General features: G+C 43.9%; 1 protein-coding gene across 1 annotated transcript; it reads right to left on the bottom strand.

The window, feature by feature from the left end:
- Positions 1–13,652: 13,652 nt before the first annotated feature.
- Positions 13,653–49,799, bottom strand: CD38 (CD38 molecule). Its single transcript, XM_004579347.4, has 8 exons — positions 49,297–49,799; positions 25,773–25,902; positions 23,624–23,759; positions 20,640–20,725; positions 17,487–17,560; positions 15,949–16,041; positions 15,611–15,697; positions 13,653–13,990 (listed from the first exon to the last, which is right to left on the bottom strand). The coding sequence occupies exons 1-8, from the start codon at positions 49,530–49,532 to the stop codon at positions 13,927–13,929; spliced, it is 906 nt and encodes a 301-aa protein (XP_004579404.2). The 5' UTR covers positions 49,533–49,799; the 3' UTR covers positions 13,653–13,926.
- Between the last annotated feature and the right edge of the window lie 22,290 nt (positions 49,800–72,089).

Raw genomic sequence — 72,089 nt, forward strand, 5'->3', positions numbered from 1 at the left:
GAGACCAGGTCTTCTACATGGGTGCTCCTGGCTTCAGATCAGCTCAGCTCTGGCCTTTGCTGCCACTTGGGGACTGAATCAATGGACAGAAGATCTTCCTCTCTGTCTCTCCTCCTCTCTGTTTAGCTGACTTTCCAATAAAGATAGATTATTTTTAAAAAGAGAGAGAGAGAGAGCTGTTAGGCTGCAAATGCTTCAGGCATTGAGTCACAAAATGGTACAATCAAACTCATTCACTTAAATTGGAGTAGTCAGCCATGGCAGTTTCTCAGTGCCCAGAGCACCATCCCACAGATCCAGGTAGTGAAGCAGGTAAGACCTGCGGCTGGTTCAGAGCTACCAGGGCGCTGCTTTCCAGGACGGGAGAGTTCAGGAAGAAGACTACAAATTGAGTTTGGAACACAGTGAGTTTACAGTAATTTCTTTTGTAATAAGAAACTCTGAGGTCAGGGCCAGCATGATGGAGTAGCTTGCTAACCCTCGCCCTATGGCACTAGCAACCTACATGGGCTCCAGTTCAGGTTCCATGAGGTCAATGTTAAATTAGTGTTTAGAGTTTATGAATCTAACGATGTCTAAACAGCATGTGCCTAACTAAGAAGAAACAAACAAACAATTGCAACACTAGGACACCTATTGTTAGAACCAGAAGAGCGTGTTCATGTTAAAACATGTTGACCTGTTTTTGTTTTGTTTTGTTTTACATCCTCCGACAGCTAAGATTACATAGCATGAGCAGCAACTTTGAAAACGATCTGGGTTAACTTCCACTGCAGAGTAATTTGGCTTCTTGGCATAAGAGGTGTTCCAAATACAAACATTTTGCTTTCTGTATTTACCTGCCACCTTCTGAGATGAACTTGCCGTGAATAGTTCTCATGAATTCTGCCTGGAAGTCTGCATTTTTCTCTGTATGTCTTGCTTATTCTCATTTGTGTGGCTCCAGAATCAGTAAAAGTTAATCTTGGGGTTTCAACTATCATATCCCATCTGGTCTAGTTTAAATCTTTTAAAGCAAAGGAAAAAAATAATTTAAGATTTTTCCAAATTGTTGGGGAATTTTAAATATTTATGGCTGCACAACTTAACCTTCTCGTAGGAAGGTCTCACGCTCCATCTATCTGAGCTATGATTCTGTTTATATGTTTTAAACACAGTACTACTACAGTAAATGTCTGGGGCAAGTGAATTGATTCCTGAAGGCTCCCTTGATATACACCTCAACTTACCAAATGTAAGGCATCACCCAGTACAGCTGACTGCCAATGAGTGGGAGGAGTTTCCTTCTAAAAGGGAGGACAAGAGGATTAGTGAGGTACACACTATTTTTTCCTACGTTGTTCAAAGCTCTCTGACCTGTGTATACCTATGACTGCTGATAAACAAAGTTTAAGGCGGGGAATAAGCCCAACAAAACAGGTAGACACAATAAACTCACCAAAGAACTACAGGGCAAGATTTTCTGTGATAGCTAGCTCATTTTTAAATAAAACAAGGATTACATTTTTTTCTTTTCCTTCACTTAATTCCACACAAATTATTTATTAGAAGCAATTAAACCAAACTGTAGTCACTGATAATAAAACTATAGATGCTGTTTTATCTTTGGGCCTTTCTGAAGTTCTACAAGTTTCTCCTAAAGAGCTTGTCTTGGGGACTTCAGGAGCCCCCAAAAAATAGCACCCACGTTGAGAAACAAAGAAAATCACATTGGAACGAAAGTCATTCTCTTAACTGATAACCACTTGGGTGGAAAACTTGCTTTTAAAAATAAGATTTCTGTGTTGATGAGTTCATTAATCGAATTGGATGAAATCCACCAAGTTCGCGTCTACTCTTTGCCATGTAGCCCATCCAAATATGTTCTTAGAATCTGTTACTGCAGTATGACATAGATTTTGCGTGTTTTTATGGTCCTAAATATTCAGAGAAGCACCAAGGAAACATCAGTTATTTCTGTTAGTGTTATCAAAGAGCAGATGTATTCCTGTTGCTAAGAGACAATTCACAGTATTTAGCAGTGGAACAACCGGATTTGGAGCATGGAAACTCTTACCAAAGTGTCGGATGAGTTAAGTTCCATTAATACTTGTCAAAGTGCTAGAGAAGAATGAAAATTAAGAAATGAAAATGCAGGCATGTGGCATACACCTCTGGATAGCTTCCAGAGAACACACTGTGGGTAATTGAAATTTTCTGCAGGTTTCTGAAAGCTGTGTCTTGCCACTCAGGATTTCCTAATCAGCGTATGTGTTTATGTGTGTGTTACCATTTTGGTGTAAGCACTTGATCTATTAAAAATTGGAGTTAGGGGCCCGGCGGCGTGGCCTAGCGGCTAAAGTCCTCTCCTTGAACGCCCCGGGATCCCATGTGGGCGCCAGTTCTAATCCCGGCAGCTCCACTTCCCGTCCAGCTCCCTGCTTGTGGCCTGGGAAAGCAGACGAGGACGGCCCAATGCATTGGGACCCTGCACCCCCATGGGAGACCTGGAAGAGGTTCCAGGTTCCCGGCTTCGGATCGGCGCGCACCGGCCCGTTGCGGCTCACTTGGGGAGTGAATCATTGGACGGAGGATCTTCCTCTCTGTCTCTCCTCCTCTCTCTGTATATCTGACTTTGTAATAAAAAAATAAAATCATTAAAAAAATTTTTTTAAAAATTGGAGTTAGGGGATGGAAGGCCTCTGCTTGGGTCACGGCTAAAAGGAGACCCTCTTCCAACCAGATCTCTGCCTTCATGTCCATCCACTTCATTCATGCCGAACCATGAAGCCCTCTGTGTCTTTCCATTCAAATCATGAAGCCCTCTGTGTGCCTTCTCATTCAACTGAGTTTCCTATACAAGCAACAATTTTCCTTAGATCTGCTCCTACTTAATATTCACCAAGACAGAATCCCCATTGAAAGTGAACAGTGGAAAATCACTACTTGTAAATCTTCAGAACCAAGCAGTTTTGGAAATGTGAAAACTTAAAGTGCTCTCCTTAGCCAAGATTGATGAAGTGTACACAGGGTCTCACCTGTATCTGCTTACATTACGACCATTCCATTAATCCAGAGTCACTACAGGATCCTGGAACTGGGCATACATACATTCATAGTGTTTTACAAAGCTACAAGATTTGCTAGAAATCTTTTTCTGAGAATTTCACCTGGTAAAGCAAGTCTCATGTGTCCCTGAAGAACCATACCCTGCCTTTTTTTTTTAGTTCAACATGATTACCTTACTTCTTTAAAAAGCCAAAACTGAAACAACTCACAAAACTCAAGTTCACCAAGGATAGCTAGGAAAAGGAATAAACAGTGGTTTTTAGGCAATCATAACAACTAAAAGATGACAAGATCCTTCACTTGAAGCAGGGTTAAGTACCTAGACATTCACACCCCATTTGCTGGCATACAATGTCAAAATCCAAAGAACATCACTAATTTCATAGGAAAAAAAAAAGAGCAGCAAAGGTTGACTTGCAGCAGTGCCTGGCACAGATGATGTGTGCTCCGAGGTTATGCTCATCTGTGGGTGCTAGGCACCCATGCCTCACAGCCTGGCAGCAGGGTGTGTCCGCAGTGAATGGTTCTCAGCAGACTAGTTAGAAACTGCTCTAGAGCTGGGAGATGCCCTCACCCAACACTGCGCTGTCTCCTTGGGGCGGGATCTATTGGTGAGTGTCTAGCACTCGTGTCAAGGAGGTGAACTGGAACACATGCATGGTGTTGTCCTAGACTGGTGTGAAAGAGGTGACTCACAAATTATTTTTACCCATGGAAGCATTCCCAAGGGACACATAAAACCCATTTGGGTTTGTAATGTTGAGATGCATATTAAAAAGAAGGTTACAAAGGAGTTCTCTTGCTATGTTTGCAATAAAATAAACATACAAACACATTCATTTTCTAATACCAAGCTTTTAAAGACATATGAAGATACTTCAAAGAAAAGCTGTGAAAAATGGAATTAAAAGTTGAGTTTAGGGGCAGGCAACATGACATAGTAAATTAAGCCTCCACCAGTGGTGCCAGTATCCCATATGGCTAGCGGTTAAAGTCTTAGCTGCTCCACTCCCTATCCAGCAGCCTGTTAATACGCCTGGGAAAACAGCAAAAGATGAACCAAGTCCTGGGCCCCTGCAGCCGATGGGCGATCCGGAAGCTGTGGGCGCCTGACCTCGGACAGGCCCTGCTCTGGCCTTGTGACCATTTGAGGTGAGAACCATGAGATTGAAGAGCTCTCCCTGTCTCTCCTCTGAAAACTACCTTTTCAACAAACCAATTAATTTTTTAAGTTTAATTTATTTTGCTGCATATTTTTTTTTAAATTGAAGCGTACCAGAGGGTCTTATATGAACTTTTTGATATGCCCTTGCAGTCAGTGAACTATTATTTTGTAAGTTCCTCCTTTCAGCCAGGCATTAAGTTGGATGTCACACAAACAATGTGAAAAACATGGTCATTAACACTCAGAGATGAAGCTAAAAATGACTTTTATTTTTCTCCTTTTGGAATAATTCTTAAGTTTTGTTTTGTGATTAAACATAAAATTACAAGAATGGTTTTATAAAGTATTCTTCCATAAAGGAATTTGTATTACATTGTTCATTTCAAGGAACATTTTCTGACATTTTTATGTAACCCATTTCTTCAAGCTGTCCTTTCCACTCCCAAAAGCATTTGGCCTAAAATTGCATCATTCCAGCAAAAGTGAAAAAGCATGTTTTGAATGTTTCAGGATTTGGGATGTGCAGAGTTTCAATAAAAATTCAAGTAGTGAGTGTCATTAGCCAGAGACTTTCTTTATAAACCATTTGCATTTCAAAGATGAGAAAGAGACACAGCTATTTCCCACTCTCAGACGACAAGACAGAAGAAAGCAGAGTGTCTCCCGGCACTGAGACTGGAGTAGGGACACTGATCATGGAAAGGCAGAGCCCAGCCTGGAAGCTTGGAACCAATCCCCAAACACCACGCTGTTCTTTATCTGCCCAGGGCAATATGGGCTGTCGCCCCAACATTATGTTTATTTATTCTTCTTCACCACAGGTGTATTTGGAGCATAGTCTTTTTGCTTTTTTAAAAAAGTCATTATGCCAGACCTAGAATATATTCTCAAAAGAGAAAATCTAATTCATTTTCAGTCTAAGGCTAGAAGAACAAAAGGGGAGGAAGACATTTTAAAGTATTATCCATTCTTCCAAATACACTCGCTTTTTTTCTTCTGTTGGCTCCAGTGAGTATATTTCATTATCTCTCTGGCAAAACTTTTGCATTATTTAAGCAAAGTTAACCTGAAGGTTAATTGAAATGTGGACTTTTTGTGAAAACCTTCCAGTTACTAATGAATTTCTGCCAAGCCAAGACAAAGATTCAGATGTAAAAAGAAGTCAATGTCTTCCAAAACACAAACTGAGCCACATGGAGTTGGTGTGCCAAGTCCTGTCCACACTGCCACTGTCTGACCTAATTGAACATGGTGTCACTAAGGAGGTCAGGCAGCAAAGCCAGGAGTCAAGCCTTTTAAACACTTTTCCCAACTACCTTTGGTATTGGGTTAAACAAATGTGTACCAAGGACTTCTGGGAATTTGTAGTACTCATCATTTTCAAAGAGATCATAGAGCATTCATTAGAGCACTGCTTAGGTTAGGTCACCATCGTCATGAAGAGTATTATTACTCAAAATCTCTTGGGACTAGCAGAGTATCACATGGCAGGTGCTGTGGAAGTGCAGGTTGCTTTGCTCCTTGATGGTGTCTCTTGACTGGTCTCTTTCCTTGATTCCAATGACTTTGGCTTATATACGTTCAAATAGATCCTTTGTCTGTTCTAGAAGATTCCGCTGAGCTCATTCCCTTCCACATAGATTTGCTGATGACCAATTTGCTGGCTCAATAGCCTGGAGATCATAAGATTTTAGAGGAGGAGAGTCTTAGAAATTCCCCTGTCTAGTTCTCTTATGAAATAAGATCTAGAGAAGTAAAGAGACTTGCCACAGACCACACAGCAGGCTCTTCCCACCTCACCCCCTTGTCTTCCTCCAAGCCATCTCCACTTCACTGCCTCAGGCAGAGATGCCAAGAACAGACACATTCTCTTTGGGAAGCAAAAAGGTGAGGTTGCAGGCAGTGGCTTTACCTGTTTTGCCACAATGCAGACTTCCCAGATAAAAAATCTTTTCATCTCAACTTTTCCAAAAACTTTCTAAATACTTTTTTTTTTCACTTTTTCAAAAGACAGAGTGACAGAGAGATGGGGAGACAGAGACGTTGCAGCTGCTGGTCCACTCCAGGCTTTAAGGCCAGGAGCCAGTGACTTCATCTGGATCTCCCAGGTAGATGGCAGCAACCCAAGTTCTTGGGCCCTGGTCTGCTAATTTCCCAGCGCAGTAGCGAGAAGGTGGATAGGGCCCAGAGCAAGCCTGGGCAGGTGGCACCGCAAGGAAAGCCTGAACTCTGCACCACAATGCCTAGCCTCTTGCCACGAACTTTTTGAAGTACCCTTGTGTATGAGAGCAGAGAGGTTTCAGATTTTTAAAAATGTTTTGCAGTTTAGAATACTTGCATACACATAATGATATATCTGGGGCTTGGGATGCAAGCTTAAACACAAAATCCATTTATTTTTCATATACTATACCTCATACACAAGGTCTGGAGGCAATTTTATGCAGCATTTTAAAAAATAACTTTGTATATGCACAAACTTTTGTAGTGTAGAATTCTTCATATAATCTATTACATCAGCATGCAAAAAGTTTTAGATTTGGGAGCATTTCAGATGTAGAATTTTCAGATTACAGGTGCTATCTCTACAAACACACACACACACACACACACACACCCTCATTGTTTCTGTTTCTTTCGAGAGCTCTGACTAATACAGTCCCTGGCAGGTAGCAGGTATTCAATGGATGTTAGTTTTCATTCCTTCAAGCCCAGAGATCCGCAGGCTGTTTGTTCTGCAGGTGACCAAGAGGTATCAGGACTCAGTCACCGTCCCAACACAACCTTGCTCAGCTTAGAAACGATGACCAAGATAATCAACATCACAATGTAAGCAGGAAAACAGCTGCCCTGTGCCTCAAGGGACCATTTCTTTTCCCAGAAAATTTCCGGAGGCATTCCAAGGGTTTATCTGCTCCCCAGACCACAGCATGTTCACCTGAAGGTCACAAGCCAACCGTTAGGCTAGGAGGTTCTTCTGCTTGTTTGTTCCCTTTAATTATCACCCATACTAACTTCTTTTCTGAGCGATTGATTTAAAGCTTGAAAAATAGCACGATATGATTCTTGGCCATTTCTTGAAGAGCTGGGAGATCAGGCGATCTCTGGCCCCTAGCACCTTTGGGGTAGAGCGAAGTGACCACTGACACAAAGACAGAAACTAAACCATCTGCATTTCACTCAAGTGCCTCCCCTGCCAGCCCTGGGAACCACTGAATCCATGATACCCTGTGTCCCCAAGCTCTTCCGACTCAGAGATGAGGAGACAGCCACCCAGGGAAGCCAGTTTGCTGGCACAGCACCAGGTGGCTGGGTATGAATGCAGGTCTTGCCTCCTAGGAAGTGGTAGGGATACTCTGAGCCACACAGACACGGATGCTTTCATTAATACAGCAGGTGGTACCAGTGGGTCCTTTTGTTATCCCTTAAGACTTATTATTTCACTCAAGAAATCAAGATTAGTGTTACGAATGAGCACAACACTTTTTAAAAAGATTTATTTATTTTTATTGGAAAGATTCACAGAAAGGAGAGATAGAAAAAAAATATTTCAGTCTGCTGATTCACTCCCCAAATGTCTGCATGCGCTGAAGCTCAGCTGATTCAGTCAGGAGCCAAGAGCTTCTTCTAGCTCTCCCGTTTGGGTGCAGGGTCTCAAGGATTTGGGCCATCCCCTGCCGCATTCCCAGGCCACAAGTATCGAGCTGAATGGGAAGTGGAGCTTCCAGGACATGAATCAGAGCCCATATGGGAGGCAGGCACTTGAAGATACAGCTAAAGGTTTTGTATTAAGCGCTCCTATTTGTGCGTGTGTTTTTTAGCACAGTTCTGTCATCAGACCAAGCCTAGTTTCAGCCAGTCCCCACCTTTCCCAGCTGTGATTTCGGCTGGTGTCTCACTTTTAAAATACTAGTTGCATATGGTGAGCTTGTAGTGGGGAGGACTCAGTGAAATACTGCACTTCAAGGGTTTAGTACGGTGGAATACGGTAAGCGCTCAGTAAACGCCACTGGAACCAATGTCGGAGTAGAGTAGTTTAAGCCATTGCCTGGGACGCTGGCATCCCACCTGAGCCCCAGTTGGAGTCCTGAATTCTGGCTTCTCTGCTTATGATCCAAGTCCCTGCTAATGCACCTGGGAAAGCAACAGAAGCTGTCCCATGTGCTTAGCCCCTGCCACCACTGTGGGAGATTCAGATGGAAGTTCCCGGCTCCGGGTTCTGCCTGGCCCACTCAGGTCCGGCTACTGTAGCCACTTGGCTCTTTCTGAAACCCTGCCTTTCTAATAAAACAAAGATTTAACAAGCAAACAAATAAATGAAAGCACTGAAAGTAAGATATCATCAGAGAAATTAAAAATAAATATGAAATACCAATATGGCTAAATGACATTATATTTATAAGTATGCATTCACAGAGAAATCACCAATTTAAACTGACCACCACAGTCTTTTATTCAACTTCTCCCAATTTAAATATAGAAATGTATTCATTTATGATACCCTACAAAACACAAAATACATCAGTACACATATGCTAAATGATACTTTGACTTATTTATGATTCTTTTCCCTTTAGAACACACCGTTTGAATAATGCAGAGTTTTATGTTTACCGAGACTTGGATCGCCTTTGTGTGCCTGAGTGCTGCCGTCACCAAGCCGGTGCCCGCGGGCTTGCTGCGCCGTCGCTTGTATTGATTTCAGGATCTGCTTATTTCATCCTCTGTGATGCACTTTTCACTCTCCCTACATTATATTTAAATTTCAAGCAATAAACACAGTGTTGTTGCAACTCACTTTTTTCAATATTTACAGAGAACAGTGGGAGAAAAAACTGAAAGCAGATAATCATGGAAGTGTCAGAGGTGCAGACCAAGAGCCCGGGGCCTTCAGGAGTCTCGGTGCCATGACCGGCAGATGTGTGATTTCATCAGTTGGGCTCTTCTGTCCTGACTGTAGTCTCTGGGGTGAAGATCCAGCCTACCGAGCTGTGCATCCCAGAGCCGGCAGGAGGGAAGCCTAATTGAAAATTTTAGAATGGAAAGTGTGAGCGTGGGTGGGAGTTGCGGCACAGAGAGTTACATCACCAGTGGGGGTGCCCGTGGGCCATATCGGAGTGTCTGGGGTGGAGTCCTGTCTGTGCATTGGAGTCAGCGTCCTGCCAATGCACATCCTTGATGATCAGCAGTGACTGCCCAAGTAACTGGGATCCTGGCAACCATGGGACACAGCTAGGTGGAGTCCTGGGCTCTTGCTTTCGGCCTGACATAGTCTTAGCTGTTGCAAGCATTTGAGCACTGAATAAACCACTCTCTCTCTCTCTCTCTCTCTCTTCCTCCCTGCCTCTCTTCCTCTTTCTGCCCTTTAAGTAAGTAAACAATGAAGTCTTAAAAAAAAAAAAAGAATTGGGAAATAATCATTCAGGAACCCTTATTTCAACGTTGGAACTAAATGAACTTCAAAGATGTTCTATTCATTGATACTCCAGGAAGTTCATGGGAAATGGAATTAAAGCATATGTTCATTTTGGGGCAAGGTATTTTTTGAAATTCATGAATAACTTTTGTATAGTATTCATTTTTATGAATATTTTGAAGATCTCTCACATTTCTGATTATAAAATATTTTGTGGCAAAATACCCATTTTTAAATTCCATTTTCCTTGGATGTTGAAGTTGTTGGAATATCCGCCCTAATTTTCCCACTTGTTCCGTTCTGTCAGACTTACGCCTTTCTGTCTCCCACACTCACCCTGATCTTTGCTCAGATCTCCGTAACTAGGCAGCACTCCTCTCTCCAGGGACTTTCCCTGCAAGCCTCCTCTGGAATGCCGGGGCTCCCTCCGTCCGGCCTCTTGGATTCCATGCCTCCCACAAACTCGGCCTCCAGCCATGAGTGAAAACAAACCCACTGACGTTCCAAAGACAACTGTCCTTAACCCACCTCCTGCTCAAGGTCTGAAATAATCACTCTCTTCCTCAGGTCCCAAGGCATCAGCTTCTCCACTGTTTTTGCTTTGGTGGTTCTTATCACTAATTGCAGATTCCACCTAACTACCCTTAACTTTGTAAGAAGTACTTGCTTTGTCCTGTCTAACTTTCTCAACCCTCTGATGGGAGGTTAGTATTGCTCAATGAATATTTTACAGTGGTAAAGATTGAAGTCTGGGAAGTACGCAACCTTCCCAGAGTCACAGCTGTAAGTAACACAGGAAGTCTCCAGTAGCCACCTGTGTCTCCTCACTCCTTGCACTGAGGTGTCCACGAGTCCAACTGCCCCAGTGGGAGCCCATCAACCACTGATTCACAGAGTGGAAATCCGCTAAGAAATTCTTTATGGACTGTTTAAAACAATATATTAGGAGCTAGTGTTGTGGTGTGGTGAGTAAAGCTGTGGCCTGCCATACCGGTATCCCCTTTGGGAACCAGCTCATGCCCTAGCTGTTCTACTTCCAAATCCAGCTACCTACTAAAGGCCTGGGAGGAAAAGCAGAAGAAGGTCAAAGTGTTTGCGCACATGCATTCACATGAAAGGCCTGGAGGAGCTTCCTGGCTTCTGCTTCAGCCTGACCCAGCCCTGAGCATTTCTGACATCCGGAGACTGAACAAATTCATTCTCTCTCTCTCTCTCTCACACATAAATCTTAACAAAATGGTAAAAGAATGACTTTAAACTAGTATAAGTGAGCTACTTATTTAAAAACAAAACTGCTTAAAATATCTGGGTTATTGCTACATTGATAAAATACCTCTGAAAATTACATAGTATTCCAGGTATACTTCAACATTTCGCTTTAAACAAGTTTTGCTTGTTACACAGGAAAACCTTCCAGTATATATAACTGTTTGCCTTTGAGAAGCCCAGCAGGCAGTGCTCGCAGGCCATCAGAAAGGAACTCAAAGCTGCCACAGTGTCCTCTGTGTCACAGAACGTGCAGGCTTGGGCTCCTGTCGAACCAGAGCTAAGAAAGGCACAGAACGGGGCCAGGACAAAGCCAAAGAAAGTCCTGGGTTTTTTTTTTTTTTTTTAAGATTTTATTATTATTGGAAAGCCGGATATACAGAGAGGAGGAGAGACAGAGAGGAAGATCTTCCGTCCGATGGTTCACTCCCCAAGTGAGCCGCAACGGGCCGGTGCGTGCCGATCCGAAGCCGGGAACCAGGAACCTCTTCCGGGTCTCCCACGCGGGTGCAGGGTCCCAAAGCCTTGGGCCGTCCTCGACTGCTTTCCCAGGCCACAAGCAGGGAGCTGGATGGGAAGTGGAGCTGCCGGGATTAGAACTGGCGCCCATATGGGATCCCGGGGCTTTCAAGGCGAGGACTTTAGCCGCTAGGCGACGCCGCCGGGCCCGAAAGTCCTGGTTGTACCAGGAAGTCTCGGGGCCAGAGATGGCCGCACACTCAGTAAACAAAGGCGCCCAAAGTTGGAAATGGGAGACAAAGGGGGCAATGATGAGACACCGTAACAAAGGAGACCCCCAAGGTGGGAGAGGAGAAAAGAGCCCCGGGGCCCTCCGCCACCTCCACAGCTCAACAGCGCCCCCTGTGGTATCCCCCACCCCAAGGTCTTCACTGACCATTCAGGTGAGCCTTCCTGGGAGGAAATCTCATAAACTGATTTCTGTTCTATCCATGTCATCTTTGTAAAGGCAAATGGAGAAAAGCATTAGCTGGCATGGGGGTGTCCTGGGGAACAAAGACACCAGTGAGTCCAGAAATCAGCAGGGGAGTTTGAGAGCAACACAGGCAAGCTGCCCAGTGGACTGGCAAGGACTTGTTTCTGAGCACAAGCTGCAGGGGCTGTTCATTGACATCGGAGTAAATCTAAATCACCCAGCCGTGATCCCAAACACTCCCTCACTCCAGCCAACCCTGAATGCCCCGAGGATCCGCCCAAGTGGAGAGGGGCTGGCAAGGAATCCCGTTACACAGCTGCAGCTGCCAGAGCTTCTGTGGAGACCGGATCTGCCACTGGGGAAGGCCAACCCTGAGGGTTTGCTGGGACACAAGGCTCTGTGTCAGCATCATTAGTACTCTTCACATTTGATGGGGGTACGTTTATAAACCTTATGGGAGTGGAATGAAAGTGGAGGTTCAGAGAATTCAGGCATTTTGTTCAAGATCAGAGTGATACCAAGGTATTGAATGAAAAATGCCTAACTTCAATGTTTATGCCATTTTCAACAAACCAAGCAGAATCCTTACAGAAGTCTCAGACTAGTTTAACTGTGCACTCAATACATACATCATGCTAAAAATTAAATAATTTCACATTTTAAAAATTGAATTATTTGTTTCTAAATAACAATGGAATTGGGACATATCTTTAATTTAATAATAACAAAATGGACATATTAAAACTCAAGAACTGTAGCAGGGGAAAGCATTTTGCCTAGCAGCTGACATGCTGGTTTAGATAGCCACATCACATCTCAACACATCCAGCTCCAGCTGCTGACTCCAGTTTCCTGCTATGCAGGAATGTATTCAGGCACCTACCACCTACCAAGAAGAGACCTGGACTAAGGTCCTAGCTCCTGGCCACCTCCAGCTGCTGGGTGCACTGGGGGAATGGACCAATGAATGCAAGATCTTTCTCCATCCAGCTGTCTCTCTCCAGCTCTCTGCCCCTCACAAACATTTTCAAAGATAACTATAGCTAAAGCAGACCTCAGCGAACATCTATAGCCTAAACTGCATGTTTGAGAAAAGAAACTCAAAGTAATTTCTGTATTTCTAATAATAAAGAACAAAAAATTGAATAAAAATAAAGCAACTAATTGAATTATGGGTTAGTTTAAAAAAAGTAGCAAAATGTATGAACCACAAGTAGAACAGGTTTATGACCAACAGGGAGAAAAACGAATTGCCACTGTCAGGAATGAATACCTCTGAAACGCACTGCATGGACAGCACCTTGAGCAGAAACAGAGGGAGCGGTGCAGGAGGGGCAAAGTATCTGCTTAGAAGCCATACAGAAAGTTCACATTCCTGAGCCTGGAAAGAGAAAGCACGGCTGCTTCGGAGCTGGAGGAACCCAAGTGTGTTCCAGTTTCCACCCTGATGCTGGACACACAAATTTACTAAATTATGGAACCGTTCTAAGCTCCCATCTTCTCACCTTCGCAAGTGGGTTAAAATAATACCAAGCTCACAGCACCCTACGGAGGGTTAAAGGTAAAACATCCTACACAAACGCCCTATAAAATAATTTTTCCATGAGATAGTCCCAATACTCCTCAAAACCACAGCATTTATAGTTTGCCACTTGCAGGAAGGGTGTAAAAATATGAGACCAGCTTGTTTGTTTGGAAATGAAGCATTTTCTCAGAATCTTAGCACCTATCTTTCTCCATGTGTCCAATGTACCAAGGCAGGTTTGGTGTGGTTGTTTTCAATAAAAAAGAGTGTTTCCAGCATCATATGAAATAACAATATAAAATTCCATTCTAAATTCATACAATGATGTTTCTGAAAGTCTATAGATTACAATAAGTGTTATGCCAAGCCTTGGAGGAAAAGGATTTCCATCTCTAGTGGTGACATCACGACGGAGGGCCTGTCCCACACAGGAGCTGGCTGATGGATGGGACAGAAGATCTTCCACTGGAGCACAGGTGTTGGGCAGGTGTGTGCACAGGTGGGAACATCAGGTGTTGGGCATGCTGGTGTGTACAGGTGGCCAAGGATCTGCAACTCCCATGGCTGCGGGCTCACAACAGAGCTTTGCACGTCAGATGCGACGGCTGTTTAACACACTGAATAAACCTGGCAGGCCTGCGAAAAGAAAGCAAAAGCAGAAGTCAAGGTGCAGTATGGTGAATCAGTAGATCAATTTGCCAGTGAACATAACCCTTTTATTAGTAATGAGAGTGTGCACGGCCTACCAAGCATCCACACAAAGTTCGCTCTGATAGCAACACCACCAAGAAAGATCTATTCCAGGAACAAAAACTCAAGTGTGGCCTGATTTCATTTCATTTCACTTATAAAATCATAGACGCAGATACTGAGAAGGGATGCTGGGTAGTACTACCATAGGAGTGAAAAGAGAAATGTGTGGCTCTGATGTCATAGACGTGATTACCAATGCCAGCTGGTGAGGAAGGGAGAGCAGAAGCGGATAGGAAAGACAGGAAAATTCTTCAGAATATATAGACAAATGTCAGTAGTATTTGCCTCTAAATGGGGAGGACTGGGATTGTTAGGCTTAGTCTATGCCAATATACCTACCTTTCTGCTTACTTATTCAATATTCACACTAAAACATCTGGATAAAAGTTTACTTGATCAGAAGGCATGTCTGGGATAGAGAGATTTCAACTCTGGACTTTGTCTACATCTATGGAATTTACTTTGAGCTTTCCCAGAAACCGGGCAGTCCTTCAGAGCAACACAACTCTTAAAAACAAGAGGCCTTGTGAGTCCGAAGATTCAAAGGACCATGTTGACTACGTTATGGCATCATGGTTGGACAGAGTCAATATGCTCTCCACGTCTAAGGTCACATGATCTGGTGCTCTCAGTGGCTGGTGGTGGTGTACAAATGGCTGGCTTCTTACATGGACCACTGTCTGTTCAAGCCCTTGTAGAAGCTACACCTATACATTCTTTCCAGACAAGAACAGGTGAGCCCACCTGGAACCTGGAGTCGGCACATATGAGTTTTAACGAAAAGGATTTCTGGCTATTCATGAGAAAAGGGGAAATCATTATTAAGAGACAAAAGACACAAGCATGTTGCGAATGAGTCTCATCTTCCTGGGATTCTGGTATTCAGCTGTCTCCATGCTAAGCACACACAGGCTGGTCAGATAATTATGAGGCTTCTTTCACAGTTGTTCCTTTGCTTTGTGTGTTCTCCCAGGTGCCTACTGCAAAAGGCTGATGTGATCTCCTGGAAGTTCCCCAGACAGGAGCCAGCTGACTAATGGGGAAACAAAAAGCAACGAGAAAGTCTCTTGAAACTATCGTTCTGCCTTGGTGATGGGGCTGGTGAGAAAAAGTATTGATGCAGCGGGAACAGGAAAACTATCCTGGCACTTCAGCTTTTACGTTCATGAGCGTCTTTTTCCTATGCACCAATTTGCATGGTCCTGCACTCTTGAAGCCACGCAGGCCTGTAGGCCATAGGCCAAACCGGGAAGGATCTCCTCACAGGCTGGGCCAGCTTCATCGGCAAGTCCCCGGGGCTGGCAGAGAGGCAGGGGAAGGTGGGACAAGAGTGGCCATGCAATCATGGCGGGGTAGGGACAGATATCACCATAGGTCTGATCTGAGAACACCACCAATGCCCAAGAAGGGCCTACGTGGCCCTCCCAGCTCACAGAAGATCAACAGTGGAGCAAAAGTCTACACAGGACAAGATAGTCATTTCTCCACTCAGAAACCTATTACCTGTAGTCATTGTGGCATTCAAATGAAATCTTCCTCTGTTGCACAATGGATTGCAACTCACGGATGGAGGATCCTGAGCATGAGTCCCTGGGGAGAAAAGAGAAATATCAAAGCAACCAGCTCTCTCAACACTTCTCCAGTCATGGTTTCTGTTCCCCAGCAGCCTCGGGATGGCGAGCTGAAGCAGAGGTGCACCTGAGAGCTCCCAGATCAGACATAAAATGAGAGGTTGTTGGGATGGGCTAAATTGCCTTCTGAGCCAGAGAATGCTTCACGAAGCATCCTGTGACTGATTCACACAATAGCCCTGTGCATCCCTGGAAGTGTGTAAGGCATACCTGGAAACTCCTTCCACATTATGCATCACCCAGGCCTGAAGCGTATGAACCTTCTCTGGTCGCAAATTGAAGACTTCTACCCTTCCAAAAGTGCTACAACAGAAGAGAGCAAGAACACCGTCAACCCCCAACCTAAATCTGAAGTTACCCAAACCCTTTATGAAAAACCAGTGGGCAGGTTGTCTCTATTAAAACCCATCCTTTGGAAATAACTTAGGATTCACGTTGCAGAGACATATCTTCTTGCACCAGGTGGCACTCAGTGAACAAGAATCTCAAAGTAAAATCATCACTCTGTACATTGAAGCTGATCTTTAAAATTACTTGCTGCTCAGAAAGTGGTTCTTAGATCGGCATATTACAGAGCTCCTAAAAAGGGTTAGAGCTGCAGACCCTCAGCCCTCAGCCACCTGTTGGATTAATGTACAAGTGAACAATCCCCAGACAATTTATGTGCTCAGTAACATGCAAGTTTTGCTGTGGAAGACACTGGTGGTCTCTCCCAATTCCACTCCTAGACTCTTCCCTGTTCAGCCCTACGGCTGTTCCTTCTGCTGCAGGTACCTGGATCCCAGATTCTAGACCAATTCCTTTAATTTTAATATTGTCACCCAAAAACACCCTTTAAGTTTGGAGTCAAAAAAAGATCATAGGATAAATTTTTCTTTGTGAAATTAAGTATGTAAAGAGGAGAAACAGAAAATTAAATTTGGGGTACCAAAACTGCCCAGATAGATTGACACATGCCTCCTCAGCTGGAGAAAAAGAACAAAGGTCAAAAAATGAGAACAAAGAGGCAGGGGACTTAAACACAGAAAGACGTCTGAGAAGGCCAACACGGATGTGTCATGATGCCCCTTGGGTGTGGATTAAGCAACGGATTTTTTTAGTGCCTTCCTTATTAGGCACAGAATTCAGCATTTTTCATGCATTGTCTCAGTTAATCTTCAGATCACCATTTCCTCTCAGCCATGTGCACAGGCACTGCGCAATCCCCCGCTGGTAATCTCCCACAAAGAGATCAGGAGTTCAAGAGCCCAGAGAAGTTCCTGGGGTTCCCAACAGTGCCTTTACCGCAACATTAGGATTTACACTGCTCAGGGAGTTCAAAGTCAGGTCAGATCTTCAGGGACAGTGAGGGTTCAACCAGGCAGAAGCGAGAATGGAGGGCGAGATATACGGGGAAATGGTTTGAACAGAGGAGTAAACAGGCAGGGTGGAGTGTAACAGAAAAGAAAGTTTAGAAAATTACACTGGGTCTCAAAAAGTCAGGAGCAACAGGTGGATGCAGTGTGATGGCCTTTAGAGCCATTGAGATTTTATGCAAAGAAGAAATCAGACAAAAGCACTGACATTGAAATAACTATCTCTTCAGGGGAAATGAATGTTCTAGCTTTTAATAAGGGCTTTAGCTTTTAATAACTCTCAGCCAAATCCTCTGGACTAACCTGAAATATGATAAGTATGTTTCTTCTAGGGATTGAGTGTGCATTGGGAGTCATAATAATCTTTGTGAATAGATTATAAAAAATGAGTACCTGTTTTTGCTAAATGGAGTGTCTCTGGATCCGTTGAGCATCACGTAGACCGTACCACAGGCAGATTCTGCAAACTTGGGGAAAAAAAAGTCCACCATTCCTCAGGATGCAAACCCAATCACCATGCCCCCAAAGCTCCATCCAACACAATGCTTACTAGATGGCTGGTGAGAGAAGGGATATCGTGTAGAGTTGGATTATAAGAGTGCTAGTTCTACTTATTCCATTCCAAGTCAACTGGTTTTTCCAGTTCATGTCAGAGTGCTGGACAGAGTTTACTCCATCCTGCAAAGGTTTGAACTGTGAATATCAGAGCCACCATCTGCAGGATTGCTAAAATCAGAAGCTCAGAAGTCTGAAGTCTGAGGAGAAAGGTGAAAGTAATGTACTATTGTCTTGCCCTGTTAGACATACTTCATTCAGTGAGCATAACGAGCAACTTAGGGGTCTAGGAAAACATAACATCATGGAAGGGGGAAACCAGGAGAGAAAAGGTAACATACAGGTCCGGAAAGGCACAAAGAGAAGTGGGGGTGGGGACAGCTGAGTGACCAAACGAGTAAGATGAGTAAAGAGTTTATTTCTCCTGATGCAAACATTTATCTGAAGCATTCACTAAGCATTACTGAGAACAAAATAAGCAAAACAAAAATTGTTCAGGTCTGTAGAAGGACATTGTGATTTGTAGGACAGCAAACATACGATGACGATTGATTGGCTATCATTTGTATTAGAACAACTGATTGGATATTATTTGAATGAGGACGATTGATTGGATATACAAAACAAAAAGAGAGTTTCAAACAAGTGCATAGAAACAATTGATGGGTCCGTAGAAAGCTTTATGGGAACTACATAAGCTCCTCAATACCTTTTCCCTTATCCTACGTGAGCCTCAGTCTATAAAAGCCTGAAGTCACTAATAAACTTGGGCTATCTCACCAACACAGTAGCCCACGCGTGTCATAGGCTCCATGCACCAAGTCCATCACTGCAGGACAGCGAACACAGGTCTCCTATCCAGTTCCTTGAATCCCACTGACCTGAGCCCTCACAGCATCCAAGTGCCCTTACATTATCTAGCCAGTTTGCATTGCAGGCATGAACCTGCTGTCCATTTAACTACCAATACAAAGAACTGCGAGAACCGTGATCCTGACTGTTCCATTTACCTTTATTCCCTGCGGGCCTCACACTTTGGCACATGTGACAGAGTGGATTGGATGGAATTGAATATGTATTACCATAAAAATGAATGAACATCTGCCCAATAAAAATTCATGGAAGGAAAAGAGGGAGGGAAGGCAGGAGTAAAGCGGAAGCAAGAAGTTCAGTACTCTGTGAAAACGAGCAGGAAAGAATCATGAAGGGCACAAAGGCCCCAAAAGATAAAGTTCTAGGGGCTTAAAAGAGCCACATGGTTTCAACAACTCAGTTCATGCAGGGCTGTGAATGCCTTGCGAAGGAATCTGACCTTCCTTCTGTAGATGGTGGCGACACCACTGAAGGATCCGGAAACTGGATTGTGAAATCAAATGCTGCATCTGAATTCCCACCAAGGTTAACGAAGGACGTAAGAGAACCATGGCCATTATTTCTCACAATTGCTAATGCAAAAAAAAAAGCTTACAGATACCAAGCTAGGACCCCACGAACTAAAATTCTTAACAGCTCTTACAGGTAGGTATTGAGTTACTTTGCCTCAAGATTACATCACTTGGAAGCAAGGAGGTGAGACTGGGATTCGAACTACCAGGCAGCACTGCTCCTATTATCAGAAAGGTCCTTGTATATCCAGCCATGAACATTTGGCAAAGATTAAGGTAGATGGGCCAAATTAATTCACAGCAGCAGTGAGCATTCACTCACATCCTCCATTGTACTTTTAGAATTAGGGATGAGGGGTGAGGGTCACAATTAGGTGTTTGGTGCATGTAAAATATTACTTGGCCTTAAAAGTTTATAGCAATTGCACCACCCTAAAACATATCAGAGTGATAAAATAAACAGGAGCCACTGTCAAAAAAGGTGGTAAACAAACAAATAGAAACTAAATAGGCCCACTGACCTCACAACACAGAATAGGTACGTGAAAATATGTGTCAAATAGATGGATTCTGAATTACTTAATAGTTAGTGGCATCTTATGTAAACACTGCATTCACCCTATGGAACAAACATGTCTTGATGTCCAATTTGACAAGTGGGGAAGCTAAAGTTCAGAATCACTAAGGGATCTCCCCAAATTTAAAGATGGACTTTTTATTTCCACTCTAGGGCTATATCCTTTCTCTGGCATACCAATTTTCCCGAAACCTTTACAGTGAAAGGGGGCTTAGGTAGACACCAAAAGGAACTTAAAGAAGATCAAATGTGCCACTTAAAGAGCAGATGCAAACAACAACAACACAATCAAGTTGAAGAGCATGCCATTAGGCAATCAAATGAGCCATTTAAAAGACAGAACCAACAGGCATCCACAAGGCCCTGGCATAGCTACTTGTTAGCACAGTGACCTTAGATGAGTCTTTCCCACTGAGCTTTGGTTTCTTCAGCTCTAGCATGCAGGTATATAGTTCCTCCTGCTACCCATTGGGAAGTAGGAAGGATTTAGGGAGTGTTGCACACCTCTGCTGTGCCCAGGTTCTAGAACTGGAGCCCCGGAGTTTGGAGTAAACTCCCAGATCTGCTGTTTCCTAATTGTGTATACTTGGTCAATGTCTTGTTTCCCTGCACCTCCATTTTGTCATCTATAAAATAAGCATAACACATATCATAATTATTTCATATCGTTCCTGTGAACGGGAAAGTCTTTAGGTCAGGTAATGATCTACAGACAGTGCCTGTGCATAGTAAGTGACCCGTACATGTGGGTTATTATAACTAACCCAGAGACCAAAACATGACCTGTATCCAAAATTAGACCAAGTCCTAGCTTTCTAGCAGCCAAAGCCAAAGGATGCACAAGGACACAGGTTCTTCAACTGGAACCCACAGACACTCCATGAATGCCCAAAGTCAAATGTGAGAAACTCCACGATGTGCTTCTCAACGTTTTCCTCAGGAAAGAGTCCTGCACCTACACTCCTTCAAGGACGTGTGACCCTACAGGCACTAAGTGCAATAACTGGAATCCCACGGCTTGGGACGCACCTTCTGTGAAACCACATTCCAGAATACGTAAGTAGCGGTACTGTTGCACTTTTCATTCCGACGTGGGCAAGATTCATACTTTATTTCTGAAAAACATGTTTTTAGAACAAAATGGAAAGGAAAGCATTAATAAGGTCCGGTCTTCCAGGGTTATTCAATTTTCCAGTTGCTTCATTGCCAAGCAGGAGAATACAGATGGATGCATCTCAACCCAATTTAACTAAGAGTCCCTTGAATCCCTTCCAAGTCCTTACCCTGTGGATCCCAGATGGGAAGACAGTGACAGGCCTTGAGTCATTCTTCTGGGAAATGATAACAAAAGTTCACCCAACAGAGACAATCTTCCATCCTTGCCCCTGAGCCCCGGAAGAAGCAGATTAAACTGCACCCTCCAGAGTCACTCTCACCAACAACTTCTTTTGCTTCTGAACAGCTTTCTCCTGTTGACAGTTTTCCTCCCACCTCCTTAAATCCCTGTGCCCTTAGGGTCAGATGGCCTCAAGTCTTTTCACATTCATCCATTGGGACAACCTCAGTAGTCATAAATCATGAAGACCTTTTGAACATGTATTTCCCTTTAACTTTTATTTTTACTTTATTTGGAAGGCAAAGAGAAACAGAGACAGGGAGAGACAGAAAAAAATCTTCCACCCATGATTCATGCCTCAAATACTGTAGCAGCCAGGCTAAGACAGGTCAAAGCCATGGGCCCAGATCTCAGTTTGGGTCTTCTGTGTAGATTGCAGGGATTCAAGTGTGAGTCATCACTTCTGCCTCCCAGCGTGCTCAGTAGCAGAAAGTTGGACTGAAGGCTGAAGATTCATGATTCAACCAGATGCTCCATATGGGATGTGAATGCCTCAAGCAGTGACAACCCCTGGGCAAACACCCACCCCTGAATTTTCTGTGTCACTTCTTCCAAGGATCTGTATAAATGTACACTGCCACAGGTAGTTGTAAAAAATAATATTAATGATAATAATAACAGCATGGAATCTTTAGCTCACAAACTGCTGTTGCTGGAGAATGAAGTCAAACTCTGTGGGCAATGGTCCATGAGTAGGCAAAAGTCCAAGACCAAGATTCAGGCCTGTGGGCAAGAGTCCATAGCTGGGCAAAGATCCAAGACCACAGGACTTGTGCTTTAAAGATGTCCTTGAGATGGTCACATACTAACTTCCGTACTTGGGCCATGTTGTTGCTACCTGATCATCAAGAATCGGCTGCTAATATCGATATAGGGCATATATTTGTGCCACATCAATTATTGTAATTTGACTCCCCGAGCAGGTCAATAAAAGGCTGAGGTGGTGAGCCTTGTGAGTCAACCTTCCTCCTTAGATAAAGGGGCTTCACTCCAGCCACCTCACTTTTACAGTTTATCCTATGTGTCTCATTTCTTATTTTCTTTCAATTGTACATAGCTTCACACTTCAAGCCAATTCATGCCACTGTGGGCAGAAGTACACATTTGCTGAGTGTTATAATCTGGGGGTAGGCAGATGGAATAGATGGGAGTCCTGCCCTCAGAAAGCATATAATTTAGTGTTATCAAACAGACCACAAAAATATTGACAGATGGTGGGGGTAGGAGTGCAGATTGTGTGAAACCAATATGGAAGGCTGATGTTGGATCTGTTTGGAAGGATGCCTTGGTGTCTTCGCACAGACAAGGCAGAGAAAGATGCTTCAAGCAGAGTGAGAGTGTACAAAGGCGCACAGCTAGGAGGCTGCTGTAATGGTTTTAGAACAAATATTGGCGCAGCAAGTGAGAAGGAGATTAATGGGGCCAACACTATGTATCATGCACTAAGCCACCAGCCATGACATCAGCATCCCATACCAGAGATTCAGTTTGAGTCCTTTCCTGCTCAGGCAAACCCTGGGAAGGCAGTGGAAGATGCTCCCTCTTCTTTGGGCCCTGCCATCCATGTAGGAGATGAGGATGGAGTTCCTGGTTCCTAACTTCAGTCCGGCCCAGATCTGTCCATTGTGGCCATTTGAAGAATGAATTCGTGGATGAGAGGCTTGTCTTTTTTTTCCCCTCTCTTTATTCTTCAACCTCTTCTCACTCTGTACTCTCCCTTTCAAATAAGTATTGAGAAAAAGAAAAATAGGTAGGTAATGGAAGAGGAGGAGGGTGAATGACAGAGTCAAGCCATTCCATGAGATTTCTAAGGAAACTCATAGTTTCATCAGTGTTTTATAAGTGGCCTCACAGGATCATCAACAGTTAAGCTGCTTTTTTGTTTCATCAATATTTTCTCCTGTATTGGGAAACGATTTAAATTGGAAGCAAAAATATTGGTGATGACGATGATGATGATGAATAAGAACAAAATCACTGATGAACATTGATCCAAAAATCCTCAACAAATTATTAGCCAAGTTAATTTAGCAGCATATTATAGGATCATCTGCCATGATCAAATGGATTTGTCCTTGAAATGCAGGACTGTCTGATAAATTCCAATCAGTAAGTGTGAGATGTCACACTAACAGAATGAAAGGCAAAAAATCATGTACTCATCTTATAAAATACAGAAATAGTAGCTGGAAATCTTCAGCCTCCTTTTGTGATAAAAAAGAAAAGCTTCCAAGAAATCAAATATTGAAAGAAGGCACCTCAAGACAATAAGACCTACATATGAGAAACTCACCGCTAGCATTACACCCTGTACTAACGAGTCAACATTTTTCCTCTAAGATCTGACCCAAGACAAGAAAGCTCACCATCTTTCTTCTAGTCAACACAGCATTGGATGTTGTTGTCAGAGCAAATTCCAAAGTCCTTTTTCAAAGAGAACAAGGAATGTGTTCGGGAACACTGTTTTCCCCTTGCCTCCACTGTTATAAAGCCAAAGGGGAATCGGGGTGAGTATCCATTGCTCCTTCCACCACACTGACTTTCCAGGGCCCACACAGTGCTTGGAGCTCTCTCACCCCATTCATTGCTGGCCATCGCACGGGGCCCCAACACTCACCAGAAGTTCTGGGGTCTCCACACCACGTGAGGCCATCACCCATGTAGCCCAGCAATGTGTCCTCTAGAGTGAACATCTCCTTCTGGATCCCTGTGTACTGGTGGGCCAGCTGTTTGGATCCACTCCAGAAGAGGCTCTAACAAAGAATAAACACACTCTGTTATCAAGATCAGGTTAGTTAGTAGGTCAAGAAATAAATCGAAACACTTGTAAAGAAAGAAAACACCAGTATAAAACAAAAATTGGTGTGCTTATGATGGCTTTCTGTGTGAGAGATGGGGAGAGATGGAGAGTGCGTGTGTGCGTGTTTGCAGTCACAATGTAAAATGAACTTATTACTCTGGGTTGTAGTTCAAAAAGTCTGCCAATCCTTGGTCAATTTTTTCTAAGATTTATTTATTTTTATAGGAAGGTAAGATTTACAAAAGAAGGAGAGACAGAAAGAAAGATCTTCCATCTGCTGGTTCACTCCCCAAGTGTTTACACTGGCCAGAGCTGAACTGATCTGGAGCCAGGAACCAGATGCTTCTTCTGGGTCTCCCACGCAGGTGCAGTGTGTCCTCTACTGCCTTCCCAAGCCACAGGCAGGAAGCTGGAAGAGAAGTGGAGCAGCCAGAGCACAAACTGGTGCCCACAAATCTCGGTGCATGCAAGGTGAGGACTTTAGCCACTAGGCCACAGCCCCATTGGCCAAATCTTAGGTTTAACATGGGATCAAGCCACATTGGGAAGCGGTGTTAACACATTCCAATAATCCTTAAGTTGCCAGTAAAAAAGGTTTTCTAAAAACCTTTTTCAGAAAAAATGTTTCATGCTCTAGAATAGTGCATTTTGATATTTAAAGAGCTCTACAACCCCTTCCACCTTCCCCCAATTTTCTCTACCTCTACAGATGGAAAATGAAAAGCAGAAAGAGAAAGAGAGAAAGAACAAATACAGGTCAGGATTCTGAGCATTCCACTCACAGGTGCACTGTCAATTTTCAGAGTCATATTCAGTCCCCTAAATTTGATCGATAGGTGGGTAACAGCTTTAATCCTGGACTCCGGAGTCACACTGTTTGTTGCAGCCCAGTACCATCACTTATTAGCTATTTGATATTGGGCAATCAAAGCATTACTAAGGCCTCCCTTTCCACACTTGTAAAATGATAATAATGAACTCAATGTATACTAGGGAAAGTAAATCAAGTAAATTGCCTAGCACAAGGTCCATCACATAGTCACTCATACAGGATGAAAGCTGAAATTTGAAGATGATTTAGAAGCTTCCCAAAGATAACCTGGGGCATACAGAGTGTTTGCCTTCAACTCAGACTTTGAAGGAGACACACTCTAGGGTTAGACCTTCTCTCAATAATCACAGCCTGGCTACAAGGCTTGTGCCATCTGCCTCTCAGGATGCTCTCAAGCCCAGGCACTGGTCACTCAAACTGACCAGGCCTCATTTACTCACGGGAAAAGGGATGCTGACACTTGACCTGCCTATTCCTCAGGATGGTTCTAAGATCTAAGACTGTAAGAGTCTTTTGCAGCAAAATAAAGTAGTCCTTAAATGCAAACTTCTGTTATGATGATTATTGTTGCTGTCGGGTCAGAGAAAGTTTTGTAATTATACAAGGTTAGGTTGTTTGTTTCTGCATGTGTGAGTCGGGTTTCATATTTAACTTATTTTGCCTGAATGTTGGCCAATTCTTCCTTCCTTTTGCCATGTCTCCGTTTGTCCCTTCTCCCTGCCTCTATCTCCAGATAGCCTCAATCATGGTTTCCCAATAGCCCCACAAACTCTGTCACTGAGATCACATTCACATTTCAATGTTCAGATTTTTCCTCTTTCTTCACCCCAATAAAAATTCAGTAATATGATGTCTCCCAACATTGTGTGTCAGTTTTAACGTTCACTGCGTGGGACAGGCCGTTAGCACGGAGGCAATGATGCCGCTTTGGATGCCGGCCCCCTAAGGGAGTGGCACTCATGTGGGAGAGGCAGATGGAAGCTCCTGGCTTCAGCTTGGCCTGGCTCTGGATATTGCGGACCTGTGGTTTTTGGGGGGAGTAGACAGGAGATCTCTCTTTCTGTTGGCCTTTCAAATAAATAAAAATATTTAATTTTTAAAATTAAAAACCAATCACTGACTCATTTTAGTTACCTTGTCGCAAGGTACAGGGTCGGCAGTCAAGTTAATCAGTGGTTGATAGTCTTCTTTTGTGATGTTGCAGGGATCCTTGGAAACAAACGCACTTTTGAATGCATCCAATATTTTCTTACAGTCTTTATCCCTAAGAGGCGAAGCATGGAAAATAAACAAAACATGGGTCATTAGATTTTAAGCTATTTTTGATGCAAAATTATCAAAGTTCTCAGTAGTCAGTGTCTAGGTGCCAGGCAATTCATAGCTGTCATCTGTACAACATTGTTATGACAAAATGCTACCCTTCCTGCTTTACCGATAAAAGGGAAACTTGATGAGGCTAAAAGACCTTCTGTAGTCCACACTGCTGACAGTGTTATCGCCAAGATTCAGATCTGTGTCTATTTGGAGCTAAAGCTAGAATCTCATCACCAATGTCCATTACCTAAGTGTCAAATTGGAAAGAATATGTAAAAGCAATCAGGTTTCTGTTTCCCAGATTTCACACTTCATAAAACCCTGGCTGGCACCAGTAAGTTTACCTTCTTCCCTGAACTCCCTCGAGAGTTCCCATCTATGGTAATATGGTGTTAATATGGTTTTCTGTGCCCACTGCCTATATTACATATAAACATAGTAAACCAACATATGAAGGAATTGAGGTCTCAAAAATGCATTTGGAATGAAACTATGAGAATGAAATATCATTGAATAAAGAATGTCACTTAACTAGATAAAAGTTTTGTTTTAAGGCCTAAAATAGAAATCATGATGTTGAAAATAAAGCATAGAAAACTTCACTGGAGGCTTAATACCAATAAAAGCTTGAAGAAGCAAGGACAGGTGATTTGACATTGAGTAAATCAATATTGAAAGTTACAGAAGGGAAGAGACTAAAAAAATATCTGAAGAAATACTATTATAATTTGATCAATAATAGCCTACTGTCTCAATAAGCTCAATAAACTCCAAGCAGGATAAAACCACAGACCCAACTGAAATACAGAGCAGCCAAATTGTCAAAACACAAATAGAATCTTGAAAACAGAAAAACAGATGACTCATTAAGTGGGCAAAAGATCAATAAGGAAATAAGGAACAAAGCCAGAGTGGAGCTAGAACTGACAGACACAGAACAATTCGCACAGCAGCGAGACACGCATTCCGAAGGGTAAGTGGAGGTCTAACACCGACTACATGCTGGATCACAAAACCAGTGTTAATATGCCAGAAAGACTGAAATTTAAAAAGAAATAAAACGGCAAATTATGATTCATAATAAAACAACAAATCATACATGGTGTGTTGTCTGATCATGATGGACTTAATAATACAAATCACAGTCAGAAGGGACACTGACATTAACCAACATGTGGAAGGACTCTCAGCGGGTTAAGCAGTGCGTTTGACACAGTGGTTAACAGCACACTTCAACACCTGCTTCTCCTGTCCCACTGACTAGCTGTCAGTCCTGGCCCCATTTTAGCTTCCTGCTAACAGCACCATGGGAGGCAGCTGGTGTGGACGCAAATCCTTGAGTCCCTGCTGCCAGTGTGAACGACTGCCAGTGTGGCTCCCGTCTTTGGCCTGACTCAACCCTGGAAGCTGTGGACAGCTGGGGAGCAAACCAGTGGAGGGGAGATCTTTGTCTCTCTCTTTCAGTATCTTTGCCTTCCAAATGAAAGGGAAATAAACCATAATTTTTTTTAAAAGATTTTATTATTATTGGAAAGCCGGATATACAGAGAGGAGGAGAGACAGAGAGGAAGATCTTCCATCCGATGTTTCACTCCCCAAGTGAGCCGCAACGGGCCGGTGCGCGCCAATCCGAAGCCGGGAACCAGGAACCTCTTTCGGGTCTCCCACACGGGTGCAGGGTCCCAATGCACTGGGCCGTCCTCGACTGCTTTCCCAGACCACAAGCAGGGAGCTGGATGGGAAGTGGAGCTGCCGGGATTAGAACCGGCACCCATATGGGATCCCGGGGCGTTCAAGGCGAGGACTTTAGCCGCTAGGCCACGCCGCCAGGCCCTAAAGCATAAATTTTTAAAAAGAAATCACGAGGGAAAATGAGACCAAAACCAAAAATTCAATAATAACAAAACTTTTGAGCATCAGCCAAAAAAAAAAAAAAAAAAAAGAAAAAAGAAAAACATACTCAGTGTTAAGAGAGATGTCTATAGATAAATTCAAAGAGAATAAACATGTCCAAACGGTAATCCAACCTTACACTCTAAGGGATTGGAAAAGATAAGGTCAATGTGAACCCAAAACAGGTAGAAGGGAGGAAATAATGGATTACAGCAGAAATTTTAAAATAGAAGATAGAAAAATAGAACACAATGACACTAAAAATTGGTTCTTTAAAAAAAATAAACAAACTTTACGTATCTTTAGCTAAACTAACAGGGGGGAAAAGACCTAGTGAATAAAATCAAGAATTAAATAGGGAAGATCACTACCTTCCCTAAAGAAAAAAAAACATGACTAGTGAATGCTATGAACAATTAGATACAAATGAATTCTAAAACTCAAATGAACTAGACACGTTCTTAGCAAAACACAAACTACCAAAACAAATTCAATACCAAATAGAAAATCTAGATATAACAACTGAGAAGACCAAAATGATACTCAAAATATTGCTCCAAAAGAAAGCCCAGACTTACGGCTCTTGCTGCTAAATTCCAGTTAAAGAATAATGAACATTCAGGCTTCACAAACTATTCCACATCTTCCAACCTATTCCATGAGCCCAGTATTAAAGTCAGACAAGAAATATCACAAGGAAGAAACCTGCGGGTATTTTATACTCGTTTTTATACATTTTATAGTTTACATGTTTTATACATACATTTTATACGTTTTGTAAATATTTTGTATATGTTTCTATAGATTTTATATATTTTATACTTGTTTTAAACATTAATTGTATACAGATATGCAACAAAGGATAATGTATATCCTTTACAAATGACTATACAAAAATCTGACATAAAAATACCAGGAAAAACAAAAATTGTTAACAAATAAAAATTAATTCTACACATTACCATGTGGGTTTTACCCTAGGAAACATTGGTTTAATACATGAAAATCGATCAGTGTGATATGCTAGAATAATAGAATAAAGAATAAAAAAATTATAATCTCAGCAAACACAGAAAGGGCCTTTAACAAGACCCAAAACCATTCCATGATAAACGTACTAAGCAAATTTGGGATAGATGGGAATTTCCTCAACTAGAGAAACTCATATACTAAGAATCACGAACATCATACTTAATGGATTAAAAAAAAATACTTTCCCCTTAAGATAGCACACAATTTAAAGATGTCTGCTTTCTTCGTTGTCACTTTATTCAAGGAAAATGTGTATTATGAAAGCACTTTGCATGGATTTCAGTTTTTTGTGGCGGGGGCATCAAAGCAAGCTTTTCTTCTCACTCCAGGCTTCCATGCGCTTCTTGAAGTCTGTGCCACACTGAGTTAGGGCCCAAGCAGCTGAGGTCTATCAAGGCCTCCAGATAAGTTTGATGCTTGGTCAGGTTTGAAAATCACTGAAGTGGGCATGAATCATTCAGAGATAAGCTCTAAGAAGTTACATACATAATACATTCAAAGTAAACCTTTCACCTCGGCTGTGTGCACTAGCCTTTGTGAGGCTGAAAGACGCACATTGAAATAAAAGAGCTGAGATTGCAGTGCCCAGAGACGGAAGTAGATCCTTCTAACTCAGGAAGAGTCATTCCTGAAGTTCTGGATGATTAATACGTGATAGATGTTAGACAGATGCTAGATGAGATGTTTGCTGGATGAGCATGACCGATAGATAGATAGATAGATCCTTTTATTTCCATGGAAACGTCAGCCATGAGAGTTCTACGGGTCTCTGCTTGGGGCAGGAAGGCTGTGCGTTGGCACCTCTATCAATCTATCTATCTATCTATCTATCTATCTATCTATCTATCTATCATCTATCTATCTATCAGCTCCCAATAATGGGGAAACACCTCTCCCTATGACTGGGCATGCCCGTCTGAGACATGGCTAACGGAAATGCATTTGTCTTAAACAGTTTTTTTCCAGAAGCACCTGACTCACCAACCATCATGGGGACTGCAGTTACCAAGAGAACCAAGCAAGTCTGTGCGATTACATAAACTCTGGAAGTAATTCATTGTATCAGCTCGAACCACTCAAGCACAATTGCTCCATCATCAGACTTTAAAAGCCAAGCATCCTCTTCGATTTTCTTTTCTCCCCCGAAGTTGCTTCCTGTTGGCATTCACATTCCAGGGTGACAAGGTGTTCCCCACAGGAGCGAGCCCAGCCTGCCTGCATGGGCCTTTCTCATCATCAGGCAACTTTTCAGAAAATCCAGGCTTTCCTGACTTGGAGCTTCCTAATCTCAAGAGATTTTGTTAATGAAGAAGAGAGGACACAGGCTCTATTTCTATTTACACGAGTTTCCAGTTCGAAGAGAAAGAACGAAAACACCACCAGCTGGAGCATAATAGACACACTGGCTGGCGTTTCCGCCTGGCCCGCCCCCCAGCCCTCTTCCTCGTGCTCATTCGTGGTACAGCACAAGAATCCCACAATTTATCGCCTTCACCATGCTCCGTGTGCAGCTCAGCAAGCTGAAGTCCTGTTTGTACCCCTTTCAAGAGCTCCTCATCTTACAGAACTGCAAATTTGAATACATTGAATGCCAAGTCCCCTTCCCTCTGCTCCCTAGGCCCTGGCGGCCTGCATTCTGGATGTTATCATTACTCCCTGTTTTAGACCGAAAGACACCAAAGCACAGGCCAAACCTCGTTCTTTTGGCTGAACAATGCTGCCCCCCACAGGAAGCGTCCAGTCATGACCTACGGAAGGACTAGCAAGGATTCCACCAGAAATGAACATCAAAGAACCCAAGAAGAATGATCTTTTCCCTGCACTGCATGAAAAGTTCAAGACACAGATAGGTACAGTAATTCTTAGGTACTGAGATGAAAGCAGGGAAACAAGAGCAAATGAGATGAAGTTTTCTCTTAGGTGGAAAAGGGGCACAAAGGTTGATTGTTGATTGGGTGCACCTGACATACAGCTAGCCTGCTTCGGGCGCCATGACCTTGAACTGTCACCACTCTATCAACTTACAATCCTTCCTGTGAATCACAACTTCATTTCGAAATCCCCGGCGATAAAGCAAAAGTCCCTTCAGACGTGTCGCTCCCCAGGGGAGGAAAGCTCTGACATCCTAAGTCGTTGCCTGAAGACGCTTAGCTCTCCGGGGCAGCAGCCAGCAATCTCTGAATCTCCAGCCACTGAGTCCTACAGGATAAGCCCTGCTCAAAGAAAACAAGCAGGTTAACTCAGCTGTTCCTTCTCACACCTGAAGCCTGGAGCCTGTTGTCAGGGTAAAGAGTGCCATCTAGTGGGAGAAATGAGTGACTGTTGAGATTCCCTCAACAGGAATTTTCTAAATAGAATCTTTTTTTTTTTTTAAGATTTATTTTATTTTTTTATTACAAAGTCAGATATACTGAGAGGAGGAGAGACAGAGAGGAAGTGGAGCTGCCGGGATTAGAACCAGCAGCTATATGGGATCAAGGCAAGGACCTTAGCAACTGGGCCACACTGCCGAGCCCTAAATAGAATCTTAAAGACCAGAAACGGTCTCCCCAAGAAACTGTTCAACCCATCCGGACAATGGGTAGCTGGACTCTATGCTTGGTATATGTTTGCAAGGAAAGAATCTTGACTGAATTTGAACTGTAATACTGCATCAAGGTGGAGGAATCCACCAGGGGGGAGGGGAGGGGGAGAGGGGGATTCCCAGAACCTATGAAACTGTCACATAATGCAAAATAATTAATAAAAAATATATATATGATAAAAAAACAAGTCTGAAGGAAAGCACAGAAATCGTTAATTCATTAGTATAGACAATATTTATTAAGCTAGACAAATTTACAATCACATAAGGCACACAAGTCAACAAACAGAAAAAGGTTCCTTCTCTTTGGTTGTTTATTTTCTTCTAGATCAAGACTGACATCAAACAATAAACACGCTGAATATGTAAATGGCAAGGTACGCTAGGAAAGTACAGATCTATGGAACGAAGGGAGAGCACGGATTAGGCTTAGAGCATCAGCAGGGGTGAAGGAGGAAGCGGTATTCAGTTCAGTGTCGAAGAGGTGGGTGGAGGTGACGTTTGAGCCAAGAATGGAGGAAACAAGGGGCTGAGCCCCACAGACACCAGAGGATACAACTCCAGGAAGAAGAGCAAGGCAATGCAGAAATCTTGGCGCTGATGGGCACAGGAAACAGCCAGGAAGTCAGTGAGCCCGAAGCAGAGAGGGCAAGACAGAGCAGCGGAGCCAAGGTCTGCTTGGACAGGAGACGTCATGGCCAGGACGGCAAACCCATGACAGGGCTTCTGTGTGTGGTGCAGGAGGAAGCACAGAGGACTCACAGCCAAGAGTCACCAGACATCCGTGAAATGTCACAGGGTTTCTTTGCAAGTTTTGTTGTACGGGATGTGAATACGGAAAGGGCCACTCACCTGGACAAGCGCAGGTGATGACTTGGACCAGAGCAGGCAGTGGCACATATGATAAGAAGGGACAGATGCAGGGTTTGTTGTCATTTTCCTAATGCATTGGATAAAGGACGTTAGGCACAAAAATAGATATATATCATGATAATTCTAAGGTTTGGAGCCCATTCCAGCTGAGTTGCCATCAATGGGAATGGAGAGGACTCCGTTCAGAAGTTCAGGTTTGGATCTTTGAGCTTAACATGCCTGTTCAACTTTAAAGTGAAGCTATGGAAAAAAATGGGTGAGTGTATGAGGTTGAGCTGAGAAGAGAGAAGGCGGTTAGACTCCCTGGGGTTGTGTTAAAGGACGGAGAATTTGATCACTGACCCAGCATGCAGGCACACCACATTAAGAGACCAGGAGAAGAAGCCCACAGAACTGCAAGGAGCAATCTACACCAACAATGAAGGTGCTTCTGAAAGTTAGGAGTGGGTGTTTATCCCGCCAGTAAGACACTTCATATTTTACATTGAAGTGCCTGTGTTCAATTTCCAGCTGTAGCTTTGGCATTAGGCTTCCCAGGAATGCAGGTCCCGGCAGGCAGCAGGTAGTGAGGTGGTGAGTCACTGCCATCCACATGGGATGTTTCCAGCCTGACCCAATTAATGGTGTCAGCCCGATTTATTGTGGGCTTTGGGGGAGGGATCCCTGGATGGAGGATATGTCTGTCTCTGTCTTTGTCTCTCTGTCCTTCAAGCAAATAAAACAATTTTTAATAACTCTAGCAAAACAGCACTACAAATGTGTTAGTATGGATGTAAAAGTCTGACAATGTCAAGTACAAGGAAGTGAAGCAACGAGGCTATTCTGATTGTGCGGATGTCAAATTAATACCTTGAAAAAACATTTGGCATGTTTCTCAAAAAAAAGGTAGAAAAATGTATCTGCCACACGGCTCAGCTTTTTTCATATGTCCATATAATAACTTGCTCACTAATGTGCATGCGTGGTTACTCATCATGTCCAAAAAGTAAATGGGAGACAAATGTTAATGCTTACATAAACTGTAGCGTATAGTCATACAATAAACCCAGCAACAAAAAGCAAACTACTAATCCATGCAACATGAAAGAACATCCAAAATCATACTGACATCATGAAGACAGATTTATACCCACTCCTGAAAAGTGTAAGCTCTTCTCCAGTAATGAAAGCCGGACATGCCTTATAGATATGAAGATGTTAGTGAGGTTAGAGCTAGCTTAGTGGCCTAGTGTGTTAAGCTGCCACTATCCAACCTCCCCTAGCAGGGTGACAGTTCAAGTTCCAACAACTCTACTCCAGATCCAGCTTCCTGCTAACATGGCTGGGAAGGCAGAGGAGTACGGCCCAAGCATGTGGGCCCCTACCACCCTCATGGAAGACCCCGCTGAGTCCCCAGCTCCTGCTGTCAGCCTGGCCCACCCAAGTGAAAGACCTTGGAGGAAGCCCCTGGATTCCAGCTCCGAATTAGCTCAACTCTGGCCATTCTGGACATCTGCGTGGTGAACCAGCGGATAGAAGATCCTTCTCTCTATAAAATTCTGCCTTTCAAACAAATATAAATAAATATAAAAACAACCCACCCAGGAACCAAGAACGTAGAGTAGCTTTCTCCTGTGTGGATGTGCCGTATTTGGAATATTCTGGTAGAAAACAGAAAGTGATCCTAGCTATTTTTGAAGTATCCCATGCAAAAGAAGTTTGAATTAGATCTATAAGTTGCTTATATTGAGGAGATACTTCTCTTCATTTTGTGGATTTCTTTAAGTTTGCAATTTTAAAAAAGCTTGTAGTATTATATTTAGTGAAGGTTTGGAAGTTCAGAGATTTTATATTCCTTATGGAGTTTTTTGTGTATATTTTACATATTTCACTTTTATAATTAGAAAAACAGTCATCAGAAGGAAAGGAAATCTTAGTCTAATGCTCCATTTACCCCTCAACTTTCTGACCTCAATTTTCAATTTCCTTTTTGTCTTAAGAAACAAGATTATCATCATCACTTCTTTCCAGAGTGGATATTTATTGATAATAGTTTTCGCCAAAGATGATCTCCTCCTCCCCATCTAGATCAGCCACAAAAATCCACAAGTATAACCACTGTTCTTCTTGTCTTCAGACTTTGAAACACACACGGCACTAATTCTCCATTGCATCATTTGATTTTCTGTGCTGTGCTCATCATGTTGCATTTGTTCTTTCTAGTATCACTTGCTTAAGAAAAACTTGTTTTTGTGTTTTTCTGATCTGATCTATTTCTCAGGGTTTCCTTTAGCGGCCGGAATCGTATTTGGCCATTCTAAATTTGTTTGCTGCAAAAGCCTTTTTAAGTTCCCTGTTTAACTGATTCACAATATTCACCAGCAAAATTCTGTGTACAAACAAGCAACCTGTCTTTATTCAATACTAGACTATTTGCTAGTACACCAAAATTTTTTTCTATCTGCTTGATTATCTATTCCCATACTCATAAATGGTTAGGCTTGTTGTTTTGAATGTTTTGGTTAAAATAACCATAGGTGAATCACATTAAAATGCTACTAAATTTTATATTAGTGGGCAATTGGAAACTGACAGGGAAATTGTAGAAATCTGGAAGCATTCTTAGCTAATCTCTCAGCCCAGTTCAGAGAAGCCCTCTTTGAAGTAAGCCCCATCTTGATCACCTGCTCCATTCAACCACCATCTCATTCCTATTCTTTCCACCAAAATTCCTTACAAGACCTGTCTGTAACTCTCATAGCCCTCTCTTTTTCCAATTTTTTTCAGAGTGTGCTCCAGAAAGACTATCATTAATACAATTTTCCCCAAGTCTAAAATATATTGGTCAATTTTCCATCTTCATCACAGCTGGACAATCAGAACAACAATGAGTTTATCCTCACTCTGAAACATATTCTTCCTTTGAGTCTCCACATTCTTTGGCTGCCAGTTGTGTACCTACAGCCATTCATCTCTGGACAATCCCCAGACTCAAAAGAACCAACCTGCTAGTCAACAGCTGAATGGCAGAGGCAACGGACAGCACTGCAAAACCGAACTGCTGATTTCTCCCAACTTGCTCTCTCTCTTTGAAATGGCAATTCATTCTTCCAATTGCCCTGGTTAAAATTTATGACTTTCTTATTGTTTTTTCCTTAATCTTTCGCATCCCATATTGAAACTTACTGCAATTTACCTGGGATCCACTTTAAAAACACATGCAGTGTCCATCGGCTTCTTTCTGCCATTCATTGTTATCCAAGCTAGTCATCTCTCCGCTGAAAGATTGGAAAGAACCTCTGAATGTCTTCCCAGATCCCGTTCTTGTCCTGCTACCCTCTATTACCTACGTAGTGGATGTCAGGCAGCCCTCTGACTAGCAGCATTAGAGTAAATGATTAATAAAGGAATCTTCCAACTAGAAAAGATCCATTTGGTCATTCCAATGGAAACCATCAATCCCGAAAACAAACATGAAATGTTGCTAAACTAATAAAATAAAAAGCTGTAGTGTAACTTATAAAGGTTGGGTTAGGCAGATAATACGCAATTGTGGTGATGTTCCTAAATGTGGGAAAACCTGACATTAAGGGATTCATGATGTGATGATGAAGAAATTACATAGCTCTCTCTATAATGAAACCCTGCCTCACCCTCACACCTCGTATGAGTCTAAATTCACTGTCCATGTGCAGGTACTAAAGAGAACAGCGGACTATGTTAAACATCACCACTATGATGTAAGTGGTCCAATCCAGCAGACAGAAAATTCCAAAACGTATTACTTAGTCTATTCAACAAATCAATAAACCTTTTTAAACAGGCGAGTGAACATAGTTGTACACTAAAGGATTTTTGAAATAAGGTTTTGCCTACAGTAGCAAGGAAATAATTTAAACATATTAATTTCAAAACTATATTTCTGAGATAACCATGAAGATGTAAGAGGGTGGATATTGGATAATATTAAAGAATAACTAAATTTTGTTATGTAAGGTAATAGTATTATAGTTGTCCATTTATTTTAATTTGAAAGGCGGAGTTACACAAAAAGAAGTAAAGACACACACACACACACACACAGAGATCTTCCATCCACTGGTTCACTCTGAAGCCAGGAGCCTGGATCACCTTCCAGATCTCTCAAGTGGGTTTATGAGCCCAAAACCCCAGGCTCCCCTCTGCTACCTTCCAACCCATTAGCAGGGAGCTGGATCAAAAGTGAGGCTGCTGGGACTTGAAATGGTACCCATGTGGAATGCTGGCATCCATGTGGGGTGCTGACTTAGTCTGCTCCTCTGTGGCACCATCCCACAGTTACGCTTTTTAACAATTTATTTATTTTTATTTGTAATTCAGAGTTGCACAGAGAGAAGAAGAGACAGGGAAGAATAGCAAGCAAAGCCATGATCTGGAGCTTCTTCTGGATGTCCCACAGAGTGCAGGGGCCCAGGCTCGAGTGCCATCTTCCACTGCTCTCCCAGGTACATTAGCAGGCAGCTGAATGGGAAGTGGAGCGACCAGGTCTACTACTGGAACCCATATGGGATTTTTAAATTTTGCTTTTAATGGCTATTTTTAAGGCAGATACTGACTGGAGAATTTACAGAAACAAAATGAATTGCTTTAAAATAACTTAGAAAAAAGTGAGGAGACAAATGAAGTTAAGAGTAAAATATTGGTAACTACTGAAGTTGGTTATAGTTTGAAAATGACAGCCTCTGGTTTTACTAGAGAAAATAACAAGCATTTGAAATTCTTCATAATGGAAAGTCTCAACACCTGAATTCTGTACTGTTCCCATGGACTTTGCATACGTTATTCCTTTTATCTAGAATGTACTTCCCACATGTCCCTATGTTCTGTTTTCCCTCCTTCAGGTTGTGGTTAAAGTGTTGTTTTCTACTAAATTCTTTCTCATTTGACAACCGAAACTTTGAGTACCCTACAGTAATAATTTTGGCACTTTTTACCATCTGTTTCCTGTTTTGTTCGATCCTTGCTTCCCCCTACAACAAGTCAAGTTCTGGGTGAGCAGGAAATTAGTATTCTATTTACTTGGATGTCTCCAGGATCCCAAAGAGTCTGTGGACCTCAAAAGGAGCTTAGTAAATACAGTATTACCCCAGGACCCAGGAACTCAATCAACTATTTTTTAAATTATGGTAATAATTTAAAGATATTTTCTCCTTGTCATATTCCCTTATCAACACAGTATTAACAACTATAATATAGCATTTGCATCATATAAAGGTTATAAAATACGTGAGTTACATGCAAATAGTATGCCATTTTATACTAGGCAATTGAGCATCTGTGGATTTGGCTATCCATGGGATCATAGAACTGATGACCCATAAATACAGAGGACTGGCAGCATTTATTGAATAAATGCAAAAATAGTTAAAACTTGGAAATATGCAGAAACATGGCTGCACATCCTTTCAAATTCAATGTGAAGTATTGCTATAGTTTCAGTATGGCTTTAAGGTGACCCTCAATGTTCATGAGTTGGAAGCCTGGTCTCAGAGCAGAGGTGCTAAGGTGGCAGAAGCTTGAAGAGGTGGAGTCCTAGTGTGAAGTAAGCAGAGCATGAGGCCTCCATCCTCAGAAGAGCTTGTCGTCAGCCTCTGCAGTTAGTTTCTGAGACAGTTGTTAGCACAACAGGCCTGGTCTCTTGCTCGCCTCTGGTTTTCTGTCTCGTCATATGATCTCTTCTGTATATATCACATTCTCCTGTAGCCACAAGGCCCTCACCAGTGCTGGTTCTATTCTCCTGTAGCCACAAGGCCCTCACCAGTGCTGGCTCTATAGTCTTAGATCTCCAAAATCTTGAGCTAAATATACCTCTATTCTTCATACATTTTCCAACATCAGATATTTGCTACAGCAAAAGAAAATGAGCTAAGAAAGGTATTGTTTGGCAAGTTTACCCAGGAATCATTTGATTACTTAATTGAATATATACACTTTTAAATTTACTATTAGTGAATAGTTCAAAGTTTAATGAAGTTAGATGGTAACTTATAGATCATATAAAATAGACATGCAAATAATTTCTGTGAAATGACCTACCGTGTTTCTTAGGAGTTTCTGAGGGTGTAGAAAGAGAATGTACTAGAACAAAAATATGTTCAGTGAAATAACTGCATAAAATTTCCACTGTTTCAAGAAAGATGAGGACGTCGAAGCATAGGAAACACATAGAACTCCTAACAGACATGGTCAGAAAAGATCTTCACCACAATACATTATAGTCAAAGGATCTCCAGTCAGACTGCAAGCCCGCTTCTCATCAGAAACCCTACAGGTTGGGAGAGAAGAGACAGCCATAGTCCAGGTACTAAAAGGAAAAAAACTGCAACCAAGAATACTGTACCCAGCAAAGCTTTCACTTATAATAAACCGAAACCAACAAAGACTTGTCACCACCTGCCCACCTTTACAAATAATACTTAGGAATATGATAAACACAGAAACAGGGAAAGGTAGACATATTAGCAAAGAATGTAACGGTAAAAATTTTCCCCTTCCCAAGATCACACGAAGACTGGCACTGTGAAGAAGTGTTCTCTCACTTCCCCCGGCCACAAAGTGGAAGGCAGAAACATTTCCCTCTCTCTTATCTTTTGCCTTCTGACCCACTCTACTCCCAAACAGGATCCACATGTATCTGTGACTTCCCCACCTTTTAAATAAACTTTTTCAAAACATACAGACTGGGTCAGTGGATCAAAAACCAAAAGCTACCTATTTGGAGCCTACAAGAAGCACATCTCATCAACAAAAATACACAACTGATGCAGGATTTAAATCAGGGATCTATAAAAGCTCAAAAAGTGCAATAACAAAACAGTCCAGTTAAGAAATGAGCAAAGAGCATGAGCAAGCATTTTTCAAAAGATGAAATTCAACAGACACATGAAACAAATGCTCAGCGTCATTAGCCACAGGGAAACACAAATAAAACCACACGGAGGTTTCCCTTCACCGAGTTAGAAGGGCTATCATTCAAAACCCAAAAAAATAATAAATGCTGGTGAGAATGTGTGATAAAAAGTTACTTGCATGTACTGCTGGTAGGAATGCAAATTAGTGTAACCACTATGGAAAACAGTATGGAGATTCCTCACAGATCTGAAACTAGATCTATCAGCTAGCCCAACCTCAGCTCTGGGATCTTACCCAAAGGAAATGCACTCCGCATATGAGAGAGTTCTCTGTATCGCCCCGCCCCCTTACTACATCTCAATCCTTGATAGTCAAGATTTAGAATCACTCCTTCTGTCCATCAAGAGATGACTGAATAAAGACAGTGTGATATGCACACGCACCTGTGGGGTGTGCACACTCGATGGAACACTACTCAGCGACAAGAAGACCGAAATCCTGCTTTTTGCAGCAAAATGGATGCAACTAGAAGGATGTGAATTTTTAAAAAGATTTATTTTATTTTTATTGCAAAATCAGATATTCAGAGAGAAGAAGACACAGAGAGGAAGATTTTTCATCTGATGATTCACTCCCCAAGTGGCAGCAATGGCCCAAGATGAGCCGATCTGAAGCCAGGAGCCAGGAGCCTCTTCCTGGTCTCCCACGCGGGTGCAGAGTCCCAAAGCTTTGGGCCGTGCTCAACTGCTTTCACAGGCAGGGAGCTGGATGAGAAGCAAGGCTGCCAGGGTTAAAACCAGCACCTATATGGGATCCCGGCTCATGCAAGGTGAAAATTTTAGCCACTAGGCAACCGCACAGGGCCCAATGGATGCAATTGTATTTAGTACTTTGTACTAAGCACTTTACTTCTACTTACACTACCAAAAACAAATGTATATTTTCCCTAATGTGTGGCAATTAATACATAATTTCTAAAATGTATAGGAATTTTAAAACGTCGTAACATTTTAAATTTACATTTTGGAAAATGATTTCAAATTTCTATCATGTGGCCAACTTGACTGTTGTTACAGTACTCACCAGCACTTGAAGCTCTGATTCTGCCAGGCAGAGTTATAGAACACACACCTAACCCCTGGCAACAAGCTGCTCTTCAGTCAGTGGGGGACACCTGACTGCCGGTGTGCACCCTGTGAAACTCCTTCAAGCTCAACAACCCCATACTCTCACAGCCTCTGTGCCAAGTTCCCACCCTGCCTCCCCATCACCACCCAGCATTGGGACCCACTCCCATTTGTCAGTCACTCTTTTAAATGGAAGATCCCAGAACCAAACACGCATGGAAAAAAGATGGCATGATCCTGGGTGGTGGAAAGAGTGTAACATACCTTCCTGCTTCAGATAACAAGCAACATGATTCTGACGCAGAATCACAAAAAACATCCTCTCTTAGAACAGTTCCCAGTAACTGATAGCATCACAACAGTGCACTGTGTGGAGTCTTGATGCTGCACCCAGGCTCACTCAGCTTGCTGTGACTGACCAACAGTGCCTTCCCTGGGCATAGTGTTAAGGGTGAAAGATATGAACTGCATCTTCCTGACCCAGCTGCACGAGGCAGACAGCATGTCCGACAACCACCAGCAGACTTGGCCTTCTGTAGCCTTACTTCAAAGGTGAACAGAAAGAGAAGCAATTGCTGCGTTCCCAGAAGTATCCCTTTGCCAGGGAGGGGGCTCAACACCAAATAGCAATTAAAATCCATTCAAGCCAGGTGGACTGGTAGAAAGGAAAAGCTGTTCCTTCTTTTTGAACAATGACTCCTGCATTTTTGTTCCATACTGGTCCCCCCAAATGGCAGAGCCAGCCTAAATGTGAGACAGTGCTTGATTCTGAAAATCTCATTGTAGATCCCAAGACTGTTGAGAAAGGATTGTAAGAATTATAAAAAATAGACTGAGTAGAGTTCCCAGTGCACTGTGGACAACCCACAAACCCTGATACCCAACATTTCCTTTTAAGCAATCTGACTTTTGGCAGTTGTTGAATCTAAGGATGCAAAGAGCCTTAGACAAAGATGAAAGGGGGAAACAGAAAAGACATGAGTACTCATTGTGATAAAGAGCAAACATCGAGAGCAGTGCTGTGGTGCTGTGGTAAGAAACCGGGTGGGATGATTACATCCTGTATTTGTGTCAGCTCAGGTCTCCGCTCCACTTCCGATCCAGCTCCGTGCAAAAGGACCAGTGAGGCATTGACGATGACAAAGTGCTTGAGTCCCTGCCGCCCACGTAGGAAGCTCAAGGTGGAGAGCCTGGCTGTTGCCTTGAGCCTGGCACAATTTTTGGTTGTTGCGGCCATTAGGAGAGTTAACCACTGGGTGGAGGATCTCTTTCTGTATGTTACTCTGCCGTTCAAATAAATAAGTCTTACCAAAGAAAAGAACAGAAAAAACGAAACTGAGAACAGCTTTTCAGGCTAACCACCACCACTGCCACTTCCCTCAGTTGTTAATTACAACACCAGAGCAGAGTCTGAGTGCGGTTTCAACAACAGATACCAGCAGTATGGGCATGACCTCAACGGCGGATAACCCTGACCTTTTTGAAAGCAAAACACTCAGCCAGAAAGTCTCCTCTTCGCTCTCCTCTTGTTCTCACACTCAGCCATCTCGCCCACTCCAGGCTTTTCCAGGTCATTCCTTCCAGAAGATTCTACTCCCATGATATTCTGGTAGCCTACAGGCCCCCAAATTTCATTTATTTGATTCTACTCCACGCTTCCTCCCACAAATAACACACCCCACAGTTCCTCTTCCCCATCTGTAACCACAGCAGCACCCAAATCCCCCACAGGACAAACCTGTTTTACCTCCCCCACTCACCTTTGCATTTCAGTCAAATACACCTACGACAGCCCAGAACACCCCAGAAGGAGATGGGGTTGAAGAAGGCTTGGTGATCACGGCACAAAGCCCTGAGAAAATACTTGGAACACACAGGACCCATGATCCAAAAAAGGATCTTGGCCTAACTGGGAGTCCTGCGGGTGAGCAGGTGGTTATTTCATCACCACAAAGAAAAACTCTACCGGAATTCTATTCTGAGCAGAATGGTCACTCTCACGTGTTCTTGTGTGCTGAGCAGGTCCAGGCTGTAGAGGGGCCACATGAGCCCAAACCTTCTCACCAGTGAGTTCTTCCCCAAGTTTCCGTCACCTTTAAAGAGTCTGCTCAGGTAGTGATGTTCCTTCACAGGAGCCATTATCTGCATGTCCCACCCCAGTTCCTGCTTCTTTCCACTGGATCACACACACTCCTCAGCACACCCTCATGTTGAAATTCTGTCTTCAAATAAAGATCTAATATTCTACTTTTTTAAAAAAAGATTACATAGCTATTTGGGGCCCAACTCAACAGCTCAATTGATGAATCCTCCTATTGCAAGAGCCAGGATCCAACATGGGTACCAGGTTGTGTCCTAGATGTTCTGTTTCCCATCCAGCTCCCAGCCTGTGGCCTGGGAAACCAGTAGAAGATGGCCCAAAGCCTTGGGACCCTGAACCCACATAAGAGAACCAGAAGGGGCTCCTGGCTCCTGGCTCTAGTTTAGCTCAGCTCTGGCTGGTGTGGCCATCTAGGGAGTGAAGCTGCAGATGGAAGATCTTTCTCTCTGTGTCTTCTTCTCTCTATAAATCTGCCTTTCCAATAAAAATAAATAAGACTTTCAGAAAAATATTTATGTAAATATTTGAAAAGGCGGAGCTATATAGAAAAGGGATTGGAATAGAGATGGAGAAATGTCTTCCATCTGCAGGTTCAACAGCCAGGGTAGGCTAGACTGAAACCAACAAATTCCATTTGATTTCCCATATGGTTGGGGGCGTCCAAAAACATGTATCACTATCTGCTGTTTTCTGAGTGCCTTGGCAGGGAGGTAGATCATAAGCAGAACAGCTGAGACTCGAACTGGTGCTCACATGGGATCCCAGCTTCACAGGTGGCAGCGGAGCTCGCTGCATCACAGCACTGGGTCCCAGTGCTCCTTCTCTGATAAAGTCCTGAGCCTGAAGCACCAGGTGAATGACGACTACTTCCTCTCAGGCATGATGCAGGCACCCGGTTCACACGCTCAGCAATTCACGTTTCTTTCCTTACAATCCAACCCTGCATTGCTCTGTGCCAAAGTTGGTGCCTCTGCTCCTACCACCTGTCTGTCTCGTGAGGCATGCTCCTGGAGAGCCATACCTGTATCTTCCTCCTCTGTGAGTCCTCCACACTAGCCCTAGCACCAAGCACATGATATTCCACAAATGCTTCAATTTTTTTGATCTTTTGCACTAATGAACTTTATTGGGCAAAGTTTAGTAAAATGCTAACATCATTAAAAATAAGAGTTATAAGGAAGTTAGAAATGGAGATTGGCACTTAAGAAATTTTGCTGGAAATTTTAGAAGAAAGAGAAAGAGAAAGAAATTGTGGCAGGAATCAGAAAAGATAGCTGACATGGGCAGACATGACCATGGGAAGGTTGGGTCAGTTGGGTGAGAGATTTTTTTCTCATTCTTTCTCTACTTAGGCAATATTCAACCAGCATGATGGACACTTGAGGGAGATCAGTTAAGCAAACTTACATGAAGAGCAATCTGCTAGACAACCAGGACACAGAGGTGAATACAACAGTCCCTCTCCTCTTGTCCCCAGTCTTTGCAGAGGCAGGCCTGAGCAGAGCTGCAAGAAGATACCAACCCCCAAAAGCCAGCAGTCTAGCTCACATCAGTTCTGCCATCCCTGACATCCCTGCCATCCATGCCAAGGGCTGGTCTTCACCAAGGTGAAAAGATTCTAGCAGCCTCCTTGGAGGCCCATCTTACTCCGAGTGCTGGTCCTCTAGTACCTCCAGCAGGCTCTCCACCAAGCCTCTGCCTCTACCCTGGTCCTGACCTGGTCCAGACACTGCAGACCCACCCATAGCCTGAGAGAGGCTGTCAGTGCTGATCAGCTGCAGAGACTTTGCCAAGTCTTGGCCATGTGACTGTCAGATCTCACGTGTCTAAGGCCTTCTTTGACAGAAGGGAGCTCCTGTGTGTGACCAGGACACAAAACAGCCAGGGCTGATTGGTTCCAGGATGATACGCTTTTGCTACTTCTGAGGGAACTCCAAAAGGCTTCACTTGGGGATTAGCATTGTGGCATAATGGGCAGAGACACTGCCTGCTACCTGGCTGTTCCAGTTCCAATCCAGCTCCCTGGTAATACACCTGGGAAAGCACTGAAGAATGTCTCATGGGCTTGGTTCCTGCCACCTGCGTGGGAGACCAAGATAGAGTGCCAGGTTTCTGGCTTTGGCCTAGAATGGCCTAGCTTTTGTGACTATTTGGTAAGTGAACCAAACGATGGAAAATCTCTCTCTCTCTCTCCCTCTCTCTCTCTCTGGCTCTGTTTTTCAAATAAGATAGCCCTAAAGTAAGTTCCCATTTTATAACAAAAGAAAATATGTGCTTGCTTCACCCAGAAGACTGGCAGAAAATGAATTTTGTGAGAGTAAGAGGTTGTTGGGAAAGAAACAGGTCAGGAATATAAAATTCTATAACCTATAGAATATATATCAACAAATTCTGCACCAAAAGAAAATTTAACACTGGATGGGCTGCAAACAAAAATTGATGGAGTTGGGAATAATGGTATTGTAAAATTCATGATATAATTTAGAACATATCTCCTTATATAATAATGATTTAGCTCAAGCAAATATTTAATGCATATTATATTCTAGGCAGTAGTCTAGATCCTCAAAATATAAAATTGAACAAAGGTTCCTAGATTTAATGTGTTTTTATTCCAAAAAACCTGAATTAGAATTTCCCATTTTTGAAATCTAGCCATTTAAGGTAGAAGAAAATGGGGGAGGATTGGAGCTGTGAAACAGTGAGTGAAGGCATTGCCTGTAGCACCTGCATGTTTAATGGGTACCTGAGTCCAGATGCTCCACTTCTGATCCAGCTCCCTGCTAAAGCAGTGGAACATGATCCAAGTTAGTGCGTCCCTGTTACTCAGGAGCGAGACCCAAAAGAAGCTTTGATTCCTGGCTTTGGCCTGGCAGATGGAAGATATATTCTCTCTCTCTCTCTCTCTCTCTTTCTGTCTCTCTCTCTCTCTCTCTCGCACACACACACAGCCTTTTAAATATATGGACTAAATAAGTTTTTTTCTTAAAAAGTAATAACATGGGCCAGCAGATATAACCAAGAAATAGAAAGGGGCAGAAGAAAATACTAACAAAAATGCTCACATAACCATATATGAAGGGCTGATGCTGTTCAGGGATTGTTAGTCACTGCCTCCATCAAGGCATGGAGTCAGTCCCTACTCCTCTTGAATGTGGCTGGCCTGGGAACTGTGAGAAGCCACAGAATAGGTGGCAGTAAAGCAAGGCCAGTGCTGGTTCTAGAGCAGAAAGAGGCCTGCCTTGGCCCATTCCTGACAGTCCAGGGACTCTGAAGGAAATCCGCTGCACCAGAGAGAGATAGTGAGGGGAGATCACTCAGAGGAGGAGAGGCCCTGAGACTACAGAGGGTGGTCTGACCAGCTGAGTCGAGCCCAGGAACCAGTCCCGCTAAATGAGACACCTGAGATGCTGCAGCTAACTCGCTTCCCCCGAAGGACTGCAACCCTAGCCAACATCCTGTGGCACAGGCCATCCACCTGATCCCAGCCATCCCACAGAATCAATCACAACAAATAAATACTTGATGCCCTGAGTCACTAAACCTTAATGCAGTCATTTCTGATGCTGCAGTTGTTAGCCTAATGACAAAATGACACCTGGAAATAAGGTACTATGTGACAGAATCTCAAAACACCTAAGTAATGATGAATTTTGTGTGGACTTGTCTACATCACTGCACCCAGATATTCAATCAAACTCATCTATTTGGTGTTCACAAGGTTTTGTCAGATAAGGTAAGCATTCTAATCAACAGAGTTAGTGTAAAACACTCTACCTTCCAGGACATGAGTGAGCCTCATCTAAGCACCTGACTGCACTAAGAAATAAAAAGATTTTTCAGGCACGAGAAAGGGAAACCTGTCAGAGACACCTTTGAACTCAAGCTACAATGTGAGCACTTTCCTGGGTTTGCAGGCTGCTGCTCCAGCATGAAGACCTTCTAATTACCAGCCTACACAATGGTGTAAGCCAGTCCTTAAAATCTATTCATTATGATGTATAATATTACACTATGTTACACCATTTCTCCAGAGACTTTGACTGCTCCACTGCATTCCTAGCATGAGGGTGGCAGACAGATGAAGGTAGATCTCAAGGACCTTCTCCTTTGCTAGAGGCCAAAGAGACGAGCAGGAAGCTGTTAGTGGAGATGTATAGAAAATGGCTTCACAGCAATGATGAAACCCAGAATACCACCAGCAGCAGGTACACTGGGTCAAGATTTGAGGGACATGGCTAGAGAATAGTGTGCGTGTGCGTGTGTGTGAGAGAGATAGAGAGAGAGAGAGAGGGAGAGAAAGAGAGAATATTATTTAAACTATATCATGGACTCACCAACCCGCCCCCCCAAATCAGCAACTCCTTAGAAATGACCCAGTATCTGCACTAGAAAATCCCAGAGAAAGATGTCAATGGCCAAGAAACAAACACAAGGGAGTTAGACTCAGGGGTGATGAGCAACAATCACATGAGTCACATTTCTTATAACTAACCATTGAAGACATTCAGCAGGAAATAGACTGCAGGAGAGCTTGGCCTTCCACAGAGCGGCGTGATGGCACAGCTCAGACGGCGCGGCTCTCTTGGAGGGAATTCGGAAGTATCTAAATTCACAACACGCACAATTCTCTTTGGGCCCAGCAATTCCATCCCCAGAAGTCTATCCTAAAGCTGCACTCTGGATGCACCCAAAAGTGTAGGAACGAAGATGTTCCTTGCAGCATGTGGCTCCCGAGTGCCACGAGACCTTCAGGAATGCGGGAACTTCCTGTAGCACCAATAGAACACTACCTGAAACACAACAGAAGCTCAGAAAACATTTGCTAAATGAACAAAAAGGACTAAAAAATGGGAAACAAACTAATTTTCTGTCTACTGGACATAGTTACTTCTACCCTGTAACATCCTATCTGGAATTTTCTGTCTCTAAAAGAGGAGTTAGATCTGTATGTGCTGACTTGAAAGCCCTCCAAGACCACGTGGCGTGTGAACAAGCGAATACTAGCGGAAAACAAGAGTCCATGTCGGTTCCCTCACTGGAGGCCTGAAGGCCACACTGTGATACAAAAACGACAATCAGACCATCACTTTAGATGGTCCGCTTTCTTCTGGGTTTATTACAGCGGAAAATGCTCTGTGATTTTGTACTTCTAAAACAAGAAAATAAGCTAACATTGTGAATACTGCTTGTTATAGCAACAGGATTATGCCTTTTAACCCTCAGACTGTCTCCGGGTGGCAGATACAGTGCACTTCAGAGTACTGGGGATGAAGAAAAAAGTGACTTTCCTAGTGGTTCACACTTGACCCCCAGGTTCACACTCTTGAGCCGGCGGTGACACATGCTCTGGTACACAGCCAGCAGGCTCAGCGTACTGAGTGTTGGCAGTGCCCGCTGGACAAGCCCACATACTCCATGGTCACTCTACCTATGGGATGGTAAAGGCAGCATGGTTGGGTGGCTCAACATTTCAGTTTCTGGGGCCAAATTCCGGACAATTCACTCAAACCCCATACCTTTATTTGCTTATCTATAAAAAAGATTCCGAGAGTAACAACCCCGCAGGGTTACAAAAGGCCTAAAAGAACTGCTAGGCTTCAATAGGAAGCATCACATTGTTATATATGCAAAACATGTGTGCACACGCGATCATAGAAATGTCTGAATGTTTCACCGAAATGCTAACAGTCTATACCTTCCTAATTTGTTAACTGGAATAATGATCTAAATAGACACAATTTAATTTGTTGAGCAGATACAGCAAATACCTCTGAATATGTTGAAAAAGTGCACACACATCACACCATGGCCGTTTAATATGCAGGGGGCAACCCCACAAACACCACATCAATAATCATATGCTAACTTAATCCGCAGCGTGAACTCAGCTGAAAGTGACTGAGTAGCAACCAAAGCAACTTTTAAAAATATAAAATAAAGGTGAAAATAAATAAAAGACACCCCGCAGCCATTTCAGACGGAATTCCAGTCGCTTTGTTTAATTAATTCATTAAAGTGCAGACTGTTCAATACTCCCTAGATGAACCTACCAGTGAAAGTCCTGGAATTCCTGCCCAAGAGCTGTTTGCAAACTTGACCTCAGGCGCCTTTGTCAGAACGCCCCGCTCTCACTTCCTCCCCAGCGGCCACTTCCGCGCCTCTGAGGGAGTCGCGGTGCTAACGGGAATTGGACGGGAAATAACGCGATGTCCAATGCCGAGCGTGGACTGCAGGAGCGCCTGCCCCACTTGGTTACTTTACCCACATTTCAACTGAAAACTAGCTTTCTGATGAAACCAAACCCTGGGAATGCAATAAAGAGAGCGGTGGTGAGGGTAGAATTTCTACGGATGTCCGCATTTCAGCGCAGGCAAGATTGGGGTGCGATTTTGTAGAAGCCAACAAAGCGCCTGTCAGCTGCAAGTCCACACGGTTGCTAACCCAGTGTCGCCTGTATCCGTCTTGGGACACTTCCCCGGCGGAGACAAAGGACAGAAACTCCCTTGCAAAACTGAACAAGTCAAGTCAGCGACGCCCCTGCACCAGCCAGTCGGTTTCCACCCAGCAGTTAGTCGGGCTGAGAAGCCTCTGCGAAGAGCGCTGGGCGCCTACCCTGGATGCTCTTACCCGAGTGCGCCGAACCCAACACTCGCGCTGCTTAGCAGCGCTCAGGGCGCAGTGGAGAACGCTAGGTTTTGGGCAATCCAGACTGCTGCCTGCGCAAAGTGCCCAGAGGGATGCGCGTGCGGGGGTGCACAGCGACAGCAGTGCGCGGCGGATCCCAGGGGAGAGAACAACCCAAGTGCCCAGAGGTGCTCAGTGAGCAGGGCGCCCAGCAGCGCTCCTTCATAGACAGCTTACTTTAGCTCAGGCCGCGCAATTCGAGTGAGGCTGAGGCAGCGCCCCAGAATGATCCCCGAGACGTAGTCGGTGCTGTCCGAGGACCTCTGGGCCAGGACCAGGACTCCGATCCCGATGGCCATGATGAAGGTTATCACCAGGAGACAGACAATGAGGACAACGTAGACTCGCCGAGAGGTCCCGCCGCGCGGTCTGTCCTCCGACGCCGACGCGGGACTGAATTCGTAGTCCGGCATCGCGCGGGATGCGGCTGCTGTTGCTTCAAGCAGGAGCGGAGGGCACCAGACTGGGCTAGGAAGGAACCGAGGGAGCGCTGACCCGGTTCTTCAACCGCACGGTTCCTTTCTCTTTTGCTTTGCTCTGACTCTCCGCTTCCCTTCCCCACCCCTAGCCCCCTGCTGCAAACTTCCTTGGGTGGCCGGACTCGATAAGGCACTTGGGAGATTACAAAAGCAACTCACACCCCAACTCCTGAGTGGCTGAAGGAAGCAAGCCTCCCTCACTGTCTGTCCCCTCAAGTGCAGTGCGTCCTGCTGCCACTGGACATTCTCTTTATCAACCCTGTGCTCTAGGTAGAAATGGTTTTTGGAAAGTTTAAGGACCGACCTCCCACCTGTGTCCCCACATCTACACATTATCAACTGCCTGTGAAAGAATGTGCCACCTGCACCTCTTAGTTTCCACGATGTCTAACCAGCCACCTTGGGAGACTCAAGAGGCATTCAGCAGCTAAACTTTAACATAGGACAAGTTACTCAACCTCTCTAAACTTCATCAACTCTGATGGGCAGGTGGAGGCATCAACCTTCTTCCCCAGGAAGTTAGGAGGGCTGGGTCCATGTTTACCACGTGTTCAGTGTGTGCAGCGTGCTGACTAGGCCTCGGCTGCTCTCAGTGATGGCAACCCACCATACCCCACTGCAGCGTTCCTGGACTGCACTTGAACAACATCCACTGACCTCTAGGTGAGGTTCAGTGAGAAACCCGATGGCTTTTCTTGTCTGTGCTTTCCTGACACCTGTGACATCTCAGCAGAGACTGTCACATGAAAGAGCAAATGGGACTTCCTCGTGGCAAATGTGTTCTGGGAAGAGGAAAGAGACATAGAGGTAGCAGCGCAGCCAAGTTCTTGGTCCGTTCCAGGGCAGGCTGTGGCAGCTGGGCTGCACAGTTGTCAGGGAGAGGAGATTGCTTGTGTGCCTAGCAGGAGTCCAGATCTGCTACAGCTCCAAGAACAGAATAACTCATCCATTGTTAACCCATTCAAGGTCCCTGTGTGACTTTATCTGACATGACTTCTTAAGGACACAATCCAGCTTTCTCCTTCAGAATGGATTTTAGGAAATAAGGATGAAAAGATGGAGACCAGCTATGATAACTTTGGCCAGGAGAGTAGAGACAAAGGGAGCAAAGAAAAGATTCCCAGGAGCTCCCACATGGGTCAGATAGAGGCGTGAACTGCAGCCAGGGAAGTGGGAAGCATGGCCTCTAGACAAGAAGGAGGGCAACGTGACATGAGGAATCAGTCTAGAGCAATGAGACAGCACTTGCTCAAAGTACATGCAAAAGAAGAAATGTATTGGTCAGGTGATGGGTATTTTATGTGAATAAAGAGGTTTTTCTGTCCAAACAGCAAGAGAAACCAAGTCATGGGTTGAAGACATTGAGTACTCAAGGGATATTGTTTCATCCTGAGATAAGATCTCCAAATCTTTGCTGGGTAAGGCATGACCCAGTAGGCAGGCCACCAGTGGTCCTGCAGCAGGTGGCCTGTCCCAGCAGAAGGCTCACAGGTGGGTGAGAAGAAAGGCTCAGGGGGTGGCAGGTCAGTGGTTTTGGTGACAACTGCGGATTCTCTTTTAAAAAGAGATTTGTTTATTTATTTTTATTAGAAAGGCAAATGCACAGAGAGGAGAGAGAGGAAAAGATCTTCCTTCCACTGGTTCACTCCCCAAGAGGCTGTCATCAGCAGGAGCTGAGCCACTCTGCAGCCAGGAGCCAAGAGCTTCTTCCAGCTCTCCCATGTGGGTGCAGGGTCCCAAAGCTTTGGGCTGTCCTCAGCTGCTTTCCCAGGCCACAAGCAGGGAGCTGGATGGGAAGTGGAGAAGGCAGGATAGGAGCCAGCACCCATATTGAATGCTGGCGCATGCAAGGAAGGATTTGAGTCACTAGAGTATCACGCTGGGCCCCAGTGCAATTCTTTAACTTCTCTCCTTCCCATTATAGTGAGTGAAAGAACAGTGGGTGATTTTACAATGCACGAGTTTCACTTACTCATTAAACAAATAGAAACAAATTTGTATAGTAGATTTGGGCAACACAAATAAATGTAATCGACACATAAATCACCATATCTCCAAATTGTAGAAAAATTTTTTCCCATTTTTTTACATTCATTTTTCATTTCATTTTTCAATTTTGTATAAGACTGTCAAAAATTAACAATATCCGGGCCACAAAACAAATTCCAACAAATTTCTGATGATTGAAATTACACTAAGGTATGAGTGGAAAATTGAAAACAAATAAAAAAAAACACTCAGAAAAAAAATCCAGTCATGCAGTTCTAAATAATGAATAAAGTGGAACTAAAATGAATTTTAGACAATGTTCTGAAATACCAGAACCTATGGAATTGTATGATAAAATAAATTTTAAAATCCATTAAAGCTTAAAAAAGGAAACTTCACATAGCGTTCTTCAGTCACTGAACTCACAACATCTTCTTCTGATCCCTTTTAAATGAAATGAGAGGGAAGGTTGTCCTCCGCAAGGGGCTGGTCTGTTGATACAGGTGGCAGGAGACCGGCAGGGCAGGTGGGCTGGGCAAAGGGAGCAATCTAAGCATGTCACTGAGTGAGCACGAGTTTCAAGTGAGGCTGGTCAAAGAGTTTGCCCAGCTATTCTCCCTTAGAAAGGAGTGCAACAGTAGGCAGGAGTTGGATTTGTCAATGTTGGAAGATGTTAAGTGTACTCTTACCCTGTGCAGGCTGTAACAAAGTCCCATGAACTAGCTTAGAATATATGGCTTTGTACATCTGGAGGCCAGAAGGCAAGACCAAGGTGTTAGCCTGGTTGATTTCTCCTGAATGCTCTGTTCCAGGTATGTCTTCTCCCTGTCTTCTCCCAGTGTCTTCCCTTATCCTTCCCTCTACTCCTTGGTACGAAAATCCCACACTTTGGATCAACATGCCTGTCATAAGCCTACCTTAACAGCTTCATTTCAGTTTGCCACTCTAAAGGTCATTTCTCTATCTCCAAACACAAGGCACTATCTTAGGTCCCAGAGCTTAGGGCCTCAAAGCATATGGATCTGGCAGGGGTAGGGCTGGGGGTGGGGGTGGGACACACCATTCAGTTCTTAACACTGGGTAAGTACAGTGCAGGGGGAAAAAAATCAAGTGAGCGGAAATCTGCAGCGGTGATTGGATCTTGATAATGGTCCAAGATACCCACAGCCCATAGAGAGTGATAAGAGTGAGAGACAGTGAGAGATGAGAGAGTTAGGAGAGAGCTCAGGTCTGCAGGTCCTGTCTAGGCCAGAGGGTTGTTGGGGAGTGCAGGTATCTTCACCTGAGTGGCTTCCTAGGCAATGCAGATTCACCCTGTCCAGAACTCAGTTGTTCATCTTCCTCCTTCAGAACGATTTCTCTCCTCTCTATTTCTCTGTGTGTGTGTGTGTGTGTATTTATTTGCATATATATTTGAAAGAGGGAAGGAGCAAGATCAATCTTCTAAACAAACACATTAGCCAAGCCAAAGCCAGGAGCCAGGAGCCAGGAGCCAGGAATTCTCCGACATCTCCCACGTGGGGAGCATGGACCCTCATACTGAGTCAAAGGCACGAACTGGATCCCAGGCATTCCAATATGAAACGTGGGCATCCCAAACAGTGGCCTCATCTGCTGTACCATAATGTCTGTCCCGGCTCCTTTACTGACCTTTTACAGTTCCATGAATAAGTGTCAGTATCCCCTAAGCTGCTGTTAAGCCGGAAACCTCCAGTCCTCAGCGGTTCGTCCCTCTCCCACATTCCCACACGGAAGTTGGATCTTATTTGTCACCATTTTTTTTTCTTTGTGCTATCACCAACTGAGTCCAAGAGAAATCTACCCTATCTTGACCAGAAAGAGCTTCCTGACACTGCTCCCAAACCCTCTCTCGCCCCTCCTCCATTTGTGTTCTGCACCATAGGAAAAGGAACGATTTTCATTGCCAGTATCCTTTTTGAAGATGTAACTCTTTTAACACATAATTCTGATCTCATGGCTTTGTGGATAATGTCAGCCCCTGCCTCTACTGACAGCTTTGCTCCCACTTCCCGTGACACTGCAGTCGCACCATCGCTCTCTGGGGCCCCTTCTGGGTCCGCGTACAAACCATGTTCATCGTGATAGCTCTAATGTACCTTTCAGGTTTCCACTTCAGTGCAGCTTCCTACGGAAGCCACTTCAAAACTGGGGCAGATTCCCAGGTTGCACACGTTCCTGTGGGTCTCCAGGGACAGTCCAGATCCTAGAGGTTCTAGACAGGACCACCTGATCCCGAAAGGCACCCTCGGAGAATTTCTTCTAGGTGCTCTCTCCCCCAAGCACTTGAAGTCAGAAGACAGCAATGACATTTCCAGTTTCCCTTCTTTCAGTGTGCTAGGTCTCAGGTTCTGTAAATGCTGCTTTAACAGAAAAGAGACTCAACAGCCAGAACATGATTTCTGGCATTCCCTACCCCACCTTTGCTGAGAAGTACAGAATTAGATTCACAGGGTTGTTCTCAAAAATCCCCTGCCTAAGCAATGAGGAATTGAAAAAGTTTGGTTTTCCTCAGGATTTGCTGGCTAATGTCTGACCTTTCTTTGTCCCAAGCCTTTTCTCACCATTGTCCTGGGAAGACCTTCATGTCAGCTGCAGCGCAAGCTTCAGTTGTGCTAAAAGATTTTCACACTTCTTCCTGACTTGTAAAATGAAAACCTCTGAGATCTTATCCAAAATCACCCGCTTTGAACAACGTATTTAAAAAAAAGCAGAGCAAATACGCATGATAAGTCAATAGGCCAAAATGCTTTGTGCAGACAATGGTTTGTCGTCCTTCTTTGAACATCCTTCTTACTGTATGAATGAATAGGCAGCTTATGTACACACATACACACACCCCTCATATTGAGAGAGAAGATCTTCCCATATCAGTACATATTGCTGCAGCTAATTCTTTTCAATGGCCTCAGTGGCTTCCTCATGATGAATTGAAACAGGCCCATATCAAGGGACAGGTTGCTTATCCCCTCCCTTGTAACTGTATTATATGATGGAATAAATACCGCATGCTTTTCACACATCCAAGTACGTACAATCTCCAGAAGGTAAACTTTCTGGGTCAAAGCACAGGAGCATTTAAAATTTAGAACAACTAAGAAAATAGAATGGAACAAAATTTAGAAAGATCTTCCCACTGAAGAAGTCAGCACCAGCTGGCATGCATACCACCCGTATATGAGGATGTGTAATTCTCAACTTTCCCAAAGGCCAGGAACCTTTGCTTTGTCACTGCCCATCACTGGCAGTGCCTCTGAGGACAGCCAGATGTTAGTTCTTCTTTCTGGTAAATGCAACAAATACATGAAAAATGAATGTTAAAGGACTCTGGAAACCACTTCTGTTAAGTCACCTGATTAGTGAACACTGTTTTCATTTTATCCTCCCGCCAGTAAAACGCACAGCCACAAACATGAGGCACTGTGACATATTCTTGCATAGACCATAGTTATCCAAAAAGTACTCCTCCTGCCACACTGTATTTCATTTTTTTTAAGATTTATTTATTTTTATTACAAAGTCAGATATACAGAGAGCCTGAGAGACAGAGAGGAAGATCTTTCATCCAATGATTCACTCCCCAAATGACCGCAACGGCCGGTACTGTGCCAATCCGAAGCCAGGAGCTGGAACCTCTTCCGGGTCTCCCACACAGGTGCAGGGTCCCAAAGCTTTGGGCCGTCCTCGACTGCTTTCCCAGGCCACAAACAGGGAGCTGGATGGGAAGTGGAGCTGCCAGGATTAGAACCGGCGCCCATATGGGATCCCGGCACGTTCAAGGCGAGGACTTTAGCCGCTAGGCCATGCCGCCGGGCATATTTCTGTGGTGTGATTTGGAGTCAGACACCTCCATTTCTAAATTTCAAATGTCTTCCTGTAAAAGGAATAAATGCAATGTCTACTCATCAAATCATAACAAGAACTGAGATAATAATCCCATCTAATACAAACTAAACACTCGACACGTGGTAATAGTGATGCTATGACTTATTTTGCACAGAGGTACAATATACTGATGCTGGAGAAATCACATTCTAAATTGAACATTTGCCTTCTGTTTGAGTTGCTTGTTAGGATACAGATATCCCATTGGAGGACCTGGTCCCAACTCCTAACTCGAGTTTCTTGCCCTGGGAGTTAGTGGTGATAGCCCAGATTACTGGTTTCCTGTCACCCACATGGGAGACCTGGCTTGAGTTCCTAGGCTTCTGGCTTCATTAGCTGTTGTAGGCATTTTTAAAAGATTCATTTTATTTTCATTTGAAAGGCAGGGTTCAAAAGAGAAGAAGAGACAAGGAGATTTTCTGTCTGCTAAGTGAGGAGCCAGGAGTTTCTTCCGGATGTCCCACATAGATGCAGGGGCCCCAAAATCTGAGCTGTTCTCTGCTGCTTTCCCAGGCCCTAGGTGGGGTGTTGGATCCGAAGTAGAACAGCTGGGACATGAACCAGTGCCTATTTGGGTGCTGGTACCACAGGCAGAGGATTAGCTCACTCTGCCACGGCCCCGGCCCTGTTGTAGGCATTTGAGGAATGAATTAATAAGTGGGTGTGCACTCTCTCTCTCTCTCTCTCTCTTTACTCTCTCTTTCTCAGCTTTGCAAATATAGCAAAATAATTTTCTTTAAATAGCATATTCTGGCATCCACTTATCCAGGAACTATTAGTGACTTGCCACGTGCTATACACTAGGTCAGTAGCTCAGGGCAGATATAAACCGGCCTGGAGTAACCTCTGCCATAGGACAGTTAAGGGCACAGGCTTTGGGGTCACATGCTACTGGGAAGGCTTTTCCATTTGAGAAAATCACAAATCACACTCTTTTTTTTCCTAAATAACAACTTCCTCTTTGATAGGACAAACTTAAAAATATCTGCAAATTTCATCTTGTAAGGATGGAATAAGGTAATGTAGCCACAGATCTGTGTAAATGGTACAGGCAGGAGGATTGCAGTGAGTCAGAGGAGCCTTGCTCCTGGCTTTGAGAAGGCAATGGCAGTACACCAGGTTGCTAAAGGGCAAGCAAGGTTTGGGACAGGTTTGGGGAGACAGGCATGCAAATAGGACCATAAGAGTGTTAGGGTTATCCCAGCACAGGACTGGGATACAGCTGTCCCCAGGACACACAGCGAGCGAGTTAGTGGAAACTCTGGTCTTAAATCCAACACAATTTCCTGCTAAAAACCCTAACCAAGGTAGGCATAGATGGAAAAATCCACAACATAATTAAAGCAATATATGAAAAACCCAACGCCAGCATCATACTGAATGGAGAAAAACTGGAACCCTTCCCACTGAAATCTGGAACAAGACAAGGATGTCCGCTTTCTCCGCTGCTGTTTAACATAGTCCTAGAGGTACTCGCTGAGGCCATAAGACAAGAAGAAGAAATCAAAGGAATCCGAATGGGAATCAAAGAAGTCAAGCTTTCACTATACGCAGATGACATGATTCTCTACATAGAAGTGGCTGTAATGCATAATATAATGACTGATAGCATGTAAGAGTGTGTATCTGAAAGTGTTCTCTTTTCCATCTCAATTGGCACGCGTGGTTGCTTCTAGGCCACATCTCCTCTCCGAGATAGACAAGTTCAGGTTAAGTCAGGATGGAATGGCCATAGACCATGTGTTCTCTCCAATCTCAATTGGCAGCCCTCCCCGTCTCTGTGGCTCTCTCAGCATGACCATCTAACACACTCTCACTGGCCTCAGCCTCGCAACAAGGATGTATGAGTGTTCCTAGCAAGCAAAGACGATTTCCCTAGTGACAGCTCTAGACGTGAGGGAGTTCCTCTCCTCAGTCCTCCCACTGGAGGGGTCAGTCTGTGAGATCAGAGCAGTCTGCTTTTGCTCACCAGAAATGCCAAGTTCATCTGGCCAAAATTTGGTCTCTGCTGGCAGAATGCTCACTCCCCTCCAAACTCAACAACAACTGGGCTAGCATCCAGCGGTAGACTCAGAGTCTTCCTCAGCTGCAACAGCCAAAGTCCAGCTAGCGAGAAACATCCTTTGATCTTCTGTTGAAGACTGCAGTGCAGTGTTGCAGGGTACTGTGAAGACCCTACAATGAATCACAACATTATTGTCACTGACATTTTGAGTATTCTGTGAACCATACCCCCTCAACACTGCCATGAGGCAAGGGTTTTATCACTCCAAGCTGTAAATGGAGAAACAGAGACCTTGACTTGACAGACTCAGTCTGTTCTCCGAGAGGATTTGTGGCCCCAGGAGAACCACAGAAGTCTGTTCCTGGGACTGGGCCTGTGGCCACTGAAGAGGTGTTGGGTGTCTGGAAACCTTGAAGTGGGTTTGTTTTCCTTTTAAAGAGGTGTTTGTCTTTCAATCTGTTTCAGGATATCATCACCAGCAGAAGCGGGAAATGGACAGTAAGCATCAAAGACAACAGAAAACCACACTGCATTAGGAGTCAGGCAGATTTAGGCACACGAGTTTTTCCTGTCTTTTATTCTTCCTTGCAGGCCCAGTAAAAGGAAAACTGCATAATGTCTGCCTCCCAAATTCTGAGTCTGAGCTCGGCCAAATCTTACATACATGACTTTATTCTGCACTTTTCAATGAGACAAGAACAAACGGGACTTGGCACGATGGTTGGAAATACTTTTCATTCACTTGGGCTGTGAGCTTGTCCCGGTAGGCTTGCTTGTTTACTTCTTCTGGGAAGAGATTTGCATGCATAAGAAAGACGTCAGCCTCCCAACCACATCCTCCCTCAGGGCCCCTCAGCTGCACAGCTATCTCACCCTCTACCTCCTGCACCTGCCAGCTATGCCCCTACACCTATAGCAATGACTCACCAGACTTCGGCCTGTGGGGTGTCTTCGATAGTCCTGGACTGGAAGCTCCTCCTAACGGAGCCACAGTTCAAATGACTCCACTTCTCTTAACAAAAGTTCATTTCTGACTCTGGGACTGAGACTGAATGTAACAGATTAACCATGCTTCCTTGGGAATTATAAGAACTGACTTAGAAAAAATTTACCAAAGTTGTGAAGTCATCTGACCCTAGTCGGCATAGCCAGCAGATTGGATTATGACTGAAAACTGGGAAGAGCCACAGGAAGTCCCAGCAGCCCTTTAGCAGCTGGCCAGAGCCCAACATGAAGCTGGCTCTATCCACTGTCGCCTTTTTCCTTAACCATCAGTTTCTTTTCCCTTTCTGCTTCCTCCAAAAGCTCTCCTACTAATTTGCAAGTTGAGATGGCCTTTGTGAAGGTACACTCTCCCCTTGCCAGTTTGTTAAGTTAATCAGATTTCCCTGCATCAACCTTTGTCTCTTGAGGACTGGTGTCACTGCAGTCTTCTCTACCGTTTTCGGTAACGCCGAGACAAGCTCCCCTGTGCACTCTACAGCGTCCCTACACTTTCCCCAGCCCCGCTTCCAGCCCTCACTAGATGAGTGCCAAAGTAGTCTTTGCCTCATGAGAAGTGACTAGCAAGTTCTGGCACCTGGTTGGAGAGAGGGGATGAAGAAGGGTAAGAAATAAACTAAGTGGAGAAGGGAATAAAGATGGGGTAAAGATGGGGATACAGCTTTGAAAGAGGATCAAGGAAGGTGTCACTATCACGGGGCATTTGAGCAATGATCTGATAAGGTGAGGGAGAGACAAGAGGGGATGCAAAGTCCAAAGATTTGTGATGTGTTCAAAGACGAGCAAATGTCAAATAAGAGGTGCCTGCTGCAGCAAGCGGCCACAGCACAGATGTGGGCGGAGAGGGTGCAGATGCAGCTGCCTTTGCCGAGGGCAGGGCAGCAGGTGACATTCTCTGACTTAGGTTTCCTCAGATTTATTCTGACTACTTGTTGAAAATGCACACAAGTGGCACAAAGGCAGAAGCAATGAGACCGTGCAGGAGACTGTGGTGCCATAACACAGAGATGACACAGCAGTGGCTTGAGCTGCATTGGCATTGGTGGAAGTGACTGAATTCTGAATGTATCTTAAAGGGTAGCACTGACCAGATCTCTAATGGAGTCAAGAGATGAAAAGATGGGCCAAAGACGATCCCAAGGAAATAGGTAGCTATCATTTCATGAGCAGGGAAAGACCCTGAAAGGCACATTCTTTTGGTGTTTAAGTTTGAGATCACCATTATGATGGAGGCCATGCAGTAGGTGTGTATAGCACGAAGGTGTGAAGAGAACAGCTCCCTGACTGGCAGGGCCCGGGGAGCTACCAGCTGCTTAGCAGGGCTAAGTGGATTCATCTCTGACCACCTTGACGCAGTTTTCACTCCCCTTCGCATGGGCACTCAACCACCCCACTATGTAATCTATTGAGGCATTGTCTGCCCCTGTGAGATGGCTTTTACAACCAACGTGAGCTTAGGAGTTAATGTTACTGAGGATGTCCTGGTGAGTGGGCCTTTAACTACACAAAGGAGTATAATTAAGTCTGTGCTGTTTACCCATTGCCATAAAATCTGGCCCAGATACTTATCATGCTTTCCGGGGAATGGCTTGATAAGAGGAACTCTAAAAGTTATCCTGTTACTGTGACCCTAAAGGTCATTCTGCTATGACAAAGAATATAGTTACTATGACCCTAAAGGCCATACTGCTATGACGAAGAATATAGCTACTGTAACCCTGAAGCCTATCCTGCTAAGGCAAAAAATATAGTTACTGTGGTCTTAAAGGTTAGCCTGTCCTTGCAATTCTTTAGAATATAGAAAATGTAGCTGTTTTAGTTGTTTTCATAAATTTTTAGCTAGAGGAAATATAGGGTGATTTCACTAACATCATAAAGAGATATTTTTGATTATTGTTGGATCACTTATGAAGTTGTAGAGCCTGCAGTTGTGGAGGAATGTAATGTTTATAACTTTTTGTCTTAGATCTTCATGTTTTTTCTCTCTTGATGTATTTCTCCCATTTAGTGATAGATAAGTTGAATAAGAATTGTATTAGGAGTGTATTACTGCATAAGAGGTGTTGTCTACTGAGAAACTCTTGGTTGCAACGTTGGAATGGATAATGCCTTGCCTAATACTGAAACAATTTGTAGAATTGTCTTTGGAAACACTCGCTCATCCATTGTAGAGTTGAAACTTAAATAGAGTAACTTAGCTCATTGCTAACTGCAATTCTTTCCGCCATTTTTACCCTTGCTTTACTTGTTTGGTTAACAAACTGTGAGCTTACAGACCTATGGCCAACTAATGTCAATAATCCTGATCCCCATAGAACAAGGCCCCAGTCCTTTTAACTCATACAAGGTAGGGGTCTGGTTGACACAGATGGCGCCTAGGTTATAGCCCAGACCTGAGGAGAGCAGATGAAGACTGGCAAGCCAAGATAAGCAAGGAATGTGGAATCCTTCCTCAATCATTTCTCAGGAAGTTGTAAATTGTGTCCCCCTGAAGCTGTGTCAATATGCCCCTAAGAAAAAACTTTGTACTGCTTCTGTATAAATAAAGCGGACAGCTTTCTCGTTTTGTCCACTACGATCAAGGAATCTGGTGGTCCGTCTCCTTTCTTTCTCTCTTCACGCCTCATCCACGCACCCTTCCCGAGCTCCGAACCTCGGCTGGAGCTGGACTCCGGCACCATTACATATGCAAGTAAAAATGCTGAGAGACAAACACAGTGCCACATTTTATAAATAGTAACTCTTTCAATCCCCATCACAGCCCTATTAGCTAAGTAGCATCTGTGGACTCCTCTTGCAAAGAGCAGCCTGAGACCTAAGGCCTGAAGAAGAGTGACTTGCCCCCTCACCAGCTGGTGGTGGAATTGGAGAACTAAGATTCATGCAATGGCTCTTGGACTGCATGCTCTTCTACACTGTGCTGCCCCTGAACACACATAGGCACCTCCTTTCCCTCGAACACACATAGGCACCTGAATATCACCACCATATGCTACTTACTGAACAGAATCCCAGTTAAGCCCATTTTCTGAGCAACCATTGTGAACAGGGATGGCATGCCCTGTTAAGATCATATCTGAGATAGGTGCTATTGTTTGATCTTGAGGGTGAAACCCACACGTCTGTGAGTGCAGTGAGGTGAATTTTCTCAGAGAAAAACCACAATATCATCACCAGAAAACTATTGAGTAGATGAAGAGTCTCAAAAACAGTATGGACTCACTGATGTCAAGTGCAACACATGGAGTTGCTGTATCAGCTACTGTGTGTATGCCTTTCAAACCAACTCACAGCACCACTTGGTGCCAACACATCCTCAACAGATTTTCTTGTAAGACATTTGCTTAATGTTCTGGGACTCTTGTGCTCCTCATTCTTATATTCTAACACAAAGAAGCTGACGGCCAAAAATCTCAGCGGGGGTAGGAAGGCATTCTCTGAGATGCAAAAGTCAACTGGGCAGTGCTTTTTCCACCCAGTGTCCTTCGGAACAAGTGAAACCCAAGACCAATGAGGCAAAAAGCTCAGAAGAATGTCCCAAAAGAATTCGTTAAGTGTGTGAATGACTAAATAAAGAAATCATGATACCTAAGCACAACATAGGATAATCAAGCCATACAAAGAAGGAAAGCCTGCCATTTGTGACAATGTGGATAAACCTGGGTAACATTGTGCTAACAGGGAATACCTAGAAATAAAAATACTGAATAATTCACATGCATGTGAATTAAAGCCTAAAAACCATTCACAAGCGAGAAAATAAATGTATGAGTCAAAAATCATGCCACAAAGTCATACTTCTTCATTCATGTTTACATTCAAAAGCTGTACATTGGGTCTCGGTGTGTATCTGGCTAGGGACAAATTTCAAGAGCTAGAAAAAGCTTCAAGACAAACTGTGTGCCATATGTAATGTTCCAACAAAAATATCTGTATATGCATGTTTTGATATATAAGGAAAAATAATATTTCCTCAAGATAGCTATTAGTTCATCTACTCAACTTTCTTGATAAGTATTTGTAACTACATCACATGTCAGCATTGTATCAGCAGTGAACAAGCCAGATGAAGATTTCTGTCTACAGCCTTAACAGAGCTGATCGAATCCAGAAATTCCACAGCCAAGAGACATGAAAGCATATATCCACATGAAAATGCATTTCCATGTATGCCAGAGTCCAGCTCCAGCCGAGAGTTCGGAGCTCGGGAAGGGTGCGTGGCGTCGGCGATAAAGAAAGACACAGACACTGACACTTGGTGTGTTCTTGCTATATCCTTTATTCTCCAAAAGAAGCTGTCCTTTTTATTTACTTAGACACATCACTAGCCTCTGCACAAACGTTTGATTTTTTATCTTTAACTTTAGAACTAAGACAGCATACACAGATGTCCAATTAATTTTTACTTCATGGTCAACCAGGTGCTCTTAAAGATAATTCTATAAGTTACTATAATCAGTTTCTTTAAAGCAAACCATTATTCATTCTTCAGAAGTAGCCATTAGGTGACAGCCGGAACTCCAAGGCCGAGGCACAGATGGTAACCTACTAATCAGTAAAACATTCCTACCTACTATATTTTATTTTCACAACTTATCTATCACATAATGGGAAAGTACATCAAAAGAAAAGAACATAAGGATCTAAGGCAAAAAGTTTCAAACATTAAATCCCCCTACAACTGCAAACCCTACAACCCCATAAACAATTAAACAATAATCAAAAGTATATCTCTGTGATGTTAGTAGAATTGCCCTATATTTCCTCTAGTTAAAAAATTATAAAAACGGCTAAAACAGCTACATTTTCTATGCTCTAAAAGTTGCAAGGACAGGCTAACCTTTAAGGTCACAGTAATTATATATTTTTTGCCATAGCAGTTTCCACTCATACTCCCATCAATTCTGTTAGTTTGTAAAATTCTTATTAAGCCATTTCCCAGAAGGCATGCTATATGTCTGGGCCAGATTTCAGGACAATGGGTAGGTACACAACAAGGTGTCCAGAAATGGCATGGGTTTAATTGTACTCCTGTGCGCAGTTAAAGGCCCACTCACCAAGACATTATCAGTAACATTAGCTCTCAAGCTCATATTACTTGCCAAAGCCATCTCACAGGGGCAAACAATGCCTCAATAGATTACAGGATTCTTAGTGGGGTGCTTGAGTGTCCATGCAAAAGGGTGGTGAGACTGCATCAAGGTGGTCAGAGAGAAATCCGCCGGGCCCTGCCAAACAGCTGGAAGCTCCCCCGGGCCCTGCCAAGCAGGGGAGCTGTTCTCTTCACACCTTCGTGCCATCTACACCTACTGCACAGTCCCCTGCACATGTACATAGTAGCTAAAAAGATGAAACCAATCCAAATTTCCATCGATTGAAGAATGGATAAACAATAATATGTCCAGACAATGGAATACTATTTGGTCAGAAAAGTTAGGCAGCACTATACTTCTACAGCATAGGGGCATCTTGAAAACCTTAGGCTAAATGTAAGACATCAATCATTAAGCACAATATGTTGTATAATTTCATTTATATAGAGTTTCCAGACTTTGCAAATCTATAGCAACAGAAGCTAGGTTAGTGGCTTGCAGGACTGTTCGCTAGGCAGTTTGAAATGACTGATAACGGATTTGGGTTTCCTTTATGGTTGATGAAAATGCTCTAAACTTAGCTTTGGTGACAGTTGCAAACCTGTGGACATATAAAAAAGCATTGAATCATCCACTTTCAGAGATAATTTTAACATTACAATTTGTATCTCAAAAATATGTTAGTCAAATTCTTTTTGTCTCACTGAATTTTTATTTTCAAGTGAAATTCTCTTCCTTCCTTCCCTTCCATTTTTCTTGGATCTCATTTGAAGACAACTACTTCAGACTTGATGCCTCTGGGAATATGTTAGGAGTAAACAGAATTTATAAGTTAATGCTGCTGTTCAACTACGTAGTATATAGTTCTCTATGTACACACTTTTCCTCTTCGTCCTGGTTCCTATTGGCAGAATTATTTCTATGTTGCATCTTATCAATTGTTTATAAGAGAAAAAATGAGGAAGAAAAAGTATATGAAGTGGCAGTGTATCAACGTAAAAGTAAAGAAAATGAAGAGGAAACATCAAGTGAGCATTTACTAAGTGCCTTACACTACACTGAGTTCTTTGTCTGCACTGAGTTACTAAATTCTCGATCTCATGAGACAGGTACTATCACTAGCCCTATCTCCATCTCACAGATTTGGAAACTGAGAGTGGGGAACATTGTCATAAGCAGTACCGGTGGGAGTTGACCAGCTCATGCCTCTGCCATGTAGATTTCGTTTCCTTGTCCAGTAATCTGGGCTGCGGTTTTCAGTTTAGACCAATGCTGTGATGTGGGTACCATTTCTGGCTATTGCCCATTCCCTTCTCCCTCCCAGATATTCAGGAGCTTCCTGATAACCTGCAATACCATTCTGGGAGATGGTGTTATTGCTTCTAACTTAGAACTTTGCCTGGAAAAAGAAGACAAGTAACTGACTGAAGATATACACACAACCCCCTGTGCTGATGAGATTTGGTCTCCAGCTATCTAATTCTAGGCATTGACTATTTTTTTTTTAATATAAAGATTTATTTATTTTATTACAGTCAGATATACAGAGAGGAGGAGAGACAGAGAGGAAGATCTTCCGTCCGATGATTCACTCCCCAAGCGAGCCGCAATGGGCCGGTGCTGCATCGATCCGATGCCGGGAAGCTGGAACCTCTTCCGGGTCTCCCACGCCGGTGCAGGGTCCCAAAGCATTGGGCCGTCCTCAACTGCTTTCCCAGGCCACAAGCAGGGAGCTGGATGGGAAGTGGAGCTGCCGGGATTAGAACCGGCACCCATATGGGATCCCGGGGCTTTCAAGACGAGGACTTTAGCCGCTAGGCCACGCTGCCGGGCCCGGCATTGACTCTTAACAGCCAGACTCTACAAGAGGCATTGAACTGTGCAGGCTACGACACCAGCATAGCACCCACCACTAAGACCACATGGTATGAAGCTGAGAGCAATATCTGATTCAGGTCGGAACTGTCTTGATGTACCTAATTTTATAGGAAATTATAAGCATTGACACCAAGTATGTGTCAAGCTCTAATTAGTAGAAATTGGTATTAGTATTATTGGTGGAAATGCTGATGCCAATAGGAGTTTTAGAAATTGACCACTCAGTTTCTAAGGCACACCCCATAAATATTTCCCTGCAGTGTCAGTGACAAGGGAAAGTGGAGACAGCCACAAAACTGTTGAACAGGAGGGCCACTGTTGACAGCAGCCTGTGGGCGTTTGCCTATGGCCAGGGTGCAGTTGGGTGGCCCACTGTATTACTCAGCCAAGGTCACAAGGCCAAGACAATGGGGCTGGTGTTTGACTTTTGGCTCGAAGGAAACGCTGAAGACTGTATTATGAAAGGGAGAAAAGTCTTGTCAGATTCTTCAGCCGGGCTGAAAACTGGACTGATGTAGGATGGATTCACAAGAGAAAATTGCGTTCGATTACATTTCTACGCACAGGAGGTCTACAGAAGCACCTGATGATTGAAGCTTGCTTAGTGTCCTGAGCTACAGAAAGGATTAAACGAGGGAGATGACACAGTTACAGAGGCTTGGGGAAGAAAATGTAAGATGAGTAAAGGTTGCCTGATGATGCAGATGGCATAGTAGTGTCATGGATAATAGGATAGAGTGATACAGCAGGTTCAGCCACTGCCTGGAATGCCCGCCTCCCATATCACAGTGCCATCTTGAGTCCCAGCTACTTTGCTTCTGATCCGCTTCCTGCTAATGAACACCTCGAGTGAGAGCAGCACATGGGCTGCTGTTACCCATGAGGGAGGCTGCCACATGGCCTAGCATGCGTATTTTGAGTGTGAACCAGTGGATGAGTGATACCTCTCCCCTCCTCTCTTTATCCCCTCTGTCACTCTGCCTTTCAGGTGAATGCAAATAAATAAAGTTAAAGCAATCTCTCAGACAATAAAAGTTGTCTGGGAGCAGCTCTCTTCTTAAAATATATGTTATTAACATAGATTTCCTTTATAGATATGATTATTTTTCAAAAGGGCAGCTTTCCAGGGCTAGCCCATGTCTTCAGTTTCTCTAAATAACTAACTGGAAATATAACATAGAGGTCTGTTTCAGGATGGCACATTCTGGTCTCCCACAGTCGATAACTGGGTATGATGAAAAGAGAACTGGTTGACCACTGCACAGCCTGCAGCGCACAACATGCTGTGGCTCTCAGCCCCACCCTCCAGAACTTTCAGCAGGAAGACTAGCCCTCCACAGCCCAGCATGCCTGCAGGAGTCTACAACTCAAATTCCTGCAGATGGGCTGCATCCTTCAGAAAAGGTTCACAGTGGATTCATGGCACCATTGTCAGCAGAAGGTTGAATGCACATAACATATTCCGAGCCGGAACTCTTCTCAGCCAGCACATTCTCAATTAAAAAAAAAAAAAGTGACTTGTATGGCAACATATAAATTCAATGTTCTTCTTTCTTTTTTTCTTCAGATATTTTCTACCCCTAAACTTCCCATTGCAATGCAAACGTTCAACTTTAACCTAAAATATGAAAAGTAAATTAGGAAGATTCTCCATTAGCTGAGCATCCCTTTTCAGAGTCCTTTAAAACTATTTTTGATTAACTTAAAAGATAGAACTACAGAGAAGGAAGGAGCCACACAGATAAAGACCTATCATCCAATGGCTCACTCCCCAAATGAATGCAACATCCTGGGCCGGGACAGGCTGCAGCCAGGAGCTTCCTCCAGGTCTCCCATGTGAGTGGCTCAGGCCCCAGTACTTGGCCATCTTCTACTGCTGCCCCAAGCCTACCAGCAGGGAGCCAAAGTACAAGTGGAGCAATTGGCCAAGAACCAGTGGCCTTACAAGATGCTGACACCGCAGGCAGTGGCCTAACCAGCTATGTTAAAATGCCAGCTCCTTGACAGCTAACTTTTTTGCATGACCCTGGCTTACTCTTCCAGAAAGCTACCCCTCTTGGGTGAGAGGCACTGGAGCTCTACAGCCTACTCTGTACAAAGGTGTGTTGCAGAGGTCATTAATGGGGAACTGGGGAAGGATCTTATGGTTTGTTCTTACAGTTTCATGGGCACAAATTACACTCCTAAGGGAGAGGTATTCTCAGCATTATAGAGGCTATGCTCTAATTTCTATATACGATGGGCAAGATTATACATTCTATGGTCTTCAATAGACAAGGAAAGTAGGCAGGAAATGCAACTAACGTTTCTAGAAGATGCATACAAACCTGCTCACAGTTACTGTTCCTAGGAATCCCACTGGAGATCAGAGAGGCAGGGGGCTATTGTTAGTCTTTTTATGTCCCTAGAACACTAAAATTCTGTATTCATCTGTGTTTGTATTTTTACATACATCTTTAAACAAGCAGTTTTCAGAGGCAGAGGAGAAGGTTGCAACAGGAACCGGGGTTGTTGTTTGATCTGAGTAGTCCCTGCGAAGCTGAAGTCAAATCTAGCTGCTGATGTATTAATATCAAAAGGAGGTATCTTTAAGCAACAGGAGGCCCAGGAGGGCCTCTCCCCCAGGACAGGCCACTTACTGCGAAAGTAAAAAGGCTACAGCAGGTTTCTCTGTTTCCCATGTGATTCTATGTCCTTCCACCGTGTTCTCTGTACATGACCCCGTCTTGGGAAATCTGCCACTACAGCAGAAAATGGCTGTAGGTCTAGTGGAAATGAGGTGTTTTTCACGGTATATTTAATTTTGAACCATGTGTATATACAATCATTTTAGAAATAACAGAAGAATCGCTGAATATAATTTTTAAAACCTATGTATTTAAATTACAGACTGTTGGAAAACAGTTTTTAGCCCCATCTTATCTGGCATTCATATGAAATAATTTACCAATTAGGAGGTCCAAACAATGTCGCGTGTGACCAGCAACATGGGCAGTTGTTTTTTCCTGTCGTTCAGCATCAAAGGAAACTGAGGGCAGCCCCTCTGGCTCCTTCCTCCACACTTTGGCACTCTCCCCAGGGGGCTCGAGGACCAAGCCCAGAAGCAGAAGGTGAGATGCACTTAAACCCCCTCAGAGGGGAGCCTGTGGTGAGTCCTGGAATGTTCCCAAGGCCACAGAGCCCTGGCTGCCTGGGACCCCTTAGAATGAAGGTCACAGTGAAGTCATACAGACACTCACAGCATCCACTTCCGGACCTCCACTGTTGTGGGAACCACCAGGCCTTTAAGGATATGTCCCTTCATAAGGTCTGGGAGTCCCCCAGGAGCCCTGCACCTGAGCTCATGCAGCCTTGCCCCCGAAGTGCCTTCTGTCCCCGCTGTGTCCCCACTGGGGACCTGCATTGCTGCAGCGCCTGTCTGCCTTTCTGCTTCCCTTTGGCTCTCTGCCCCAGCAGGCTCCTCAGAGGGAGGAAAGAAAGTGAGGCCTGGTCATTCGCTTGTGACTGCTTCCTCCCTGCAGCGGCCACAGGTCACTGGGTTCTTGGACAGAGGTCACTGCTCTCCTCAGGGTGGCCCCTCGATGAGGCTCCTGCCAGATTCCTACAGCCACTCCCTTGTCCCCCTGGCCTTGCTGGATCGACACACTGCCAACACCTCTGTGAAGAGCCCCTTTCTAAGCCCTCCACAAGCCGTGCTGATCTCGGTGCGCCATACTCCACTGGCATGCTTACAATGTGTCCCATCATTGCCGTTAAGGGATCCCCATCTCCAGGGCCTGTGCCAGGGCTGGGTCACACTCTGATAGCTGGGTCCTATCATAACATTCCCTCATGACTCCCAAGTGCCCACCTAGCAGGCAGGGTGTGAAGAGTAATTACCACGGGACAATGGACATCAGGTGGCACTATCGTGTGCTAATTGGGATAGTTGCCCCCTCCATGCACACACACACACACACATCTAGCCCAGCTCAGAAACAGAGGTGATGACAATCTTCCAGTCCTCCCATTCCCAGAACCCCTTTTCTAATAATTGATCCCCTAAATGAGCTTTCAGGAGCTGCCTGCCATCAGGTGTAATGTAACTGGCCTCCCCACGCCCACCCTACCTCAGAGATAAGGTAGCTTGACAACAGCTGGGTCATATGGGAGCTGACATCTTAGAGGAGTGTGGGTTTTGGATTGATGGAGGGTGACATGCAGCAGGATGAAGCGCTAACAGGACATGCCCCGTGTCTTCCCTGTGGTTCGGGCCAGGTGTGCTCGACCAGAGCCTGAGGCATTCAGGTACTAGTCCCAGCGCATTTGCTTCCGCTACTCTTTCTGTCCGAGATAGCAGCAAGGCTCCATCCCGCCACTTATCTTCCTGGTAAGCCCTGTCTGTCTCCCACTCCCGGCTGTATTTTTCTCTGTAGAATACACTGCCTTCTAAAATAAAATGTATTCACCTACACAGCTACATGTTGTTCCTTTTCACCACCCACCTAACTGTGCTCTCCAGGGAGATACGGGTTCTTTATGCTTTAAGGGATCCGAGCACTTGGAACAGTGCCTAGGCCCTGTAGATCTCAACAATAATTGTTGGATTCATGATTGAAGCACAACTGTGATCATGCATATTTTGTCTTTTTTTTTTAAGTAAGATGTATTTATTTCATTTGGAAGTCAAAGTGAGAGAGACAGAGAGAGCAATCTTTCATCTGGTGGTTCACGCCCCAGATGGCCACAACACCTAGAGCGGGGCCAGTCTGAAGCTGGGTGCCAGGAGCCTCTTCCAGGTCTCCTACATGATACAGGGACCGAGGACTTGATCCATCCCACACTGCTTTCCCAGGCTGTTAGCAAGGAGCTGGATCAGAGGCAGAAGAGCCCGGATTCATACTGGTGCCCACATAGGATGCCAACGCTGCAGACAAAGGATTATCGTGTTATGCCACGGCACCAGCTTTGTATCTTTCTTTCTTATCAAGGCTTCGCCATCTCTAATTATTCCCCATGGCTCTTGGGACAAAAACCATAGTATGTTACAAGCTGCCAGGAATTTATTCGCTGGTCTTAGTTACTCAAGGCCACTTTCTCCACTGTTTGTTGTGCAAACTGACACAGTATGTGGAAGATAAGTGCTGGATTTGGTGTTGTGAGGCCAAAAGAAAGAGACACGTACAAAATCTGAGTGAGGAAGCATGAATGCAGTGTGTCCACATGTTCTCGGTGGCCCAGCATTCTCCCCTTTTGAACCTATATGATCTTTATGTTGTGGAATTGTTTATCATCTTCTTACAAATAGGAATGTGTCTCTCCTTTCATACCACCACCCTGATCATAGCAGACCAGTTAAAGCAATCAGGCAGGCTAATGGTAGTCCTTGGTCCAGGGTGTTCATGGGACTCAAACCCTGCCTACCACAATATTTCCTGATGGGTTTATTCATGTGTCTCCCCCTTTGAATTCTTCCCTGTCCTGCTCACCTACCACATCCACCTACGCACTTACCACTTCACACAGTACTGCCCACACAGTCTCCCTATCTCAAGCCCCCCATGAAATCTGATCCATGCTTCTGGTAACTCTTTTCTCAATTACGTGTCACTTAAATAGGCTACTGAGCAGAGGCGATCATCTGGATTCACCTCGGTATCCCAGAATCTGACATAATGGCTAACAGAGCCCAACAAGTAGTACCTGGATAAATGGCTCAGAGTATCAGCCAATATTGAATTGAAAAAGAAAAAGATGAAACCAGGTATTGCCATCAATTTTTCCCTCTCCTTGTTGACCCAGGCTCAAATCTCCTAACACTAAGCTAGTGATGAAGTGTTGGAGTGAGTCTTTGGTGCCCACTTCCAATCTAGGTCCCTGCTAACACATCTGGAAATCATGGGAGGATGGCCCGGGTGCCTGGAGCCCTACACCCATGTAAGAGGCCTGGAGGGAGCTCCTGGTGCCTGGCCAGCCCCAGCCATTGCAGACACTACAGAGGCAGTGGTTTAAAAAAAAAAAAAAGGTAAGGAAGACTCTGGGGCGGGGGTGGGGGGAGGTGGTTTCCTTGCTGATGAATTAACAATCTGCTTCCTCAGCAGTGGGATTCACAGGAAACTCACTCAGAGGAGGCTAGAATGTCAGTTGTGTTTTCAGAGGCTCTGAATTGGGCAGAAGAGAATACTTAAGTTTCTGTTTACATCTTCTTTGGTTGGTATGGAAATCCCCAAACCAACCCTGAGGGTGTGAGCAGGTCTTGATGTGGGTATAAAAGGAGTTAAATTAGAACATTCTGGACAAAGAGAGGTTAGCCAAATCTTGAGGAAGAGAGTATTTCCAGATGTTGCTGACGTCAAAGAAAACCAAAGCCAAATATGTTTTTGAAGGAGTATCTTATTGTAATAATATAAGGGAAGGCAGTGAGGGGAGGGTATCTGCAGGGTTCGGAGGGAAATCCCAGAGCCTATGAAACTATCATTAAATACATACATACATACATACATACATACATACATACATACATACAAAGTTACCATGAAAATGGCAAGTGTTGCTCAGGAACTATTGCAACAGAGGACGCAAGGCCTCCAAGGAGAACAGGCTTTCTTTGTTCTACATGCGAGTACAAAACAAAGTTCATGG

The sequence above is a fragment of the Ochotona princeps genome, chromosome 11, assembly GCF_030435755.1.
Source record: "Ochotona princeps isolate mOchPri1 chromosome 11, mOchPri1.hap1, whole genome shotgun sequence".
Lineage (NCBI taxonomy): Eukaryota > Metazoa > Chordata > Mammalia > Lagomorpha > Ochotonidae > Ochotona > Ochotona princeps.

Bases quoted from the DNA above. Each gene is read 5' to 3' on its own strand.
- CD38 (XM_004579347.4), bottom strand. From the start codon at position 49,532: ATGCCGGACTACGAATTCAGTCCCGCGTCGGCGTCGGAGGACAGACCG. The intron at 25,903-49,296 runs GTAAGCTGTCTA...TTCGCCTCTTAG, and splicing joins ATTGCGCGGCCTGAGCTAAA to GGATAAAGACTGTAAGAAAA. The intron at 13,991-15,610 runs GTAATAGGTTTC...TTCTTTTCGCAG, and splicing joins GAATGCCACAATGACTACAG to GCCTGCCAGGTTTATTCAGT.